Raw genomic sequence first — 72,089 nt, 5'->3', positions numbered from 1 at the left:
GACAGAGACACGAAGAGCAAGAAGGTGAGGTGGATTCCCCCGGCAAGACCCTTGCCGGGGCGGCCTCCACGGCCCCAGCAAGGACCTTGCCGGGCCAGCTTTCCCAACACCAGCGGAGCGCGCCACCCTCGAGCCCAAGGTTCCCGACAACCACATTGGAACCAAGGCTCGGGAGGCACCTCCATGATGGCATGCAGATCTTTGTGAAGATCACGAACACTCCAAGTCAGATGAGAATTAGAAGACGACAAACCTCGGCGAGATCCTTGCCGAGGAAACCCACAAGACCTCCAGCAAGATCCTTTCCGGGGATGACCATGACGCCACGGCAAGACCCTTGTCGGGGCCCTAGCAACGCCCTTTCGAGGACATCCGCGGGGCCACAGCCAGGCCCACGCCCGCCAAGTTTCCACCACCGCTCCCATGAAGCTGCGAGCCCACCAGCTAGGCAGGCACCTACGTGTCGATGTGGGGCTTCCAGGCCAACTCAGCACATGCCTGCGTGGTGGCATCCAAATCTTCGTGAAGGCCCTACCACCGCGCCGCCTCAGCAGCTTGCCAGCGTACATGGCACCATACGCACCGCTAGCCTAGACGTGTGTCGGAGCGAGGTGGGCAGTGACGGACGGGACGGGGGCTGGTTTCTGTCCCCGATAAAGTGGGGTGGACACCTAAGATGCCATTAAATGCGTCGTGTCCCGTAATGGCTAAGCGATGAGCTTAGCCACTGTACACCGATGCCACCTCCTGTGTGCCACTATGGCGATCCCCTTGACTATAAAAGGAGGCCCGAGGCATCCGGGAGAAGTATTTGGACCCTTGGACAAGTTACACTCATCATAGCTAGCTCAAGAACTCCAAGAACACAGATATACACACCAAAGCAGGACTAGAGTATTACGCATCCTCACGGCCCGAACCTGGGTAAATGACCCGAGTGCTTGTGCTGATTGCTGGTCCCGCTCTTCTCACGATCCCGCACCCTGAAACCATAGTAGGGATTCTTGTGATCCCATAAGTGTTGTTTCCACCGAAAAAATTTGGCTTGTATGAGTGGTTGGTTATGCCTATGGGTTTATCGGAAGCTCCCGATACTTTCATGCATCTTATGCATTTTGTGCTTCATCCTTAGATTGGATTGTTTGTTGTAGTCTACTTCGATGACATACTTGTTTTTAGCAAGTCCATGAAAGGTCATCTAAATCATGTTAGGGCTGTTTTGCAAACTCTTCGCAAGGAACGTCTTTATGCCAACATGAAAAAATGCACGTTTGGTGTTGACAAACTTGTTTTCTTGGGTTTCGTTGTTTCCTCAAAGGGTGCCCATGTTGATGAATCTAAAATTGAAGTGATTAAAACTTAGCCCCAACCCACTAATTTGCAACAAGTGCGTAGCTTTCTTGGCCTTGCGGGTTTCTATCGTCGCTTTGTCAAAGATTTTAGCATTATCGCTGCACCTTTGCACGCCTTGAGTAAGAAAAATGCTCCTTTTGTTTGGGGACCTTTGCAATCTACCACTTTTGATGAGCTCAAATCTTTGCTTACTCATGCTCCGATTCTTGCTTTACCCAACTTTGACAAAACTTTTGAGGTTGATTGCGATGCAAGTGGTAATGGAATTGGTGGAGTTTTGATGCAAGAAAAACGAGCTATTGCATATTTTAGTGAAAAACTCTCTTTTGCTCAACTTAACTATCGCATCTATGACAAAGAATTGTATGCTTTAGTACGTGTGCTACATGTTTGGGAACATTATCTTAGACCGCATGATCTTGTCATACACACCGATCATGAAACGCTTAAGTACTTAAAGGGGCAAACTAAGTTGAACAAGCATCATGCCAAATGGAGTGAATTTATATAGTATTTTCCTTATGTCACCAAGTACATCAAGGGTAAGGAAAACGTAGTGGCGGATGCCCTTTCACACATATGCACACTTTTCACTAAACTTGAGTTGAATGTTATTGGCTTTGAACACATAAAAGACTTGTATGCAAATGATCCTTCCTTTGCTACTCCTTATGCTAAGTGTTTGACACATACATCTTGGGAACGATATTACATCAAGGATGATTATCTTATGAGAGCTAACAAACTTTGCATTCCCGAGTCCTCTCTTGGTTTGCTCCTTTTGCAAGAGGTTCATGGAGGTGGACTCATGTGACACTTTGGACGCAACAAGACATTTGCCACACTCTCCAAGAACTACTTTTGGCCCAAGATGTTCTGCGACGTCTCACGCTTCACCAACCGATGCTCTACATGTTGCAAAGCTAAGTCTAAAGCTCAATCCCATGGTCTTTACATGCCTCTTACTATTCCTTATCAACCTTGGGAAGACATTAGTGTGGAATTTGTACTTGGTTTGCCAAGATCTCAAAATGGAAAGGATTCCGTGTTTGTTGTTGTGGAACGATTCTCTAAAATGGCTCATTTTATCCCATGCAACAAGATAGACGATGCTTCACATATTGCGAATATCTTTTGTAGGGAAGTCTTGCGTCTATATGGAGTGCCCAAAACGATTGTCTCGGACCACGACGTCAAGTTTCTGAGTTACTTTTGGAAGACTCTATGCGCCAAGCTCGGAATCAAGCTCTTGTTCTCTTGAGCATACCATCCAGAAACCGACGGCCAAACGGAGGTGACAAACCGTACACTCTCAACTCTACTTTGTGTGTTGATCAAGAGGAACATCAAAGAGTGGGAGGAGTGTCTACCCATCGCCGAGTACGCCTACAACCGCGCAAGACATTCCACTAGCGGCAAGTCCCCTTTCGAGGTCGTCTACGGCTTCAACCCTTTGTCCCCATTGGACATTCTTCCTCTACCACTACAAGAGCGCACCAACATGGACGCGAGTGCCCGAGTGAGCTACCTCAAGAAGATGCATGAAGATACAAGGCACACCATCGAGCACCAAGTACAACGACTCGCGACCAAGCTCAACATCAACAAGCAACCCATGATATTCAACATTGGAGATCTTGTGTGGCTACACCTTCGAAAGGAACGCTTCCCCAACGAACGCAAGTCCAAACTTCTACCACGAGCCGATGGACCCTTCAAGGTGCTTGAATGCTACAACAACAACGCCTACAAGATTGACATCCCACGCGACAAGTACTCCGTGAGCGACATCTTCAATGTCAATGATATCTCCCCATACAATGGTGATGAGGATTTCGATCTGAGGTCGGATCTTTCCCAAGGGAGGGGAGATGATGCGGAGCATCCCACGGTCATCCCCATGGACACTACTTAGACTACTCAAGCTCCAAGTGGACCCATGACAAGAGCTCGAGCACGTGCTATTCAATCCGAGGTTAACTCTCTTCTTGTTGAACTTCCCTTTGACCCACTTGAGACATGGCTACTACCTCAAACGGAGATGCTTTGTGTGATTAGGTACCAAGAAAGAAACCAAGGAGAAGTTATGGTGCAAGATAAACATCAAGAGCATGTAGACGATCTGCACAGCCCAGAAGGACCAGAACAACCGCCCAACTACCGCCCGGGCGGAACAATTGGCCTCCTACCGCCCAACAATCGGCCCACCTTCTGTGATCGAGCGGAGCAAGGCCGGTGCTGCACCGATTGTACCGGTTTCTACCAAAAGACCGGAGCAACCGCCCCGACGACCGGAACAAACCCAACCCCTTTGGCGTACACCTCCAGAACCAGCGCCTGGGCTTCCAGCGGAACTACCTCCCCCACCTGACCGGTACTACCGCCCCGTGTGAGCTCCCAGCGGAACTACCGGCCACATGACAGTACTATCGGCCTGCCTGCGCGCAGTGAAAGGGGTTTTCACCCAATGTATCCTCTCCCTCTTACCCCTTCGTGGCTTAGCACAATATATACTTGTCTCCTAGCTTCGTATTAGGGTTAGCATTGGTTTAGCTCATTTGAGATAGAGCTTTGCTCATCCATCCGGATCTACTCCATCGCGAGGGACCGACACCTCTTCGGAGAAGATCCACTTGGATTCAAGACCTCCTCTCGGAGAAGACCATCTTCAAGACCTCCACACGGAGAAGAACCGGTTACCCTATGAGGTTCTTCCTTACTCAGAATCGTCAAACATGGCATCCATCTAGTACACAAGTGGCGGGGGGATTCCCTGCCTCTTTTTAGTGGGGGCGGAGTCTTGCTCGCTGTCGGTGTCAAAACCGGTGGATCTCGGGTAGGGGGTCCCGAACTGTGCGTCTAAGGCTAATGGTAACAGGAGGCGGGGGACACAATGTTTACCCAGGTTCTGGCCCTCTCTATGGAGGTAATATCCGACTTCCTGCTTGATTGGTCTCGATGATATGAGTAATACAAGAGTTGATCTACCACGAGATCGTAGAGGCTAAACCCTAGAAGCTAGCCTATAATTATGATTGTTGTTGTCCTATGGACTAAACCCTCCGGTTTATATAGACACCGGAGGGGGCTAGGGTTACACAGAGTCGGTTACAGAGAAGGGAATCTACATATCCGAATTGCCAAGCTTGCCTTCCATGCAAAGGAGAGTCCCACCCGGACACGGGACAAAGTCTTCAGTCTTGTATGTTCATAGTCCAATAGTCCGGCATAAGCATATAGTCCGCCTGTCCGAGGACCCCCTAATCCTGGACTCCCTCAGTAGCCCCTGAACCAGGATTCATTGATGATGAGTCCGGCGCGCAGGTTGTTTTTGGCATTGCAAGACGGGTTCTTCTCCAAATTCTCCAGAGTACCTGTTGTAACGAGCAGTGTCCGACTTCCCATTTATTGTTGCACTCATCAGCTTCTGTACCTTAATAATGTCAGTCTCCACGTGTCGAGCGAATGCGAGAAGTCAGGGCATTTTTACACTTGCCACCCTAACCATGTAAATAAATCGTCTATTAAAGAGTGGGGATCCTCAGATCCAAAACACGCCATCTTCCCCAAGCGAGGATCCATCGGAGCGCGCCCGAAAAAACAATCCCATCATGGCCGGCCACCGCAGCTCCTCCTCTCGCACTCATAGCGCCAAGCTAGGTGATTGGGAGAAGTGTGCCGTATCCCACTGCCGGTTGGTGGAGTTGCAGACCTAGGGGTTTCTCCGGCCTGCATATCTTGTCCCCGTTCGAGCCGGACTAGCCACTTTTGACGACGGGGAGCAAGTGGAGAGTTTTCCCAACCCATCCCAGGTGGAGCGCGTGTGCCTTGTCCCTTACTTGTTGAGGGGCCTCAGATTTCCAATCCATCTGTTCCTCCGCGGGCTCCTGGAGTATTATGGCCTCCAGCTGCACAACTTCACCCCTGCCTCCATCCTGCATATCACAGGCTATGTCACCCTTTTTGAGTTATTTCTGGGTTGCGAAGCTCATTTCGAGCTATGGAAGAGGTTGTTCTGCCTCGTCCCTCGTAATTAGGAGGGATCAATATACCAAGTGGGTGGAGCCGAAATATGGCGCATCGCTGGGACCGGATACCTGTCCGGCACTCCGAAGAAGACATCTGAAGACTGGCCTTCCAAGTGGTTTTATATAGAGGACGTCTCCCTTCCTTACCCTATCCGGATGGGTCTTCCCAAGTTCACAAATGCCCCATTGAAGAAACGCCATAGCTGGCGTCCCCGGAGCCCCCAAGAGGAAAATAGCAGAGAGGTCCTTCAACTGATGGGCAGGATAAAAACGCTGGCCAAATCTGGATTGACAATAACCGAGGTTATGTCAATATGCATAATGTGGGGGGGGGGGGTGCAGCCACTCCAGTATCGGGGGCATCCCATGTGGCACTTCAATGGAGAAGTCGATGCCACCCGCTATGGTCAGAAAGGTCCGGACTCCGCCACTGCTCTGGCGAAAATATTGTCTGATTTGTGAGAAGGGGAAGAACAGGAGTTCATCCGCATTAAGCCACGGGATGGATTTTCCATGTACAACCCCCCTAGTTGGGTGAGTCACTATCTTTTACTCAACTCTATTCATTCCCGCAGTCTATTATTGCAAATATTTATCTTGCTAGTCCATAACGGGAACTGAGGAAAGCTGTGAGGGAGATCCACAGCCCGCCTCCACAACCAGAGGACCACAACCGGGCCCTCGGCCCCAGACTTGAAGAAGATCCAAACATAGTTGTGGAGCTCGTCGACCCGATGTTTTACCAGGCAAGCTGTGACGGCACCTTGGGTGGCCATCATTGCCGACTATCCTGGCCTACTCCTTGCATCATATGTAAGTAAAACCGGAGTCCTAACTTCCGAGAAGGATCCCTTCTTTACGCCTTACCCACCGCACATGTATTGCGCTTTATAGGGAAGGCCATCGGGGCTGTGTTGAACCCGCGGCTATTCACCAACAAGGGGTGCCCAAGCCAAGTAGGCTTAAAAGGAAAGCGATCAGGACTGAGCCGCCATCAAAGAGGTATGATTTAAAACATGCTCCGTGATTGCCATCTTGAAAATATAATAATGTCCACTATGTCCTGGCAGAAAGAGTATTCGCCGGTCTGTGTCCGGAGATCCTACCAGCCACGCCTCTACTAGCCGGACACCAGAACCGGCCTCAAGGGTGGAGGCTAACATGGGGACAACACTGGATGATCCTCCTACAGAGGATGTAGATAGCATATCCGCTACAAATTCCAAGGTAGAGAGCGCTATGAATCATCAGCGTCGATGGGCCGCGCTCCGCGACCCTTATTTCTCCGAAGAGGCGTTCAATGCCTTCAACTCGGGAGACGCGTACACCCGAGCTGCTCAAGATGGGCTTGCTAGAGCCACAGACCAGTATTTAAAAGATATACGGGTAAGCAAAATTTGATAATTATGTATATCAGTAGCCCCTGAGACTTGAAACAGTTGGTACAACTGATTTAAGGATCATTGTATGAATAGATTCTTACAGAGAAGAATACCCATTTGTCTTAAGAGCTGGAGGAGTGTACAGCCCAGCTAAGGGCCGCAGTTGCCAGAATAGAGGAATCCAAGAAGGCCTCATCTGGTAATATTTGTCTCGACCGATAAAAGACGTAATTACGTGTACCAGTTGGTATTCGGCATGTTTGCAGATCTAACAATAGATTCCGCAGACAATCCCGGAGTGAATCCAGCAGATCCTTCCAGAGGATGAACAACGAGCTCAACGACGGCTAGAGGCTAGCGAGCGTGTGCTCACATGGGTCCGGCTGAAGGAAATATGCCCTAGAGGCAATAATAAAGTTATTATTTATTTCCTTATTTCACGATAAATGTTTATTATTCATGCTAGAATAGTATTAACTGGAAACATAATACATGTGTGAATACATAGAAAAACATAGTGTCACTAGTATGCCTCTACTTGACTAGCTCGTTAATCAAAGATGGTTAAGTTTCCTAACCATAGACATGAGTTGTCATTTGATTAACAGGATCACATCATTAGGAGAATGATCTGATTGACTTGACCCATTCTGTTAGCTTAGCACTTGATCGTTTAGTATGTTGTTATTGCTTTCTTCAGGACTTATACATGTTCCTATGACTATGAGATTATGCAACTCCCGTTTACCAGAGGAACACTTTGTGTGCTACCAAACGTCACAACATAACTGGGTGATTATAAAGGTGCTCTACAGGTGTCTCCAAAGGTACTTGTTGAGTTGGCGTATTTCGATATTAGGATTTGTCACTCCGATTGTCGGAGAGGTATCTCTGGGCCCTCTCAGTAATGCACATCACTATAAGCCTTGGAAGCAATGTGACTAATGAGTTAGTTGCGGGATGATGCATTACATAACGAGTAAAGAGACTTGCCGGTAACGAGATTGAACTAGGTATTGAGATACCGACGATCGAATCTCGGGCAAGTAACATACTGACAAGGGGAACAATGTATGTTGTTATGCGGTTTGACCGATAAAGATCTTTGTAGAATATGTGGGAGCCAATATGAGCATCCAGGATCCGCTATTGGTTATTGACCGGAGATGTGTCTCGGTTATCTCTACATAGTTCTCGAACCCGTAGGGTCCGCACGCTTAAAGTTCGGTGACGATCGATATTATGAGTTTTTGTGTTTTGATGTACCGAAGCTAGTTTGGAGTCCCGGATATGATCACGGACATGACGAGGAGTATCGAAATGGTCGATACGTAAAGATCGATATATTGGATGACTATGTTCGGACACCGAAAGTGTTTCGGAAGGTTTCAGACATATACCAGAGTACCGGGGGTTACCGGAACCCCCCGGGGGGTTCAGTGGGCCTCATGGGCCTTAGTGGAGAAGAGGAGGGGCGGCCAGTGCAAGCCGCGTGCCCCCTCCCCCTCTAGTCCGAATTGGACAAGGAGGGGGGCGGCGCCCCCCTTTCCTTCCTCTCCTCTCTCTCTCTCTTCCTTCCTCTCTCCTACTCCAACAAGGAAAGGAGGAGTCCTACTCCCGGTGGGAGTAGGACTCCCCCCTTGGCGCGCCCTCCTCCTTGGCCGGCCGCCTCCCCCCCTTGCTCCTTTATATACGGGGGCAGGGGGCACCTCTAGACACAACAATTGATCTCTTGATCTCTTAGCCGTGTGCGGTGCCCCCCTCCACCATATTCCACCTCGATAATATCGTAACGGTGCTTAGGAGAAGCCCTGCGTCGGTAGCATCATCGACACCATCATCACGCCATCGTGCTGATGGAACTATCCCGCAAAGCTCTGCTGGATCGGAGTTCATGGGACGTCATCGAGCTGAATGTGTGCTGAACTCGGAGGTGCCGTACGTTCGGTACTTAATCGGTTGGATCATGAAGACGTATGACTACATCAACCGCGTTGTGCTAACGCTTCGGCTTTCAGTCTACGAGGGTACAAGGACAACACTCTACCCTCTCATTGCTATGCATCACCATGACCTTGCGTGTGCGTAGGAAAATTTTGAAATTACTACGTTCCCTAACAGTGGCGTTCGAGCCTGGTTTTATGCGTAGATGTTATATGCACGAGTAGAACACAAGTGAGTTATGGGCGATACAAGTCATACTGCTTACCATCATGTCATACTTTGGTTCGGCGGTATTGTTGGATGAAGCAGCCCGGACCGACATTACGCGTACGCTTACGCTTATGCGAGACCGGTTCTACCGATTTGCTTTGCACACAGGTGGCTGGCGGGTGTCAGTTTCTCCAACTTTAGTTGAACTGAGTGTGGCTACGCCCGGTCCTTGAGAAGGTTAAAATAACACTAACTTGATGAACTATCGTTGTGGTTTTGATGCGTAGGTAAGAACTGTTCTTGCCCATCCCGTAGCAGCCACGTAAAACTTGCAACAACAAAGTAGAGGGCATCTAACTTGTTTTTGCAGGGCATGTTGTGATGTGATATGGTCAAGACATGATGCTATATTTTATTGTATGAGATGATCATGTTTTGTAACCGAGTTATCGGCAACTGGCAGGAGCCATATGGTTGTCGCTTTATTGTATGCAATGCAATCGCCCTGTACTTGTTTTACTTTATCACTAAGTGGTAGCGATTATCGTAGAAGCAATAGTTGGCGAGACGACAACGATGCTACGATGGAGATCAAGGTGTCACGTCGGTGACGATGGTGATCATGATGGTGCTTCAGAGATGGAGATCACAAGCACAAGATGATGATGGCCATATCATATCACTTATATTGATTGCATGTGATGTTTATCTTTTATGCATCTTATTTTTCTTAGATCGATGGTAGCATTATAAGATGATCACTCACTAAATTTCAAGGTATAAGTGTTCTCCCTGAGTATGCACCATTGTGAAAGTTCTTCATGCTGAGACACCACGTGATGATCGGGTGTGATAGGCTCTATGTTCAAATAAAACGGGTGCAAAATAGTTGCACACGGAGAATACTCAGGTTAAACTTGACGGGCCTAGCATATACAGATATAGCCTCGGAACACTGAGACAGAAAGGTCGAGCGTGAATCATATAGTAGATATGATCACCACAGTGATGTTCACCATTGAAAACTACTCCATCTCACATGATGATCGGACATGGTTTAGTTGATTTGCATCACGTGATCAGTTAGATGATTAGAGGGATGTCTATCTAAGTGGGAGTTCTTAAGTAATATGATTAATTGAACTTTAATTTATCATGAACTTAGTCCTGATAGTATTTTGCAAATTATGTCGTAGATCAATAGCTCGCGTTGTTGCTTCCCTATGTTTTATATGTGTTCCTAGAAAATGAAGTTTGAAAGATGATAGTAGCAATGATGCAAACTGGGTCCATGATCTGAGGTTTATCCTCATTGCTGCATAGAAGAATTATGTCCTTGATGCACCACTAGGTGACAGACCTATTGCAGGACCAGATGCAGATGTTATGAACGTTTGGCTAGCTCAATATGATGATTGTCGGCATTCTAGGAACGGGGGTCCCCAGACTTGCCTGCCCGCGGCCTACGGCGTGGCTCAAGTGGTGGCCCAGTACGGCCCATCTTCATCAATGCAAACTCAAGACCCTCGCGAGGGGCCAAGCCTCGCGGGGCGGACAACGCAAGGCTTCCTCAAGAGCGGCCTCGCGAGGCAGGCTCGCGAGGAGGCGGAGAGATCAAGGCAAGGGTACCTCGCGAGGTGCTCGTGGCGGGAGCCATGACGATCAAGACCAGGCGGGCGCCGGCCTGTGCAGTGTCCTTGTTTCCTCTCTGGTGCAAAGGGGGCAAGCACAGGCGTGGAGTACCGAGGCATTAGGCAAAGGTTACCATTTCGGTGGAACGAGACCAAGAACAGCGGAGCGGCAGGATGGAGGTCACCGTGGAGCCCAAGACGGCGTCATTGCCAGTGCCTTTGGCAGCCAAAGACCAACTTTAGTCAGGATAACTTGTACTAGATGTTCCCCTTCAAAATGGCCATTGTTGGCTCCCTTCCCGCTCAATATTTGGGAAGAGGACCAGGGCCTCTATATATAGAGATAGCCACCACATTAGGAAGGCATCGAGTTCTCACCAAGCCAACAGGGACAGATCCCTACCAACGAGAACACCACACCAGCTCAGGAACACCTCTCGCGAGGCTGTTCTTCCCCTTGTACTGCTCATCATCAGCCCCTAAGGCAATCCACCACACCCACACTAGAGTAGGGTATTACACCACAACGGTGGCCCGAACCAGTATAAATCTTGTGTCCCTCGTGCTGTTCATTGTTTAGCTTAGATTCTCACGAGGTGATTGGACGAGGATTGGTAGAGGGAAGATCTTCGCGCGCACCCCGGAGTTTGAACCTCAAGGGTCTGCCGGAACCCAACATCTGACATTTGGCACGCTAGGTAGGGGTACGCCAAAGCTCCCCCTTCCGTCGGCCCACTCTCCATCAGCACCGCGCTCTGCCCTCATGGCTGGCACCGCACCGCCTGCTCCGGCTGTCGACACCGGCACGGGGACCAGGGGGCTCCGAGCCCTGGCACCCGCCTTGCGACAGGTGCGGTGGCCGAACAAGTTCAAGCCAAACATGCCGCCGCGCTACGACAGCGCGGCCGATCCGCTGGCTTTCCTGCTGGCGTATGAGGAGGCCGTCCTCAAGGCCGGGGGCGACGACCGGGTCATGGCTAACTGGCTGCCCATGGCCCTCACTGGCGTCCCGCGCGTGTGTTAGCTCCACCTGCCAGCGGCTTCTGTGGCCTCCTGGGAGGAGTTGTGCAGCCTCTTACTCGCCCATTATGCTGCGCCGGCGCCCCCGGTCGTCGCAGCTCTCCTGGGTAGTTCGCAGGCGCCACCTTCCAGCCGCCATGTCAAGCCGTTCGTCCGCCAGATCGGTGCGGTCCTCAAGCGCCATGAAGCCCCCCCCAGGCTGGGTGGCACCCAAGGCCGACTTGACCTTCAGCTCGGACGATCACCCCTCCAACACCGCCCGTTCGGGCACGCTCCCGATGCTATGCACCCCCACCATATGCCAGGTGGTCGTCACTAGGACCCTCAGCGACGGTGGGGCCAGCCTCAACGTGCTCTCGGTGGAGGCCTTCAGCCTCCTCCATGTGCCGCCAGAGCGACTCCAACCCAGCAAGCCCTTCGTAGGCGTCGGAGGTAGCCCCACCGACTCCTTGGGCCTGATCCGCCTCCCGGTGACCTTCGGCCCCCACAACAACTTCCGCAGGAGCTAGTCGACTTTGACATCACCCCCATCGGCCTCCCATATAACGCCATCCTCGGCTACCCTGCCTTGGCCCAGTTCATGGCGGCGACTCACCCGGCCTACAACCTCATGAAGATGCCTGAGAGCAGTGGCGTCCTTACCGTGTCTGGAGACACGAAGGATGCTCTGCAGGCGCTCAAGCTCGCTTTCAAGACAGTCGCGGTGGCGCAGCCGGCCAGCACTGACATCCTCGAGCCCAAGGGGGCTGCGCCGGCCAAGAAGAAGCAGTTGTTCACCCAAGACAAGGCGGAGACCAAGCAAGTGCGAGTCAATGAAGATGGATCCTCTAGCGCCACCTTCACCATAGGCGCCAATCTCAACCCTGAACAGGAAGAGGCCCTGATGAAATTTCTGCTCGTAAACAAGGAGGTGTTTGCGTGGGAACCTGATCAGCTAGCGGGGGTTCTAAGAGAGGTGATTAAGCATCATCTGAATGTGTGCCCCAACGTGCGTCCCGTGAAGCAGAAGGCAAGGCGACAATCCACCAAGAAGCAGGCCTTCATCGTCCAAGAAACCCGCAAGTTGGAGGATGCATGTGTCATTCGCGAAGTTTGCTATCCTGAATGGCTGGCCAACCCTGTTTTTGTGCCAAAAAAGGAGGAAAGGAGCGCATGTGCGTCGACTTCACCAACCTCAACAAGGCCTGCCCTCAAGATCCATTCCCGCTCCCTCGCATCCACCAAATCGTCGATTCCACCACCGAGTGCGACCTGTTGTGCTTCCTCGATGCCTTCTCGGGCTATCACCAAATCAAGATGGCGGTAGAAGATGTGGAGAAAACGTCCTTCCTGACCCCGTGCGGAGTATATTGCTATACCTGCATGCCGTTCGGATTGTGCAACGCGGGAGGCCTACATCAACAACATCATGGTGAAGTCTCGAGAGGCGAAGACCCTGATACAGGACCTGGAAGAAACCTTCGCGAGCCTTCGCGATGTGGACCTGCGGCTCAGCCCGGAGAAGTGCGTGTTCGGAGTCCCTTCTGGCAAGCTTTTGGTCTTCCTCGTGTCCCACAGAGGTATCGAGGCTAACCCAGAGAAGGTCAAGGCAGTTGAAGACATGAGTCCGGACCCTCAGAGAAATGCAGAATCTCACCGGGCGAGTAACTGCGTTGGGGCGCTTCATCTCCAAGATGGGAGAATGAGCCCTGCCCTTCTTCAAGCTGATGAAGAAGAAGGGCCCGTTCGAATGGACTAAAGAGGCTGACAAAGCATTCCAAGATCTCAAGAAGTACCTGACCAGCACTCCGGTGATGGTGGCTCCACGCCCTCAGGAGCACTTGGTACTCTATCTTGCAGCCACGCCCTACTCCGCCAGCGCAGCCCTGGTGGCGGTTCGGGAGGAGCACCGGGTCAAGACTGCGTCGGTCGTGACCCCGGCCGCAGCAGCACAAGGCCAAGAAGACCTCGTGAAGACCACGGCCGCAGCAGATGGGAACCAGCCTCAGCAGGGGGACGCACCTAGGGCGGAAGAGGCCCCACCAAGCGACCAGGCGCTGGGGGCTCCATCATCTCAGGAGGCGCCTCGACCTCCGGAAGACGCAGTCCATGTCAGTGCCCCCAACCTCGTCGAGCATCCCGTGTACTTCATTAGCACGGTGCCGCGGGACGCAAGGGCACGATACCCCATGCCTCAAAAACTCTTGCTCGCGTTACTAGTGGCCTCACGCAAGCTACAACACTACTTTCAAGGTCACCCCATCAAGGTCGTCTCGGCATATCCCTTGGAAAGGGTGCTTAGGAGCCCCAACTCAGCTGGAAGGGTCCCCGAATGGAACATCGAGTTGCAAGCATTTCAGTTGGAATACAGCATGACCAGGGTCGTCAAAGGAGCCGCACTTGCAGATTTTGTGGCGGAATGGACAGAGGCGCCAGGGCCCAAAGCAGGCGAGGACCGGTCGCTTTCCCCAGGAAGTGAGGCACCGGACAGTTGAGTCATGTACTTCGATGGAGCGTTCTTGCGACATGGCGCAGGGGCTGGCGCAGTGCTCATATCCCCCACTCAGGACAAGCTCTATTATACTGTGCAGCTCTGTTTCCAGCATGGAGAGAAGGTCTCCAACAACATAGCATAATACGAGGGCTTGATAGCAGGATTGAAAGCTGCAGCCGCCTTGGGGGTAAAGCGCCTCATCATCAAGGGCGCTTCACAACTCCTCATCAACTTCTCCAACAAGGTGTACGAGCCGAAGGACGAACAAATGGAAGCATATCTTGTGGAGGTCCGCAGGATGGAAAAGCAGTTTTGGGGGCTGGAGTTGCAGCATGTACCCCGTGGCACCAATCAAGAGGCTGATGACATCGATAGGAGGGCGTCCAGGCGGCTGACCCAGGAGCCGCGCATCTTCGAGGAATGACTCTTCAAACCCTCAGCAGCACCGTCACTATCAAGTACAGCACATCCTCGGGAGGAGCTCCCTCAACCACCTGCCTCGGGACCTTCGACCTGTGGCCTGACTTCAGGAGCGCGCCTACTCCTGGCGCTGGAGCCTCAGGAGGGATGTCGGACGTGGAATTCAAAGATTACCCGATGCATGGGACTCTGCCAGAGAAGGAGGAGGACGCAGAACGCGTGGCGCGGCAGGCCACTGCCTACTGCACCCAAGACAGAGAGCTCTACCAGAAGCGGCCAAATAATGTTTCCCTGCGTGGCATCCCCAGGGAGCAAGGGAAAGAGTTGCTGGCAGACATTCATGGTGGAGACTGTGGGAACCACTCGTCTTCACAGACCCTTGTCGGCAAGGCGTTTCGCAGCGGGTTCTTTTTGCCAACAACACTCAACGACGCAATCGAGCTGGTGAAGGCTTGTGAAGCCTGTCAATTCCATGCCAAGCAGATTCATCAGCCGGCTCAGGGCCTACAGACCATCCCTCTCTCATGGTCGTTCACTGTTTGGGGGCTGGACATCTTGGGCCCATTTCCCTGGGCACCAGGGGGCTACCGCTACCTCTACATCGCCATTGACAAGTTCACCAAGTGCGGAGAGGTGGAAGCTGTCCGCATCATCCCAGCTGGTTCAGCAGTCAAATTCATCAAGGGGCTCGTGAGCCAGTTTGGGGTGCCTAATCGCATCATCATCGACAACGGTTCGCAGTTCACAAGCAATCTCTTCAAAACATAACGTGCTAACCTTGGAACGCAGATATGCTATGCTTCGGTGGCACACCCTCGGAGCAATGACCAGGCTGAACATGCCAACGCGGAGGTCCTGAAAGGCCTCAAAACCAGGACCTTCAAGAAGAAGCTGGAGGCCTGTGGCAGGGGCTGGTACGACGAGCTCCAGTCCGTGCTATGGTCCATCCGCACAACCGCTACAAAGTCGATCGGCGAAACCCCGTTCTTCCTCGTCTACGAAGCTGAGGCGGTCCTCCCTCACGAGGTCAGGCATTGATCCGCACGGGTCCCGGCTTTCGATGAAGCACAGCAGGACACCATGCGGGGGATGGATCTCGTGCTGGGGAAGGAACACCGTCGGGAGGCTGCGCTTCGAGCAGCAAGGTCCCAACAGGCGTTGCGGCGGTACCACTGCCGCAACATCCGCACCAGGACCCTCGAGGTAGGTGACCTCGTGCTCAGGCGGGTGCTCTCCAGGGAAGGGCTGCACAAGCTCTCGCCTATGTGGGAGGGCCTGTTCAAGGTTGTTCATGTTTCCAGACCTGGCGCCGCGCGCTTGGAGACCCAGGAGGGGGTTCCCATCCCGAACGCGTGGAACATCTAGCACCTCCGGAAGTTCTACCCTTGAAGAAAGGCCCAGTGCCTATGAAGAAGGCCAATGCCTGTGAAGCCCATCGCCCCAAGAAAGGCCCGGTGCCTGTGAAGAAGGCCGATGCCTGTGAAGCTCGCCGCCCGTGACACTCTCACGTAATAATGAGTTGGGGCTGTACACGCCCCGGAGTCTCCAAAGAGCCTCCCTCGGGCCTTGGGGGCTCCCGCCCATGCCCAGTGGTAGCAATTAGCTCCGCGCTGGTGAGAAGACGTCGAAGACTAGATTAGGGGTCGGACGCGGCTTTTCATTTGCTTTCTGAAGTTGGCTTGTTCACCCTTGTTCGAAATTTTATTGGAGTTGCTTTTAGCGTTGTTGCCATCCCCCGCCCGGGATTCTTTTTCTTGGTTGCTTGCCTGACTCGTCCTCATTTTCGCAAGCATCACGAGGGGGCTGCGCGGGTGACCTCGTGAGTGCCTTCTGACCCAGTATCGTGAGGCTTCCCTATTCAAGTTCACCACGGGAGCACTTCTCCGAGTCCGTGCCCCACGGGCATCGTGACCCAAACGCAGGACCTGAGCCGGTTATCCTCACGATCAGGATTCGAAAGCTACCCCCCCCAGCTAAATTTTGCAGGCCTCGAGATGCATGACGAGGCCTCAGACTCGAGAAGCAAAGACTACGGCAAGTCCCCCCAAGCTAAGTTGTTCCTACGCATGAGCACGCAAAACTGAAACACCGCACGGGATAATGAAAATAGCATGGAGTTAAAGGCAACAGTCCAGCACGCCCCCACGGGGCTCCACACTTTTCTCTCTTTATACAGGAAAGGAGAAAAACAAACTAGACGCGGATTGCCCGGCGACGGCTCATGGCGGGGGCACGTACTGCCCTCCGAAGCTCAGCCAGACCCATCCTCACGCTTCACCGAGGCGCGGCGACGGGATGACCCACTGCCCGCCTCAAGGCGAGTGCGGTAGCGCGGTCGTTGGTCACGGCCGCCGCTGGTGGAGCTATCGTCAAAGGGAGAGTTGTCGAAGCTTGGCGAGCTACGGACGCCGCCAGCCACGTGCCCCCCTTCGTCTTCATCTCGGCCGCCGCCAAGGCTAAGCACCCGGTCACCGTCATCATCTTCAGGGCGGCGGCCATCTTCCCCGAACACCCTCACGTAGAGGGTGGCATCACCGTCAAACTTGAAATGCAGGGTGCACCGCCGGCCCAGGCCACACGCACGGGCAAACGTTTGCCAGCCGCGGGCCAAAGCCACATTCCCGGCGACGAAGATCTCAAGTGAGACCCAAGAGGCCTTGCTGCAACAGCCGTCCTCTTGAAGCCAGAGGCCGCCAGGAGCACCGGCCGGGAGTTCGCCTGCGAAGAAGCAGGGAAGCTGGAGCCATCTACCGATTGGGTCCACCGACCACACGACGAACTCCGACAGCACCTCAGCCGAATGGAAGCGTGGCCTGGGAGGCCGCGTGGCCACAACGCACCTCCCCTCACCCACCAGACGCCCGTCGCCACGCGGGAGATCACCGCCGCAACCATGGGGAGCCGCTGCAGGAGTCACAGGATGCTTGCGGGGACGACCTCGGCCGCATTTGGGCGGGGGAGAGTCCGGCCCTTCCTGACGAGCCTTCCCCTTCTCTGCGGCTGAGAACCTCTTCGGCGGTGCCATAGGACGCGGCCTCCAACTGGAGCGGGGAGAAAGAAGAAGCAAGCGGAAGGAGGAAGATGTGCAGCGGGGGCTTGCGCCCTCCCGCATTTGTAACTGAGGCAAGCCAACCGTCGGCCTCCATGATTGCAGGTTATTATGACTCATTTTCACATGCAGGGACTTGTCAAGTCGGGCAGTTGCCGAGGCAGCATGGGGAAGCGGAGACGCCCACGTCCAATCAACCGCCACGCGGCGCACAAGGCCGCGGGCTGTTGGGGCCCATGGTGCTCTGCACTTGCCCTTTTGCTTCTCTGCTAAGCCAAGTTCGAGCGCGCCTTGGGCCCGGGGGCTACTGTCGGCGTTCTGGGAACGGGGGTCCCCAGACTTGCCTGCCTGTGGCCTGTGGCGTGGCTCAAGTGGTGGCCCAGTATGACCGATCTTCATCACCGCAAACTTAAGACCCTCGCGAGGGGCCAAGCCTTGCGAGGCGGACAACACAAGGCTTCCTCGGGAGTGGCCTCGCCAGACAGGCTCGCGAGGAGGCGGAGAGATCAAGGCAAAGGTACCTCGCGAGGTGCTCGTGACGCAAGCCATGACGATCAAGACCAGGCGGGCGCCGGCATGCGCAGTGTCCTTGTTTCCTCTTTGGTGCAAAGGGGGCAAGCACAAGCGTGGAGTACTGAGGCATTAGGCAAAGGTTACCATTTCGGTGGAACGAGACCAAGACTAGCGGAGCGGCAGGATGGAGGTCACCGTGGAGCCCAAGACAGCGTCATCGCCAGTGCCTTTGGCAGCCGAAGACCAACTTTAGTCAGGATAACTTGTACTAGATGTTCCCCTTCAAAATGGCCATTGTTGGCTCCCTTCCCGCTCAATATTTGGGAAGAGGACCAGGGCCTCTATATATAGAGATAGCCACCACATTAGGAAGGCATCGAGTTCTCACCAAGCCAACGAGGACAGATCCCTACCTACGAGAACACCACACCAGCTCAAGAACACCTCTCGCGAGGCTGTTCTTCCCCTTGTACTGCTCATCATCAGCCCCTGAGGCAATCCACCACACCACACATTGGAGTAGGGTATTACACCACAATGGTGGCCCGAACCAGTATAAATCTTGTGTCCCTCGTGCTGTTCATCATTTAGCTTAGATTCTCGCGAGGCGATTGGACGTGGATTGGTAGGGGGGAGATCTTCGTGCACAACCCAGAGTTCGAACCTCAAGGGTTTGCCGGAACCCAACATCCGGCAATGACTACTTGATAGTTTAGTGCACCATGCTTAACGGCTTAGAATCGGGACTTCAAAGACGTTTTGAACATCATGGACCATATGAGATGTTCCAGGAGGTTAAGTTAATATTTCAAGAAAATACCCGAGTTGAGAGATATTAAGTCTCCAACAAGTTCTATAGCTAAAAGATGGTGGAGAATAGCTCAAGTAGTGAGCATGTGCTCAGATTGTTTGGGTACTACAATCGCTCTAATCCAGTGGGAGTTAATCTTCCAGATAAGATAGTGATACGCCTCCAATGTATCTATAATTTTTTATTGTTCCATGCTATTTTATTACCCCTTTTGGATGTTTATGGGCTTTATTATACACTTTTGTATTACTTTTGGGACTAACCTATTAACCGGAGGCCCAGCCCATATTGCTGTTTTATTGCCTATTTCAGTATTTTGAAGAAAAGGAATATCAAACGGAATGAAACCTTCGGCATTGTGATTTTTTGGAAGAATATGATCCTGGAGACTTGGAGTTCACGTCAGAAGATCCTCGAGGCAGCCACGAGATAGGAGGGCGCCCCCCTGTAGGGCGTGTCCCCCTGTCTCGTGGGCCCCTTGAGGCTCCCCCGACCGACTTCTTTTGCATATATATGCCTACGTACCCTAAAACCATCGAATATCAAGATAGATCGGGAGTTCCGCCGCCACAAGCCTCTGTAGCCACCAAAAACCTCTCGGGAGTCCGTTCCGGCACCCTGTCGGAGGGGGAACCCATCATCGGTGGCCATCTTCATCATCCCGGCGCTCTCCATGACGAGGAGGGAGTAGTTCACCCTTGGGGCTGAGGGTATGTACCAGTAGCTATGTGTTTGATCTCTCTCTCTCTCTCGTGTTCTCGACTTCACAAAATCTTGATGTATCCCGAGATTTGCTATTATAGTTGGATCTTATGATGTTTCTCCCCCTCTACTCTCTTGTGATGAATTGAGTTTCCCCTTTGAAGTTATCTTATCGGATTGAGTCTTTTATGAGAAAAGTTGATGTATGTCTTGCCGTGCTTATATGTGGTGACAATGGGATATCATGTGCCACTTGATGTATGTTTTGGTGACCAACTTGCGGGTTCCGCCCATGAACCTATGCATAGGGGTTGGCACACGTTCTTGACTCTCCGGTAGAAACTTTGGGGCACTCTTTGAAGTACTTTGTGTTGGTTGGATGAATCTGAGATTGTGTGATGCATATCATATAATCATGCCCACGGATACTTGAATTGACAATGGAGTATCTAGGTGACATTAGGGTTTTGGTTGATTTGTTTCTTAAGGCGTTATTCTAGTACGAACTCTTGAATAGATCGATCTGAAAGAATAACTTTGAGGTGGTTTCGTACCTTACCATAATCTCTACGTTTGTTCTCCGCTATTAGTGGCTTTGGAGTGACTCTTTGTTGCATGTTGAGGGATTGTTATATGATCTATCTATGTTATTATTGTTGAGAGAACTTGCACTAGTGAAAGTATGAACCCTAGGCCTTGTTTCCTATCATTGCAATACCGTTTACGCTCACTTTTATCACTTGTTACCTTGCTGTTTTTATATTTTCAGATTACAAAAACCTATATCTACCATCCATATTGCACTTGTATCACCATCTCTTCGTTGAACTAATGCACCTATACAATTTACCATTGTATTGGGTGTGTTGGGGACACAAGAGACTCTTTGTTATTTGGTTGCAGGGTTGCTTGAGAGAGACCATCTTCATCCTACAACTCCTACGGATTGATAAACCTTAGGTCATCCACTTGAGGGAAATTTGCTACTGTCCTACAAACCTGTGCACTTGCAGTCCCAACAACGTCTACAAGAAGAAGGTTGTGTAGTAGACATCAAGCTCTTTTCCGGCGCCGTTGCCAGGGAGGTTAGCGCTTGAAGGTATATCTTTAGATCTTGCAATCGAATCTTTTTGTTTCTTGTTTTATCACTAGTTTAGTTTATAAAAGAAAACTAAAAAAATGGAGTTAAGTTTGTCTCATACGCTTCGTCTTTTTAATATCTTTCGTGAGTATGATGGAAAGGAAAATTGTGCTCAAGTGCTAGAAGAAGAATGCATTAAAATGCTTGGTACTAAATCTTTGAATAATGAGCATGATTGCAATGTTGTTAGTATAAACTCTTTGAATATCCATAGTACTAGTGATGATTGCACTAGTTATGATGAAAATATCTCTTATGAGCATGTCAACTTTTATGGAGTGCATGTTTGCATGAACGCACCAAATAGAGAAGATATATATTGCAAGATGCATAAGCATTTAGAAACTGAATGGTTGCAAGAAAGGCTAGATGTGAGTGCTAAAAATTTAAAATTCCTTTGCCGTACTTGTGAACTTTGCAATGAACGTGGTCATTTACATCTCCAATGCAAATTGTTTCATGACCGAATTGTGTCCAAAAATTGTGATTATTTGATTTCCCTTGCTTATTATAATGAACTTAGTTTGCTTTTGGGTTATGAAGAGTTGAAACGTTTAACTAAGCCCATTCCTGGATTTAATCTTGAGCATTTCCTTGATATTTATCTAGAAAATATTTATATGTTTTGTGCAGAGAATTGCATTGAAAATCCTTATATTGTCAATTACCTAAAGAAAAGAAAGCAAATAGAAGATGATGAGAATACTAATGAAAGGGAAGAGACTTCCCAATCTCCTCCTATTATTTCTTATGATGAATCAGGTAAGGAGGAGGAGCTTTCTATTCAACCAATCTCATCAATAAGGAGCTCAAAGAGGAAGGTTGAACCCACACATAATTTGAAGAAGAAAAAGAAAAGAAGGAGAAACAAAGGTACAAAGGTATCCCTCCCAAATGATGTTGCTCCCACTACTCATTGTGATGATGATAATTGCTTTACTATTGGTGCTATCCATATTTTTAATGATGAGAGTGACTATGCTTATGATACGAAAGGTCTCAAGCTTGGGGAAGCTATGTTTGATGAGGATGACATATTTGACAATATATTTGCTGAAATTAATGTTTGTCCCAAGCTTGGGGATGCTATGTTTAATGAAGATGATACTTTTAGCATCCCAAGTTTTGATATGCAAAGTTGTTATGATGATAGCATGCCTCCTACCTATGATGATTATATTGATGAAAGTGGGTTTGGAAGAGTGTCAACTTTAGGAAGTAGTGATCCCACTATTTTGGAGGATGTTTAATATTATTGTGATGAATATGAAAGTGGATTTGGAAGAGTGTCAACTTTATTTAGTGATTCCACTATCTTGGGAGAGGTTTCAATCGGTTATGATGAGAACGAAGTTGCTATTTATGATGATTATTGTGATGAAACTTATGCTATAAAAAGTAGTGATGATTATATTTACGAATCTTGTCAAGATTGTGATTACCCTTTTTCTGAACATTACTCTTTTAATGTGGAAACAATTTTTAGTGTTCAAGACTCTTATGATACTTCCACTATTCCGAATGAGAAGAATTTTGCTTATGTGGAGAGTAGTAAATTTTCTATGCTTGTAGATCATTAAAAGAATGCTTTAGGTGCTGGTTATATTGTTGAATTCATTCATGATGCTACTGAAAATTATTATGAGGGAGGAACATATGCTTGTAGGAATTGCAATAATGTCAAGTTTCCTCTCTATGTGTTGAAAATCTTGAAGCTATACTTGTTTTGCCTTCCTATGCTAGTTGATTATTGTTCCCATAAGTTGTTTGCTCACAAAATCCCTATGCATAGGAAGTGGGTTAGACTTAAATGTGCTAGTCATGTGCTTCATGATGCTCCCGTTATGTTTCAGTTCTTATCTTTTATGAGCATCATTGTCATCATCATGCCTAGCTAGAAAGGCATTAAAGAAGAGCGCTTGTTGGCAGACAACCCAATATTTATCCTTACTGTTTTTGTGTGTTCACATGATTATGCTACTGTAGTAATCATGTTTTATAGATTTTGTTTCAATAAAGTACCAAGTAAGACCTTTAGGATAGCTTACGGTGATAGTTGTGTTGATCCTGCTGAGAATCAGAAACTTTTGCACCCAGTAAATTAGTTTTGTTAATTCACAGAAACGTGCTTCTGATCTGCTTCTTTCTGCTCTTGATTGGTACACAAATTGCTTAGTACTTCCTAATTTGGTAGGATTTTTCTAGTTCCATAAGTATACGTTTGATACAAATTACTACAGACTGTTCTGTTTTTGACAGATTCTGTTTTCTATGTGTTGTTTGCTTATTTTGATGCATCTATGGCTAGTATTAAGTGGTATGAACCATAGATAAGTTGGAATACAGTAGATATTACACCAATATGAATTAAGAATGAGTTCATTACAATCACTAAGTGGTGGTTTTATTTTCTTATACTAACGGAGCTTACGAGTTTTCTGTTTAGTTTTGTGTTGTGGAGTTTTCAAGTTTTGGGTAAAGATTCGATGGACTATGGAATAAGGAGTGGCAAGAGCCTAAGCTTGGGGATGCCCAAGGCACCCCAAGATATTCAAGAATAGCCAAAAGCCTAAGCTTGGGGATGCCCCGGGAAGGCATCCCCTCTTTCGTCTTCGTTCATCGGTAACTTAACTTGGAGCTATATTTTTATTCACCACATGATATGTGTTTTGCTTGGAGCGTCATTTTCTTGTGTTAGTATTTGTTTTCTGTTAGTTAGAATAATGTTTTTCATCTTTAGTTTCAATAAAAATGTCAAGGATAGCCTTTACTTTGCTTACTTTGCTACTATGCATGTTGCTGCTTGAAAACAGAAAGTTACCGCTGTTGCAAAAATTCCATAGAAAAGTAAGAGAGTGATATAATGTTGAAACTTTTTGCATATTTAGCTCTGATAAATTTAATACAGTGGGAATTTTATTTCATAATTTTTGGAGTTAGGGAAGTATGATGAATCTTGCATTCTTTACAGACTGTACTCTTTTGACAGATTGCTGTTATGGTTGCATTGTTTACATATGTTTGCTTGTTTAATGATTCTATTTGAGGTTATGAGTGCTAAATACGCAGAGGCATTTAGTATTCAATGTTGAATAATAATCTTAGTGATTTGTTACAGTAGAAAATGATAAGGGACGAGCACAACACGTTCCCCTTGAGCTTGGGCAAAATTCTGGTGTCGCTGCACCTCCTGTTGATGCTTCTGTGCCTCCTGATACTGCTGCTGCTGGTGCCGAGGAGGATGACGCTTATTCGGGAGATTACGAGGATGAGTTTGATCAAAATCAGAACTACACACAACCACCAGCACCTAGTCATCCACAAGCATATAATCGCAATGGTAGGCCTGCACTACCAGCTCAGGTACGAGATCATGACCATCTTCCTAAACAGAAATTGAATATCCCACCATATGAGGGTAGATATGTTCCTGATATATATCTTACTTGGGAGTTAGAAACTGAACAACGTTTTACATGTTTACAATACCCCGAGGAGAGGCGTGTTGTTGATGCTCTTTGTGCTTTCACTAGTTTTGCTTGTGTGTGGTGGTCTGAACATCGTAGATTCTATCCGAATAATATTCCAACTACTTGGGCTGCTTTGAAAACTGCTATGCGTACTTGTTGGGTTCCAACATATTATCAACATGAATTAGTTCAGAAGTTGTAGCGTTTAAGACAAGAAAAATTTTTGTAGAAGAATATTATCACGAATTACAAACTGGAATGATTGGATGTGGTATTGTTCAGGATAATGAAGCTATGCTTGCATGTTTTATGGGTGGATTAAATAAAGAAATTCATACCATTCTAGAGTATAAGGAGTATAATAATATCACTCGTTTATTCCATCTTGCTTGCAAAGCTGAACGTGAAGTGCAGGATCGACAGGCATTGGCGCGAACTAACTTTTCTATAGGTCAACCTTCATCATGGACACTGTGTGCATCCTCTACTCCCACACGTCCTACTGCATCACCACTAACTTTAGCCGCCAATTCTAACCGAGATACAAGAAAACAGGCACCATCACCACCATCTGCCAGGAGTACACCTTCCGGTTCCGCACAGATCTCTTCTTCATTCATGGCATCAACAAGGCAAACACATGATATTATTTGTCGTCATTGCAAGGGTGGAGGTCATTATGCGAGAGAATGCCCATCTAAGCATGTGATGATTGCTACTGAGGATGGTGGGTATGAGTCCGCTAGTGACTATGATGAGGAGACTTTGGCTCTTATTACAAGTGAAGAACACGGTGGAGATGATTCTGATCATGATACGCAATACATGGCTCCTGAAGACGTTGACAGGTATGAATGTTTAGTTGCTCAATGTATTTTGAGTGTGCAGGTCACAAAAGCTGAGAAAAATCAGAGGCATAATTTGTTCCATACAAAGGGAGTTGTGAAGGAACGTTCTGTTCGCGTCATCATAGATGGAGGGAGCTGCAACAACTTGGCTAGCATGGATATGGTGGAGAAGCTATCTCTCACCACAAGACCACATCCATATCCTTACTACATCTAATGGTTCAACAACAGCTACAAGGTTAAGTTAACACATACTATTCATGTGCATTTTAGTATCTCTACATATGCTGATTATGTTGATTGTGAATTGGTACCTATGCAAGCATGTTCCTTATTACTTGGTAGACCATGGCAATTTGACAAAAATTCTGTACACCATGGTAGAAACAATCAGTATACTCTTGTTCATAAGGATAAAAATATTACTTTGCTTCCTATGACTCATGTTTCCATTTTGAAAGATGATATTAATAGAGCTAATAAAGCTAAACAGGAGAAAAATAAGAGTGAAAATCAGATTGTGGAAAAAGAATTTGAGCAACAAATGAAGCCTAATAATAAACCATCTAGTGTTACTTCTAAAATTAAATTGAAAAGTGCATGTTTACTTGCCACCAAATCTGATATTGATTATCTAGATTTCAGCAAATCTGTTTGCTATGCTTTTGTGTGCAAAGAGGCATTATTTTCTTTCGAGGATGTACCTTCCTCTTTGCCTCCTGCTGTCACTAACATTTTGTAGGAGTTCGCTGACATCTTTCCACAAGACATGCCACCGGGTTTACCACCCATTCGAGGGATTGAGCATCAGATTGACTAAATTCCCGATGCTTTGCTGCCAAACCGTGAGCCATACCGTACCAATCTAGAGGAGAAAAAGGAGATTATGCGTCAAGTACAGGAGCTGCTCGACAAAGGTTATATACGCGAATCTCTTAGTCCTTGTGATGTTCCTATTATACTAGTGCCAAAAAAGGATGGTACATCGCATATGTGTGTTGATTGTAGAGGCATTAATAATATTACTATTCATTATCATCATCCTATTCCTAGGCTACATGACATGCTTGATGAATTGAGTGGCTCTACAATATTCTCCAAAGTTGATTAGTGGATACCATCAAACTCGTATGAAATTGGGAGATGAATGGAAAACAACATTTAAACTAAGTTTGGATTATATGAGTGGTTAGTCATGCCTTTTGGGTTAACTAATGCAGCTAGTACTTTCATGAGATTAATGAACGAAGTTTTATGTGCTTTCATTGGGCGATTTATGGTAGTCTCTTTTGATAATATATTGATTTATAGCAGATCTTTGGAGGAACATTTGGAACATTTACGTGTTGTTTTTATTGCTCTACGTGATGCACGTTTGTTTGGTAACCTTGGGAAGTGCACCTTTTGCACCGACCGAGTATCTTTTCTTGGCTATTTTGTTACTCCACAGGGAATTGAAGTTGATAAAGCCAAGATTGAAGCTATTGAGAGTTAGCCGCAGCCCAAAATGGTGACACAAGTGAGAAGTTTTCTTGGCCTCGCTGGATTCTATAGGCGTTTTGTGAGAGTTTTCAGCACCATTACTGCACCTCTCAATGAGCTTACAAAGAAGGATGTGCCTTTTGTTTGGGGTACCACACAGGAAAAAGCCTTCGTGGTATTGAAAGATAAGTTGACACATGCTCCTTTACTCCAACTTTCTAATTTTAATAAGACTTTTGAGCTTGAATGTGATGCTGTGGAATTGGATTAGGAGGTGTGTTATTACAAGATAGCAAACCTGTTGCATACTTTTCTGAAAAACTGAGTGGGCCTAGTCTGAATTATTCTACTTATGATAAAGAATTATATGCTCTTGTCCAGACTTTAGAAACATGGCAACATTATTTATGGCCCAAAGAATTTGTTATACATTTTGATCATGAATCTTTGAAACATATTAGAAGTCAAGCTAAACTGAATCATAAACATGCTAAATGGGTTGAATTACTTGAGACTTTCCCTTATGTCAGTAAACACAAGAAGGGTAAAGAAAATGTTATTGGTGATGCATTGTCTCGTCGCTACACTATGCTTTCACAACTTGACTTCAAAATATTTGGTTTGGAGACCATCAAAGATCAATATGTGCATGATGCTGATTTTAAAGATGTATTGCAGAATTGTAAAGAAGGAAGAACATGGAACAAGATCGTTGTTAATGATGGATTTGTGTTTCGTGCTAACAAGTTATGCATTCCAACTAGCTCTGTTTGTCTTTTGTTGTTGTGGGAGGCGCATGGAGGAGGATTCATGTGACACTTTGGCGTGAAGAAGACGGAGGACGTACTTGCTACACATTTCTTTTGGCCAAAGATGAGATGGGATGTTGAGCTCTTTGTTGCTCGCTGCACTACATGTCAAAAAGCTAAGTCACGACTCAATCCTCATGGTTTATATATGCATTTGACTGTACCTAGTGTTCCTTGGGAGGACATATCTATGGACTTTATTTTAGGTTTACCTCGAACAAAGAAGGGGAGGGATAGCACATTTGTTGTCGTGGATAGATTCTCAAAAATGGCACACTTTATACCATGTCATAAAAGCGATGATGCTGTTAATGTTGCTGATTTGCTCCTTCGTGAAATTATTCGCTTGCATGGTGTGACAAATACTATTGTTTCAGATCGTGATACTAAATTTCTTAGCCACTTTTGGAGATGTTTATGGGCTAAGTTGGTGAATAAACTGCTTTTTAGTACTACTTGTCACCCCCAAACTGATGGACAAACTGAAGTAGTCAATAGAACATTGTCTACTGTGCTTTGGGTTGTTTTGAAGAATAATAAGAAAATGTGGGAAGAATGTTTGCATCATATTGAATTTGCTTATAATTGTTCATTGCATTCTACTACTAAGATGTGCCCTTTTGAAATTGTGTATGGTTTCCTACCTCATGCACCTATTGATTTGTTACCTCTTCCATCTTCGCAGAAGGTTAATTTTGATGCTAAACAATGTGCTGAATTGATTTTAAAATGCATGAGTTAACTAACGAAAACATTGAGCATATGAATGCTAAATATAAACTTGCTGGAGATAAGGGTAGAAAACAAGTTTTGTTTGCACCTAGAGATCTTGTTTGGTTACATTTGCGTAAGGATAGTTTTCCTAATTTGTGCAAATAAAAGCTAATGCCACATGCCGATGGTCCATTTAAGGTGTTAGAAATAAATGATAATGCATGTACACTTGAGCTGCTTGCAGATTTTGGGGTTAGTCCCACTTGTAACATTGCAGATTTGAAGCCTTATTTGGCTGAGGAAGATGAGATTCCGTCGAGGACGACTTCATTTCAAGAAGGGGAGGATGATGAGGACATCAATACCATTGTTACACCCACAACCCCTGCTACTATACATACTGGACCAATTACTAGAGCTTGTGCACGCCAATTAAATTACCAGGTACTTTCGTTTCTTGGTAGTGATTCTAATGTTCATGAGAATATGATGCTGCCTAAATTGGATATATTTGTTTTGCTTACAAATGAAGGGCCTAGCTTGGAGAAGGATGAACATTGGAGCAAGAACAAGCATGGAGATGACGGCATGCACAAGGGAAATAAGAACAATGTTTCAAGTGATGATTTTAGGATTTTGAACGCACCATAATGGGTGCATTAAGTTTTGAATGAAATATATAACATGCCACTTCACAAATTTCGTCCAGAGGCTATTATAGGTGCTACGTCACCTTATTATTGGGCCAGGATGTTTTTAGAGTCCGTATGTGTGGGGAAACAAGAGATGGGGTTGTTTTCAGATCCCTGCCCAAAGGGCCAGGAAATTCCACCCTCTTCCTCTATATATACAACCCTTAGGGCGTCCTTTAGGCTTTGGGTTTTGTTTAGATTAAAGTTGGCCATAGCTGCAACTTTGTGTACTTCGTTTGTGTTCAACAACGAGACAAGACGTCATAGAACCCCACGTTCATCAATAAAGCTTTCCTCTTATATTACCAATATCCAGATTGCAATCTCAGTTTCTTGCTTGTTCTTCGTTTGCTTGTAGGAAATAGACCCTCGTGGTCAGGTTGATCGTGCTCTGGCATGGTCAATAACCTCTCGGTGTTTGTTTAGCGATTGCTAAGCCGCGACATCCTCGCACGTTCGTAGTCGGATCGTCAAAGCCTACTCCACCCAAAATGATAGCCACCATCTCATCGAAAGACGAGACAACTTTCCCTCTATCAGCCCATGAGCCTTGTATGGCCTAGGGTTAGTTTTAGACTGCCTTGGGACGTCCTCCCACCTCTTTGGCCGCCACCCGTTGCTCCTATATAAGTAGATCCATCTAGTAGCTTTTTCCTTGGGATTTTTTTAGTTAAAAGTTAGCCAACGCAACTTCGTGTACTTTGTTTGCGTCCAACGACCAGACCAAGACCGCTTTCGGATCCCCAGCATTATCAATACTTCATCCATATTCGTAATATTCAGATTGCTTTATCATATTCTTGCTTATTCTTCGATTGCTTGCAGGAATAGACCTTCGTGATCAGGTTGATCGTGCTCCGACGTGGTCCATAACCTCTCAGAGTTGGTTTAGCGATTGATAAGGCGCAACGTCGTGCACGTTTGTAGTCGGATCGTCAAAGTCGACTCCATCGAATCGATAGTTATCATCTCCTCCAAAGATCGGGACACCCCGCCTCTATCAAGTCGTATCAGTTTTAAGGTTGCTCGGTGAGAATTTCCAGTTATACCAAGATTAGTTATATTTTCTTACCTATTGTCCAAGAAAAAGCCACAAAAAAAGTTAGTTCTATTCATCCTTTGTCCAAGACAGCCTGAGCATTCACAATTTTCTTTTCATTGCTTGCATAGTTGAATTATCGATTGCATCATTGTGTCGAGTTGCTGGTCTTAGTGTCTAGTTCCTTTAGAGTTTTGAGTTTTGTTCACATTAATCATGCCTCCGCTGCATCATTATCCCTTCCGCTGTCCACCACCCCATTCATCAATTTCCACCACGTGTTACCCAGCGTTCATGTCATAATCATAGTTGAGGTCGTTCACATCTTCGCTTGATCCAATCTGCATCTTATCTAGTTTGTGTTGGAAAGAGGGAGAGAGAAGAAAAAGACAGAGAAAAAAAAGAGAGAAAAGAAGTTAAAAAAGTCAGAGAAACAAAAGGAGAGAAAGAAAAAGTTAAAAAAATGTGAGAAAAAAGAGATAAGAAAAAAAACAAAATTTGGGTATATCTAGAGTCAATCTCGTTAGCTGAATTTGGATTAGAATCTTTTTTGTGCACTGTTCAGTAAAATAGGCTTATCTTCCTCATACGAAGTTCGTTTTGGCTCTGTGAGTATTCAAATTAAAGTTAGCGATGAGTCGCATCCAAATAGTTGCAGTAGCTTGTCCAATGTTTAAACCTCAAATCAGCTTCTAAATAGGTCTTTTTGCCCTCCGAAGTTCGTGAACACAGCTTGTTCCAGTTTTTCATGCCAGTTTTGGAATTTTTTGACTCCTCATATCAAATCGGAATTGAGTGGTTCTTTCGCGTTTGAAAGCTTGAGTCAGTTCCATTCTTGAGAAAAATTAGCAGAAAATTGGCACAAACTTTTCCAGAGGAAAGTTGGAGAGAAATTTGTTGGTATATCCTGCTTGGCAGGTGTTTCACATCATTATCTTTACTGTTGTTTTGATCTTCACTTTTATCTTGCTGTCCAGAGCTACTTCATATCCTTTATTGATGCTAGTTGTGCTATGCCGTGACCTCATTAGTGTTCTAGGCTTGCGTGTCTAGTCTGGTCTAGTCTAGGACCAGCAGAATACCGTCGTTGAGCGTTTATTCAACATTGCATCTTTGAATTGATTATTGCTAATCTTTTGCTACCAAATATTTAAGCCTTCCAAACACCACATATTTCTACACCGTGACCCTGGCAATCGCTTTACTCAATCTTCGGAGTTATTTGACACCGCTGGTTGCCTGTCACCCCTACTGCATGGTAAGAACTTGTAACATATTGATATTTGCTATACGGTGAGCGTTTACCACCACATCCTAGTAGTTCATAGGAACATTATTCTCTGATTTTGTTTCTTGTTTTCTACAAACTATGGCAGGTTCTAGAGTTGTTAGTTCTTGGACTTCATCGATGGTGGGAGATTTGCCATCACCTAAGACAATACAATAACCGTCACAAGCGGAGCAACAACATCAAAATGCACATAATCAGGTTAATGTTTCCATGTGACCATTTACTGCTCATTTTAGGCCTGATTTATATATTGAATGGGAATACGAAATAAGTGCTATATTTTCTTCCCATAATTTTGATGAGCGTGGAAAATTTCAAGTTGCAGTTTGTACTTTCAGTAGCTTTGCTTTAGTTTGGTGGAGTGAATATTGTCGGTTAAACCTTGATTTTTTTACCTACTACTTAGGATGATTTAAAACCGGTCATAGGAGACAGATTCCTTGATGTTATTATACTCGTGGCATGATTAAAAAATTACAACATTTAAAACACGGCACTGACATGGTAACAAAATATTACGATGATTTACAAACTACATTGTTACACTCATTTTTAGAAGAAAATGAAGAAGATTTTATGGATAGATTTTGGGGAGGATTAAACCGTGATATTCAAGAGATACTAATTCATGAAGAGTGTTATCCTATGGACCATTTTTCGTCTTGCTTGCAAAGCTGAACAGGAAATAAAACGACGTATTTCCCACAAGGAGAACAAGCGCACGGTGCACATTTCAAGTGTTGATACAGATGTTTCTTCAACTAGTAGGCATACTATGACAACCACATCCGTTGTTACGAGGACTACATCATCTCCAACCTGTGACACATCACCGCCGATAGTGCCTACATCATCTGAGTTGATCATAAGAGGTAATGACAAAGGTACAGATTTTCCACTTCACGTGACAATGATGCATGCCTAGTTAACTTGAATACATCATGTGTTGAGTTACCTATTGATTTGGGCACACCACATATTTTAGAGAATTGGGTTACTGTCAGGAATGCATCATGTGATCAAACAACTAAAATACCAACAATTTTGAGTGCATCCATTGAATTAACTGTTGATGCAAAAGAACCAATGTTTAATCATTTTGATATGACCTCTAATCTTGGTGATGATTCCATGACCAATGACTTATTGCATGTTTACTTATTTAAGCATGTAAATTTGATCCAAGTAAGGTTTATTCACAAATTTTAGGATGGTTTAATGATGAACATTGGCAACCTTTTGAAATGAATAAGAGCTTCACTTATATGTGCAAACTGAGTTGCAATATTTTCATGCCTTCTATTTCTTGTGATAACATTTTGGCTTTAGATTTTATGAACATGAAGGTTACTCATGTATACATGTGTCATATGTGCAAAAACCAAGGGAAGTAAAGATGGCTGACATATTCATAAACAACATGTACACCTTATCTCTTTTGTTAGCCACATTTCAGATTAAGCAACGCCGAGGACGGCATTGTTCTCAAGAAGGGGAGGATGATGAGGACATGACTACCTTGGATACGACCAAAAATATTGCATACATGTATATTTGTGAGGTGATTTCTAATGCAACCTATGCAATAATTTACTTATGTCATCCGGGACAAAAATACTTCACAAACTTTTGTGTCATGTCTAATTGCAGGTGTATGGGACATATGTACAATCCACATATGTAGATAAGAGGAAAAGAGATGTTTAGGTGTTGTTCAAAAAGTTCTCTCACGTCACTTTTGTGCCAAGAGAAGATAGAGTCCAAGTCTCTCACATTCTGGATTCAGATTCGGACTACACAGACATACCTGAATCAAAACGCCCAGAACTCTTTCATACGGACTTTGAATTGGGTGATTCTTTTTTTGTTGGGAAGTAGATTTCGTGCTCTTTCCAAGCCAATTGGATTCACCTTCAAATAGTCCAGAGCGTTGAGTTATGGACGAAACAATCAGACCCTACAACAGAATCTGAGTCAAACTACAAGTCCAAAGGTGTTGCATCACCTCCACTTAGGCCCATGGGCCTTGTACGGCCTAGGGTTAGTTTTAGGCTGTCTTGGGACGTCCTCCGACCTCATTGGCCGCCACCCCTAGCTCATATATAAGTAGATCCATCTAGTGCCTCTTCCTTGGGATTTGTTTAGTTAAATTTAGCCAACGCAACTTTGTGTACTTTGTTTGTGTCCAACGACCAGACCAAGACCAATTTCGGATCCCCACCATTATCAATACTTCATCCATATTTGCAATGTTCAGATTGTTTTATCATATTCTTGCTTATTCTTTGATTGTTTGCAGGAATAGACCTTCGTGGTCAGGTTTATCGTGCTCTGGCGTGGTTAATAACCTATCAGAGTTGGTTTAGCAATTGCTAAGGCGCAACATCGTGCATGTTTGTAGTCGGATCGTCAAAGTCGACTCCACCGAATCGGTAGTTATTATCTCATCGAAAGATCGTGACACCCCGCCTCTATCAGAAATACCGATGTAGTTCGAGCCGTGTCAGTGTTGCTTGGGAGCCTCCGTCGAGATGTGGAGTTGAACCAAGAGGTTTGTAAGGGCAAGGAGGTCGCCTACTTCATGAAGATCTACCCAAGTGAGGCAAGTCCTTCATGGACGATGGCCGTGGTGGGATAGATAAGGTTGCTTCTTTCGTGGGTGGAGCCCTCCATGGACTCGTGCAACCATTACCCTTCGTGGGTTGAAGTCCCCATCAAGATAGACATACGATAGCACCACCTATCGGAACCATGCCAAAAATATCTTATCTCCATTGCGTTTGCCTTCTCCAAACCCTTCCCTTTACCTTCATATGCAATGTTTTACATTTTGCTGCTATGTCCTTAGAATTTCATGTGTAGGTTGATTGCCTGAGTTGTGCTAATTGCTAAAATCTGTCCACAACTAAAATTGGGAAAAGGTTAGATTTCTATTTGGTCAAGTAGTATAATCACCCCCTCTTTAGATATACTTTCGATCCTACAAGTGGTATCAGAGCTTTGGTCTCCATTAGCCTTGATTTCCATAGCTTCGGTGATCATAGCCTTGGTTTCACAACTTAGGAGAGTATGGCATCTAGCGAGTGTAACTCTCATCGTAGAGGTCCTTATTTTGATGGTACAAGTTTTGCTAGTTGGAAGCATAAGATGAAAATGCATACTCTTGGTCATAACCCCGCCATTTGGGCGGTTGTGCCTGTTGCCTTGCAAGGTGATTTCTTCGAAGATGGTAAAGAACCGGATCATGAAGCAACCATGGAAGAATTGAAGATGTTGCAGTACCATTCTCAAACTTGTGATATTCTCTTCAACGAATTGTGCCCCGAAGAATTCAACAAAATCAGCCGCCTTGAGAATGCAAAGGAAATTTGGGACACTTTTGTTGATATGCACGAAGGTACCGAGTCCGTCAAGGAATCCAAGTTGGATGTGCTTCGAAGTCAACTTGACAAGTTCAAGATGAAGGATGGTGAAGGAGTCGCTGAAATGTACTCTAGGCTTGTTCTCATCACGAATGAGATAGACGGCTTAGGAAGTGCAGAGATGACCAACAAATTCATCATCAAGAAGATCCTTAGAGCCTTGGATGAAAAATATGATATCGTGTGCACATTGATCCAAATGATGCCCAATTAAGAAGATCTCAAGCCCATGGAAGTCATTGGTAGAATTGTTGCTCATGAGATGTCACTCAAGGATAAGGAAGAGCTTCACAATAAGTCAAGCGGTGCTTACAAAGTTTCAAGTGATGCCCCTACAACATCAAGTGAGAAGCAAGTCTCCAATGAAGAATTGAGCTTAATGATGAAGAACTTCAACAAATTATATAAGAGTAGAAGCAAAGAGAGAAGCTCCAGGTCAAGGTCCTACAATGACAAAAGATCTTCTAGTCGTGATCGTAATTGCTGCAATTGTGGAAGACCTGGACACTATTCCAATGAGTGTATGGCTCCCTACAAGAAAAGAGAAGACTCACAAAAAGGAGAAGTAGAAGAGATGAATCGCCTCCAAGATAAAGAAGTAGTAGAGATGATCATTATGAACGAAGACCCTCTCGTAGAAGCAAGATTCTGAAAGGAAGGACATGTCATCAAAGAGCTACACAAGATGAACACATCAAGCTCACGTTGGTGAATGGGTGTCCGGTTCCGACTCCGACAACTACTCCGAGAAAAGCTATCACTCTGACTCCGACTATACTTAATATGAAGGTGTTGCTGGTCTTGCACTAGTGTCATCCAACTCCCATGACATATTTGACTCACCAAATGAAGGAATTGGAAGGTGCTTCATGGCTAAAGGCCCCAAGGTATCACACCCCAAGTATCTTGATTTTGATAGTGATGAAGATGATAATGTTAGGTGATGATGATTTACTTGTTGACAAAACTTGATAGAGGCAAGGTGTCCCGTCTTTCAATGAGATGGTGATTATCGTTTTGGAGGAGTAGACTTTGACTATCCTACTACGTACGTGCGAGGACGTCGCGTCTTAGCAATCGCTAAACCAACTCCGAGAGGTTATTGACCACGCCGGAGCATGATCAACCTGATCAAGAGGGTCTATTTCCTGCGAGCAAACGAAGAACAAGCAAGAAACTGAGATTGCAATCTGGATATTAGGAATATAAGATGAAATCTTTATTGATCAAGATAGGGTTCTGTGACGTCTTGGTCTAGTAGTTGAACACAAATGAAGTACGCGAAGTTGCAACTATCGCGAACTTTTAATCTAAACAAATCCCAAAGTCTAAACGACGCCCTAAGGGCTATATATATGGAGGAAGAGGGGGGGGGGGAATTTCGTGGCCCTTGAGGGAGGAGTCTGAAGCAAACCCTAACTCTTGCTTCCCCACACATACGGACTCTAAAAATAGCCTATAATCAAGTATTTCGAAAATACATTGGCCTGGCCCAATAATAAGGTGACGCGGCACCTATAATAGCCTCTGGACGACAATTATGAAGTAGTATCTTGTATATTTCGTCGAAGGCTTCATGTACTCATTATGGTGGCTACAACGTCCTGAAATCATCACTTGTAACTCCGTTCTTGTTCCCCTTGCGCATGCCATCATCTCCATGCTTGTTCTTGCTCCAATGTTCATCCTTCTCCAAGCTAAGCCCTTCATTTGTGAGCAAAACAAATGTATCCAATTTAGGCAGCATCATATTCTCATGAACATTAGAATCATTACCAAGAAACGCAAGTACCTATTAATTTAATTGGCGGGCGCGAGCTCAAGTAATTGGTTCAGTATGTATAGCAGCAGGGGCTGTGGGTGTAACAATGGTATTGATGTCCTCATCATCCTCCCCTTCTTGAAATGAAGTCGTCCTCGACGGAAGCTCATCTTTCTCTCCCAAATAAGGCTTCAAATCTGCAAACTGGGACTAACACCAAAATCTGCAGGCACCTCAAGTTTATATGCATTATCATTTATTTTCTCTAACACCTTAAAAGGACCATCAGCACGTGGCGTTAGGTTTGATTTTCGCCAATCAGGAAATCTATCCTGACGCAAATGTAACCAAACAAGATCTCCAGGTGCAAACACAACATGTTTTCTACCCTTATCTCCAGTAAGTTTATATTTAGCATTCATACGCTCACTGTTTTCCTTAGTTAACTCATGCATTTTTAAAATCAATTCAGCATGTTGTTTAGCATCAAAATTAACCTTCTCTGAAGATGGAAGAGGAAACAAATTAATTGGTGCACGAGGTAGTAAACCATACACAATTTCAAAAGGGCACATCTTAGTAGTAGAATGCAATGAAAGATTATAAGCAAATTCAATATGAGGCTAGCATTCCTCCCACATTTTCTTATTATTCTTCAAAATAGCCCTAAGCATAGTAGACAATGTTCTATTGACTACTTCAGTTTGTCCATCAGTTTGGGGGTGACAAGTGGTACTAAAAAGCAGTTTAGTCCCCAACTTAGCCCATAAACATCTCCAAAAGTGGCTAAGAAATTTAGTATCACGATCTGAAACAATAGTATTTGGCACACCATGCAAGCGAATAATTTCACGAAAGAACAAATCAGCAACATTAACAGCATCATCGTTTTTATGACATGGTATAAAGTGTGCCATTTTCGAGAATCTATCCACGACAACAAATATGCTATCCCTCCCCTTCTTTGTTCGAGGTAAACCTAAAATAAAGTGCATAGATATATCCTCCCAAGGAACACTAGGTACAGGCAAAGGCATATATAAACCATGAGGATTGCGTCGTGACTTAGCTTTTTGACATGTAGTATAGCGAGCAATAAAATGCTCAACATCCCGTCTCATCTTTGGCTAAAAGAAATGTATAACAAGTATGTCATCCATCTTCTTCATGCCAAAGTGTCCCATTAATCCTCCTCCTTGCGCCTCCTGCAATACCAAAAGACGAATGGAGCTAGCTGGAATGCATAGCTTGTTAGCACGGAACACAAATCCATCATTGACGACGAACTTGTTCCACATTCTTCCTTCTTTACAATTCTGCATTACATCTTTAAAATCAGCATCATGCTCATATTGATCTTTGATGGTCTCCAAACCAAATATTTTGAAGTCAAGTTGTGAAAGAATAGTATAGCGACCAGACAAAGCATCAACAATAACATTTTCTTTAACCTTCTTGTGTTTTATGACATGAGGGAAAGTCTCAATGAATTCAACCCATTTAGCATGTCTATGATTCAGTTTAGCTTGACTTTTAATATGTTTCAAAGATTCATGATCAGAATGTATAACAAATTCTTTGGGCCATTGCCATGTTTCTAAAGTCCGAACAAGAGCATAATTCTTTATCATAAGTAGAATAATTCAAACTAGGCCCACTCAATTTTTCAGAAAAGTATGCAACAGGTTTGCCATCTTGTAATAACACACCTCCTAATCCAATTCCACTAGCATCACATTCAAGCGCAAAAGTCTTATTAAAATCCGGAAGTTGTAGTAAAGGACCATGTGTCAACTTATCTTTCAATACCGTGAAGGCTTCTTCCTGTGCGGTACTCCAAACAAAAGGCACATCCTTGTTTGTAAGCTCATTGAGAGGTGCGGCAATGGTGCTGAAATCTCTCACAAAATGCCTATGGAATCCAGCGAGGACAAGAAAACTCCTCACTTGTGTGACCGTTTTGTGCTGCGGCTAACTCCCAATAACTGCAATATTGGCTTTATCAACTTAAATTCCCTGCGGAGTAACAACATAGCCAAGAAAAGATACTCGGTCGGTGCAAAAGGTGCACTTCCCAAGGTTACCAAACAAACATGCATCACGTAAACCAATAAAAACAGCACGTAAATGTTCCAAATGTTCCTCCAAAGATCTGCTATAAATAAGTATATCATCAAAATAGACTACCACAAATCGTCCAATGAAAGCACGTAAAACTTCGTTCATTAATCTCATGAAAGTACTAGGTGCATTAGTTAATCCAAAAGGCATCACTAACCACTCATATAATCCAAACTTAGTTTTAAATGTTGTTTTCCATTCATCCCCCAATTTCATACGAATTTGATGGTATCCACTACGCAAATCAATTTTGGAGAATATTGTAGAACCACTCCATTCATCAAGCATATCATCTAGCCTCGGAATAGGATGACGATAACGAATAGTAATATTATTAATGCCTCTACAATCAACACACATACGTGATGTACCATCCTTTTTTGGCACAATAATAATAGGAATAGCACAAGGACTAAGGGATTCGCGTATATAATATTTGTCGAGAAGCTCCTATACTTGACGCATAATCTCCTTTGTCTCCTCTGGATTGGTACGGTATGGCACATGGTTTGGGAGTGAAGCACCGGGAATTAAGTCAATCTGATGCCCAATCCCTCTAATAGGTGGTAATCCTGGTGGCACGTCTTGTGGAAAGACATCAGCGAACTCCTGCAAAATGTTAGTGATAGCAGGAGGCAAAGAGGAAGGCATGTCCTCAAATGAAAATAGTAGTATAGCAAACAGATTTGCTGAAATCTAGCTCATCAATATCAGATTTAGTGGCAAATAAACATGCACTTTTCAATTCAATTTCAGAAGCAACACTAGATGGTTTATTATTAGGCTTCATTTGTTGCTCAAAATCTTTTGCCATAATATTTCACTCTTATTTTTCTCCTGTTTTGCTTTATTAGCTGTCTTAATATCATCTTTCAAAGTGGAATCAGGAGACATAGGAAGCAAAGTAATATGTTTATCCTTATGAACAAGAGCATGGTAATTGTTTCTACCATGGTGTACAGATTTTTTTATCAAATTGACATGGTCTACCAAGTAATAAGGAACATGCTTGCATGGGTACCACATCACAATCAACATAATCAGCATATGTAGAGATACTAAAATGCACACGGACATCACTCGTTACCTTAACCTTGCCGCTGTTATTGAACCATTGGATATAGTAAGGATGTGGATGTGGTCTTGTGGTGAGATATACTTCTTCACCATCTCCATGCTAGCCAAGTTGTTACGGCTCCCTCCATCTATGATGACATGAACAGAACGTTCCTTCACAACTCCCTTTGTATGGAACAAATTATGCCTCTGATTTTGCTCAGCTTGCGTGACCTGCACACTCAAAACACGTTGAGTAACTAAACATTCATACCTGTCAGCATCTTCAGGAGCCATGTATTGCGTCTCATGTTCAGAATCATCTCCACCATGTTCTTCACGTGTAATAAGAGCCAAAGTCTCCTCATCATAGTCACTAGCGGACTCATACCCACCATCCTTAGTAGCAATCATCACACGCTCAGATTTGCATTCTCTCGCATAATGACATGTTCCTTTAAAACGATGACAAATAATATCACTTGTGTGCCCTGTTGATGCCATAGAAGAAGAAGAGCTCTGTGCAGGCCCAGTACGTGTGCTCTTGGGAGATAGTGGTGGTTGTGCCTGCTTTCTTGTATCACGACTGGAGGTGGCACCTGATGGAGGTGCTGGTGCAGTGTAAGTAGAAGATGCACGATGTGTCGAGGATGAAGGTCGACCTGCAGAAAAGTTAGTTCACGCCAATGCATGTCGATCCAGCACTTCACGTCCAGCTTTACAAGCAAGGTGGAATAAACGAGTGATATTAGTATACTCCTTATACTCTAGAATGGTTTGAAGCTCTTTATTTAATCCGCCCATAAAACGTGCAAGCATAGCTTCATTCTCCTCAACAAAACCACATCTAATCATGCCAGTATGTAATTCCTGATAATATTCTTCTACAGAATTTTTCCCTTGTCTTAAACGCTACAATTTTTGAAGCAATTCACGTTGATAATATGGTGGAACCTAACGAGTATGCATAGCAGTTTTCAAACCAGCCCAAGTAGCTGGAATAGGATATAATCTACAATGTTCAGACCACCATACACATGCAAAACTAGTGAAAGCACAAACAGCAGCAGCAACCCGTCTCTCCTTGGGATATTGTAAACATGTAAAACGTTGTTCAGTTTCTAACTCCCAAGTAAGATATATATCAGGAACATATCTACCCTCAAATGGTGGAATATTCAATTTCAGTTTAGGAATATGGTCATTATCTCGTACCTGAGGTGGTGGTGCAGGCCTACCATCGCGAATATATACCTGAGGTCGACCTGCTGGTGGTGGTGCCGGTGGCTGCACATAGTTCTGATTTTGATCAACCTCATGCTCATAATCGTCTGCATAATCATCATCCTCCTGGGTACCAGCAGCAGCAGCAGTAGGAGCCAAAGAAGCATCAACAATAGGTACAGCAGCACCAGAAGTTTGGCCATCCTCAAGAGGAACACGCTTCGCTTGTCCAAACTGATTCGGAAGGGGGCGTTGTTGTTGTCGTTGCAGAGGTGCGATAGGTGCAGCCGACGGTGGTTGTGGAAGACGCGTGAGCAATTCATTAAACTTGTTATCGAGCTTTGTTTCGAACGTCTTCTCAATGCCATCTATCTTCTCCATGGCCGCTTCAAATCTGTTTAGCACATCTTGCACCTGTCCACTCATCATTTGCTGGAATTTATCATGTAGTTGTTTGTTCGTCATGGTCTCCCAATCAGTCTCATCGGCTTGTGATCCTTCCATGGTTAGTAGCAATAGAAACACACAAGAATATGATCCTACAGACTACTAGGAAGTGGTGGTGGTGTGTCACAAACCCGTCAAGCAAATCTCAAATTCTCACCAGTTCTTACCCAGCAGCAGGTGGTGATCGGCAACCGTTGTAGTCAAAACTCTCAAAGCTTGGATAGAGTGATGGCCAGGCGGTGTCAAACGCACGACGTAGATGTATATGGAGCTGGGAAGGCTTATAATATGGTAGCAAAAAGGTTAGCAATAATCAATTCAGAGATACAAAGTTGAATAAACGCTCAACGACGGTATTGTGCTGGTCCTAGGCTAGACCGTGCTAGAGACGTGAGCCTAGAAGAAAATCACAGCGCGGCACGTAATCAAGTGAGGAGCACACTCTGAATTTTTTTCTCTTTTTTCACTTTTTTTGCACTTTTTCCCTCTCTTTTTTGCTCAGCGACAAATTTTTTCGAAAAAGTCTACAAATGGTCGAAAAACCGCCTAGCCAGAATTTTCCAGACTTAGTTTTTTTTAAACTGGAACTGTTTTTCTACTACAGGTAGCACAGAAGTTGGGGAGTCTGACTTGGTGACGTCTCGTAGTATCGCGTGATCTTGAACTTGAAAATAAAGGAACAAATATTGGACTCAGACTGGTGGCGGAGATGAATCTGGTGGAACTCGGACTGGTGCTGGTATATGGATACGGATTGGTGATGGTATATGGATACGGGTCGGTGGCGGATAAGCGGTGGTGGTAGATGGCAGGGGCGATGATGATAGTGCGGCACCGGCGTGACAACTTTTGACCAGAACTCGAAACTCTAAAAGACCAGACGCTAAGACCATCAACTAGACACGACGATGCAACTGCAAATTCAACAAAGCAAAAACTCTAAAAATATTATGCAAAGGCTCAGATTGGTTCGGATAGGATGAACTAACCCTAAATTTTTTTGGCTTTTTCATGGATTATAGGTATGAAGAACAGACTCGATCTAAACTACGAAAAATTGTGAAATCTCAATGAGCAACCTAGAAATCTGATACCACTTGATCGAGGCAAAGGTGTCCCGTCTTTCGGTGAGATGGTGATTATCGTTTTGGAAGAGTAGACTTTGACGATCCGACTACGTACGTGCGAGGATGCCGCGCGTTAGCAATCGCTAAACCAACTCCGAGAGGTTATTGACCATGCCGGAGCACGATCAACCTGACCACGAGGGTCTATTTCCTGCGATCAAACGAAGAACAAGCAAGAAACTAAGATTGCAATCTGGATATTGTGAATATAAGATGAAAGCTTTATTGATCAAGATGGGGTTCTTTGACGTCTTGGTCTGGTCGTTGAACACAAACGAAGTATGCGAAGTTGCAGCTATGGCGAACTTTTAATCTAAACAAAACCCGAAGTCTAAATGATGCCCTAAGGGTTGTATATATGGAGGAAGATAGGGGAATTTATTGGCCCTCTAGGGAGGGGTCCGAAACCAACCCTAACTCTTGCTTCCCCACACATACAGACTCTAAAAACAGCCTATAATCAAGTACTTGGAAAATACATGGGCCTGGCCCAATAATAAGGTGTGGCAGCACCTAGAATAGCCTCTGGACGAAAAATTATGAAGTAGCATCTTGTACATTTCGTCCAAGGCTTCATGCACTCATTATGGTGGCTTCAACATCCTGAAATCATCACTTGTAACTCCGTCTTGTTCCCCTTGCGCATGCCATCATCTCCATGCTTGTTCTTGCTCCAATGTTCTTGCTTCTCCAAGCTAGGCCCTTCATTTGTGAGCAAAACAAATGTATCCAATTTAGGCAGCATCATATTCTCATGAACATTAGAATCATTACCAAGAAACGCAAGTACCTGGTAATTTAACTGGCGTGCGCAAGCTCTAGTAATTGGTCCAGTATGTATAGAAGCAGGGGATGTGGGTGTAACAATGCTATTGATGTCCTCATCAAAACTAGTAATGAAAACTATGATGAACTTGCTTGTAATCATGCTAATCAAGATGAAACGAATGACAATGCTAAGAAGGAGATTGAGCATCTAACTAAAGAACTAAACACTCTTAAGTTAGCTCATGAAACAACTCAAGAGGATAATAGAGAGCTCGTAAGGACTCATGAGAAGCTACGCTTCGAGAAGCTAAATTTAGAGCAAGTGCATGAGTTCTTAAAAGCAATCAATGATGATCTTGGAAAGAAGAGTTCTTCTTACATTGCCAAATGTCTCCTCTTGTCTACTTATATTCCACAAGTAAAATCTAGTAACAAGAGCAAGAAAGATTCTTCTTCTAGTAGTAACAATAACCATGCTAAATCCAATATTGTTGCTTCTAGTAGTTCTCTTGCTTCCACTAATGATTCTCCTAGCCAAGTTACACTTGAAAAAGAAAATAGCTTATTGAAGGGAATTATAGAGAAAGGTGTTTACAAGAGCCTTGCCGAGAGTAAGAAATTTGAGGAAATTGTACACAAGGAAGGAAGGCACCTAACAAATCAAGGGTGTTCGTTTTGAATGAAAGTTCAATGCAAATGGAGTTGAATGGGAGGAAGATCAATACCCCAAGACGGTTTGTTCCTCAACAAGAGAAGTGTGACCCCACTTCTTTTGAGGGAACACAAGCTCAAAATGATCTTCCACCACAAGACCACAAGCTAAAAGGCAAGGACAAGCTTCTAGAAGAGATTGACTCATTTGAAGAAGCTCCTAAGGCCATGGTCAAGTGGGTTCCCAAGACTACGTCAAGCTCTACTTCATCAAGTACAAGTACAACTCCAAGGATTCCCATCAAGTTGATGTGGGTCCCAAAGAAGAAGAACTAGAGTGTTCTTGAGGGTGACTCCACCAACACACTTCAGCCATATTCATTATGGCAAGGACTTGTGCAATCAACTTTCATCTTCACTAGTTCATGGAGTCACAAACCCTCTTGTTGGTAAGACAAGGGTCAAGGTAACCTAATGCTTTCATGGACATCATCATTTGTGTAATTCACTCTATGTCTATGGATATCCTTGTATGTTCCTTGTGGGACTAACCCATGTAGGTATTGAAAGTGCAACACTCCAAAGGATTGATCCAAATGATATACATCAACAAAGAGCATCCACATATTCACTATCTACATGAAGTCATAATCAACAAAACCCAAGGCTAGTTCATCCCTCTTTGGGGGGATATCACATCTAAGGGGAGCTTTCCTCTAAAATTTGATCTAAAGCAACTCTAATGGTGTGGACACATTAATGCTTTATGTAAAAGTGGTAAAACCACTTGTGCTTAAACGATGAGTATGACCTATGATCAAATGTTCCCATTTGACTCCTAAGTCAATATACTCATATATAGATGACCTAGTCATCGCCAATTGCTTGATAGATTATAGAATTGGTTGTGCATACTTTGGCACATATTTCATTTGCTATCTTATTGTGTGAGCATGTTGGTTGCATATTTTCTCCATTCGAGGACATCCATTTGTTGGTTTGATTGTCTTGGTTTTAATTGGCCAATTGGATGTACAAGAATGCCTAAGAACCTTCTCTAGCTATCTATGCTCTTCTTATCTCAAACTCTATTCATGCCATATCATAAAAATTGAACAAGTTCTTTTCGGACCCTCCGGGTGAGCAGCACTCGGAGCCACCGATCAGTCAAGGATTGCCTTCCAAAACCTTCTACCGCATTTTGGTCAGACCAATCCACTCGAACTCGGTCACACCGTAAGCATTAGATTGACCTAGCTTTTCAATCTCGGTCTACTAATTAGACCGACTCGGTCCCATCGATTTGCTGTAACTGCACCCAGTTTCGCATCTCGGTGCCACCGATTCATTCCACTCGGTGCCACCAACAGCACATGGGTATATATTCTAGCGGTCGGTTGAAAATTTCTTCAAATGTTTAGAGCTGGCGCCCCATTGCTACCGCCCCTTGGTTTCCAGATCGTCATTGTCTCATGTGCATCGTCACTGCAGGAATTTGCCGCCGTCAACAGAATCCACTCCGCCGTTGCTGCCGTAGAGAATCATCACCAAGTTAGGATGAGATTCGATCTCCTCGTGCTTTCCCTTTTACGATTCAAGGCACAAGGATTCTGCCTAGTATATTGCCACGTTTGAGATTGATTTATCCACCAAACAAATTCGTTACAATAGATTCAAAGAAAAAAAATTAGGGTTAGGTTTCCACCGAACTCATCTCGGACTGACCGAAATGAAATTTTTGGTCCCACCAATTGGCTCTGGTCATTACACAAGTACAACTTGGTGCCACCAAAACGTACTGATCGGTGAGACCGAAAGTAAAGTTTCAGTGAAACCCTAGCATCTCGGAGCCACCGAACCATAATTCGGTCCAACCGAAAGTGTGTGTTTAGGCTCTGTGAGTGCTTCGTGTCACCAAAATGATCAGATCGGTAGCTCTGAAATGCTTTTTGTGGAAAACTAACACTAAAGTTTGGACTCAAATTTTTGAAAAACTATCTGTTTTTGTGATAACTCATCAACTCTGCCCATACCAATCTATTTACAGGGTCAGGTTTGCAAGCTGTCAGGTGCAAGTGACAGTCAGAACCAGTCAAAGCGGGACATTGATCTCAGTGAGGGCTCTTGTCCAAATGATAGCTATCATGATGGCAGTAGGAGCACTCCAAGCAACTTGCCAAAGTCAGCCACCAATACATGTGTTGCGGTGGACCACGGTCACCTATGGGGCCATCGTCCTCTTGTGGTTCTGCAAGGGGGAAGGTCACCTGGCACAAAGAGCAAAATCCATGAGACACACGACAGGGATGACGCTGGTGATTTTTACCCAGGTTCGGGCCGCTGGGAAGCGTAAACCCCTACACATGCTTTGGTGGATTGAGGGAAGGACCGCGATGAACACGCAACACTCAAGCCCGGCAAGGTCGCCTCGGGGAGAGCATCCACGCGCATATGAGTATAGAAGGGTCTGAATCCTTTTTTGGGTTTCCATGGCCCTCCTTTTATAGGCTAAGGGGTAATCACAGTGGCAAAATAGTCATTATCTAGTGATTTAGATAGCCAATAGTGCTATCATACCTAACTTTGGTAGTTAGGAAAAAATGCATTAAATGCACTGCTAGGTGTCACGCTGAGGATGTAGCCCGGCAACACTACCACGCCGCTTAGTCATCTTGTACCTATCTGCTTGACACACCTCTGGAGGGGTGTCATATAGAGGTAATCTTCTCCCAAATGGATGCCATGTGCCAAATGACAGCCACTTAATCACCTGGGGGCTCTACACATCACAGAAAGATGACTTACATTGCGGTACAGTGGAGCGGTGGACCGATGGAGTCTTGGCGGGGAAGTTTACCTTTAGCGGCCCCGGCAAGCCTGCCGGGGAAATATTGGATTCGTCCTTGGCGCGGCCTTGACCTAACCATGCTCGCCTGCCTGGCAAGGGAGGCCTTCCCTTAGTGATATCTTGCTGATTTGGCTTGTCTTGGTCTTCTTGATCCGCCCTTTGATCCCTCAAAGAGCTGTTTATCTAGCTTGATTTTGACTTGGGTACTTGGTGAAGTTTTCTTCCTTGCCATCGTGCGTGTGTACAGTCCGGGCAACATACGTGAAAGTTTGTTGTACCGACAGGAGCCCCCGGGACTTGTCCAAACCTGATGCCAAGAATCGTTGGGGTAGGCCCCATCAGGTACACAGGCAGGGCACTTGTGACGATATTCTCCTCTTTCTTGATATTTTCCTTGCTTCTTCATTAACCTACGCTTGAGTCTATTTCTGTTTTCCCCATGTGTCGTGCGAGATGACATGAGGGAATTTACGCCACAATCCATGGGCTGCCCACGTCCCACGTTCACGGGTTGGTAACAGCCATTCCGCTTGTTTTTTCACTCCTGCCGTTTCCACCATGTATGCTGCATGCACTGCGTAGGGTTGGTGGCCGCCGCGGAGTTCGCGGGAATGAGTGCCCTGGCAGAACACCAGGTACCGCGGATAGGTGCAGGAGGGTGGTCATGATTCCATGCGCCGTTGGTGACACAGAGGGGCTAGCTCCTGGCCATGTTCTCCTATAAAAGGGGACGCATGCGAGGTGCTTGCTCACACACTTCTCCTCTTTCTTTCCTTGGGCATCTTTTCTCCACCATGGCATGGGGAGAGGGCGTGGTGGTACTCCATTGGTGGCGACGAGGGTTTCTGCTCGACAATGCCTCCCACCTCCTGTTGGGGACGTAGAGGTGGATCCCGTCGTGAGAGGAGGTGGTAGAGGATGTGGATGCAACCTTCATGGTGCCAGGGGTCGAGGAGGACGAGGCGGTGCTTTGATCGCCCCTCCTCCAGTTGCCTTGGGCCTGAACGAAGGACACACCAGGGACTAGCCACTGGAAATAATTGTCAAGTTGCACTAGCCTCCACGCAACCATTTTCGGCTTCCAATTCCATTCTCAAGGGTGATGGAGGTTAACAGCCGCCGGGGTTGAGGCCGCACATGAGGGGCTGCTATAATGGCAGCATGCGGGCGGTGTAGAGTTCCTTGCACCTCATGTCATGCTTCTCCGGCGTGGCCGGAAAACCTTTGCTAGTGCCCACAGCTTGGCGGCAAGGCACGTCCTTCACTTCAAATTAATGGACAACACCCAGCTCTCCATCAAGGTCTTAGGGCGTTCAGGTGCTCGCTTAGGGTGCTGCACAGAGAGCTTGACCGATGATGAAAGCTCCTCCTCAAGCGACAGCGATGAGGAGGATAGTGACGGTGATGATGGCGGCTCCGATGGGGAGGACGATGGCTCCGACTCCGGCTGAACACCAGTTGCACTGTCATCATCAGCTAGTGCCACCACCATCTGCACCTGCATCTCCTCCCCGGCAAGGCGATTTTCTGCGGTATTGGGTGTGGTAGGTGTCTCCGCCTCCTCCAGCAGTCTTCTAGCTAGACCCCAGTAGGCTTCCCCGTGGACTCCGGCTTTGTCTTCCTTGCCGGTGTCCATGCTGCCGCACCCTGCTGGTGTTGGGGAACGTAGCAGAAATTCAAAAAATTTCCTACGTGTCACCAAGATCTATCTATGGAGAAACCTGCAATGAGGGGAAGGAGAGTGCATCTACATACCCTTGTAGATCGCTAAGCGGAAGCGTTCAAGAGAACGGGGTTGAAGGAGTCGTACTCGTCGTGATCCAAATCACCGGAGATCCTAGTGCCGAACGGACGGCACCTCCGCGTTCAACACATGTACAGCCCGGTGACGTCTCCCATGCCTTGATCCAGCAAGGAGAGAGGGAGAGGTTGAGGAAGACTCCATCATCCAGCAGCACAACGGCGTGGTGGTGGTGGAGGAGCATGGCAATCCTGCAGGGCTTCGCCAAGCACCACGGGAGAGGAGGAGTACTTGGGAGAGGGGGAGGGCTGCGCCAGAACTTGGGTGCGGCTGCCCTCTCACCCCCTACATATATATAGGGGCAAGGGAGAGGGGGGCCGGCCCCCTCAGATCCAATCTGAGGAGGGGGCGGCGGCCAGGGGGTTGCCTTGCCCCCCAAGGCAAGGGGGCGCCCCCCTTTAGGGTTTCCCCCAAGCCCTAGGCGCCTTGGGCCTTGGTGGGGGGCGCACCAGCCCACCTGGGGCTGGTCCCCTCCCACACTTGGCCCATGCAGCCCCTTGGGGCCGGTGGCCCCACCTGGTGGACCCCCGGGACCCTCCCAGTGGTCCCGGTACATTACCGATAGCACCCGGAACTTTTCCGGTGACCAAAACAAGACTTCCCATATATAAATCTTTACCTACGGACCATTCCGGAACTCCTCGTGACGTACTGGATCTCATCCGGGACTACGAGCAACATCTGGTAACCACATACAAACTTCCTTTATAACCCTAGCGTCATCGAACCTTAAGTGTGTAGACCCTACGGGTTCGGGAACCATGCAGTCATGACCGAGACGTTCTCCGGTCAATAACCAATAGTGGGATCTGGATACCCATGTTGGCTCCCACATGTTCCACGATGATCTCATCGGATGAACCACGATGTCAAGGACTCAATCGACCCCAAATACAATTCCCTTTGTCTAACGGTATTGTACTTGCCCGAGATTCGATCGTCGGTATGCCGATACCTTGTTCAATCTCGTTACCGGCAAGTCTCTTTACTCGTTCCATAACACATCATCCCGTGATCAACCCCTTGGTCACATTGTGTACATTATGATGATGTCCTACCGAGTGGGCCCAGAGATACCTCTCCGTCAACCGGAGTGACAAATCCCAGTCTTGATTCGTGCCAACCCAACAGACACTTTCGGAGATACCTGTAGTGCACCTTTATAGCCACCCAGTTACCTTGTGACGTTTGGTACACCCAAAGCATTCCTACGGTATCCGGGAGTTGCACAATCTCATGGTCTAAGGAAATGGTACTTGACATTAGAAAGGCTTTAGCATATGAACTACGATCTTTGTTCTAGGCTTAGGATTGGGTCTTGTCCATCACATCATTCTCCTAACGATGTGATCCCGTTATCATCGACATCCAATGTCCATGGTCAGGAAACCGTAACCATCTATTGATCAACGAGCTAGTCAACTAGAGGCTTACTAGGGACATGGTGTTGTCTATGTATCCACACATGTATCTGAGTTTCCTTTCAATACAATTATAGCATGGATAATAAACGATTATCATGAACAAGGAAATATAATAATAATAACTAATTTATTATTGCCTCTAGGACATATTTCCAACAGTCTCCCACTTGCACTAGAGTCAATAACCTAGTTCACATCGCCATGTGATTAACACTGATAGGTCACATCGCCATGTGACCAACATCCAAAGAGTTTACTAGTGTCTTAAACTAGTTCACATCACCATGTGATTAAGTCTCAATGAGTTCTGGGGTTTGATCATGTTTTGCTTGTGAGAGAGGTTTTAGTCAATGGGTCTGTAACATTCAGATCCGAATGTACTTCGCAATTCTCTATGTCATATTGTAAATGTTGCTTCCACGCTCCACTTGAAGCTATTCCAAATGGTTGTTCCACTATACATATCCGGTTTGCTACTCAGAGTCATTCGGATAGGTGTTAAAGCTTGCATCGACATAACCCTTTACGCTGAACTCTTTATCACCTCCATAAACGAGAAACATGTCCTTTATTTACTCCAAGGACAATTTTGACCGCTGTCCAATGACCCATTCCTGGATCATTCTTGTACCCCTTGACTGACTCATGGCAAGGCACACTTCCGGTGCGGTACACAGCATAGCATACTATAGAGCCTACGTCTGAAGCATAGGGGACGACCTTCGTCCTTTCTCTCTCTTCTGTCGTGGTCGAGCTTTAACTCTTAACTTCATACCTTACAACTCAGGCAAGAACTCCTTCTTTGACTGATCCATCTTGAACACCTTCAAGATCATGTCAAGGTATGTGCTCATTTGAATGTACCATTGAGCGGTTTTTTTTTATCTATCCTCATAGATCTTGATGCTCAATGTTCAAGCAGCTTAATCCAGGTTCTCTATTGAAAAACACTTTTCAAATAACCCTATATGCTTTCCAGAAATTCTACATCATTTCTGATCAACAACATATACTCATCAGAAATTCTATAGTGCTCCCACTCACTTGTTTGGAAACACAAGTTTCTCATAAACTTTGTATAAACCGAAAATCTTTGATCATCTCATCAAAGCGTACATTCCAACTCCGAGATGCTTACTCCAGTCCTTAGAAGGATTGCTGGAGCTTTGCATATTTGTTAGCGCTCTTCAGGATTGACAAAACCTTCTGGTTGTATCACATACAACCTTTCCTCAAGGATATCGTCGAGGAAACAATGATTTGACATCCTATCTGCAAGATTTCATAAATCATGCAGTAATTGCTAATATAATCCCAACAAACTCTTAGCATCGCTATGAGTGAGAAAGTCTCATCGTAGTCAACTCCTTGAACTTGTCGGAAAACATCTTAACGACAAGTCGAGCTTTCTTAATGGTGATACTTACCATCATTGTCTGTCTTCCTTTTAAAATCCATCTGTACCCAACGGCCTTACGACCATCAAGTATTTCTTCCAAAGTCATGGATCTTTTCTTGGATTTTATGGCCTCGAGCCATTAGTCGGAATCCGGGCCCACCATTGCTTCTCCATAGCTCGTAGGTTCATTGTTGTCTAGCAACATGACCTCTAAGACAGGATTTCTTACCACTCTGAAGTAGTACGCGTCCTTGTCGACCTACGAGGTTCGGTAGTGACTTGATCCGAAGCATCATGATCACTATCATCAGCTTCCACTTCAATTGGCGCAGGAGCCACATGAACAACTTCCTGTGCTCTGCTACACACTGGTTGAAGTGATGGTTCAATAACCTCATCAAGTCTCCACCATCCTCCCACTCCATTCTTTCAAGAGAAACTTTTCCTTGAGAAAGGACCCGTTTCTAGAAACAATTACTTTTGCTTCCGGATCTGAGATAGGAGGTATACCCAACTGTTTTGGGTGTCCTATGAAGATGCATTTTTATCCGCTTTGGGTTCGAGCTCATCAACCTGAAACTTTTTCACATAAGCGTTGCAGCCCCAAACTTTTAAGAAACGACAACTTAGGTTTCTCCAAACCATAGTTCAAACGGTGTCGTCTCAACGGAATTACCTGGTGCCCTATTAAAGTGAGTGCGGTAGTCTCTAATGCCTAACCCATGAACGATAGTGGTAATTCGATAAGAGACATCATGGTACGCACCATATCCAATAGGGTGCAACTATGATGTTCGGACACACCATCACACTATGGTGTTCCAGGCGGTATTAATTGTGAAACATTTCCACAATGTCTTAATTGCGTGCCAAATCTTGTAACTCAGATACTCATCTCTATGATCATATCATAGACATTTTATCCTCTTGTCACAATGATTTTCAACTTCACTCTGAAATTACTTGAACCATTCAATAATTCAGACTTGTGTTTCATCAAGTAAATATACTCAGTATCTACTTAAATCATCTGTGAAGTAAGAACATAACGATATTCACTGCATGCCTCAGCACTCATTGGACTGCACACATCAAAGTGTGTTACTTCCAAAAAGTTGCTATCTTGTTCCATCTTACTGAAAACGAGGCCTTTCAGTCATCTTGCCCATGTGGTATGATTTGCATGACTCAAGTGATTCAAAATCAAGTGAGTCCAAACGATCCATCTGCATGCAGTTTCTTCATGCGTATACACCAATAGACATGGTTCGCATGTCTCAAACTTTTCAAAAACGAGTGAGTCCAAAGATCCATTAACATGGAGCTTCTTCATGCGTTTTATACCAATATGACTTACATGGTAGTGCCACAAGTAAGTGGTACTATCATTACTATCTTATATCTTTTGGCATGAACATGTGTATCACTACGATCGAGATTCAATAAACCATTCATTTTAGGTGCAAGACCATTGAAGGTATTATTCAAATAAACAGAGTAACCATTATTCTCCTTAAATGAATAACCGTATTGCGATAAACATAATCCAATCATGTCTATGCTCAACGTAAACACCAAATAACAATTATTTTGGTTTAACACCAATCTCGATGGTAGAGGGAGCGTGCGATGCTTGATCACATCAACCTTGGAAACACTTCCAACACATATCGTCAGCTCACCTTTAGCTAGTCTCCGTTTATTTTGTAGCTTTTATTTCGAGTTACTAACACTTAGCAACCGAACCGGTATCTAATACCCTGGTGCTACTAGGAGTACTAGTAAAGTACACATTAACATAATGTATATCTAATATACTTCTATCGACCTTGCCAGCCTTCTCATCTACCAAGTATCTAGGGTAATTCTGCTCCAGTGGATGTTCCCCTTATTACAGAAGCACTTAGTCTCGGGTTTGGGTTCAACCTTGGGTTTCTTCACTGGAGCAGCAACTGATTTGCCGTTTCATGAAGTGCTCCTTCTTGCCCTTGCCCTTCTTGAAACTAGTGGTTTCACTAACCATCAACAATTGACGCTCCTTCTTGATTTCTACTTTCGCCGTGTCAAACATTGTGAATATCTCAAGGATCATCATATCTATCCCTGATTTGTTATAGTTCATCACGAAGCTCTAGCAGCTTGGTGGCAATGACTTTGGAGAAACATCACTATCTCATCTGGAAGATCAACTCCCACTCGATTCAAGTGATTGTTGCACTCAGACAATCTGAGCACAAGCTCAACGATTGAGCTTTTCTCCCTTAGTTTGCAGGCTATGAAAAATCGTCGGAGGTCTTATACCTCTTGACTTGGGCACGAGCCTGAAATCCCAATTTCAGCCCTCGAAACATCTCATATGTTCCGCGACGTTTCGAAAACGTCTTTGGTGCCTCAACTCTAAACTGTTTAACTGAACTATCACGTAGTTATCAAAACGTGTATGTCCGATGTTTGCAACATCCACAGACGATGTTTTGGGGTTCTGCACACTGAGCGGTGCATTAAGGACATAAGCTTTCTACTGATCACATAATCGCTACTATCAACTTTCAACTATATTTTCTCTAGGAACATATCTAAAACAGTAGAACTAACGCGCGAGCTATGACATAATTTGCAAAGGGCTTTTGACTACGTTCAGGATAATTAAGTTCATCTAATGACCTCCCACTCAGATAGACATCCCTCTAGTCATCTAAGAGATTACATGATCCGAGTCAACTAGGCCGTGTCCGATCATCACGTGAGACGGACTAGTCATCATCGGTGAACATCTTCATGTTGATCGTATCTACTATACGACTAATGCTCGACCTTTCGGTCTCTTGTGTTCCGAGGCCATGTTTGTACATGCTAGGCTCGTCAAGTTAACCTAAGTGTTTCGCATGTGTAAATCTGGCTTACACACGTTGTATGTGAACGTAAGAATCTATCACACCCGATCATCACGTGGTGCTTCAAAATGACGAACTTTGGCAACGATGCACAGTTAGGGGGAACACTTTCTTGAAATTTTAATGAGGGATCATCTTATTTACTACCGTCATTCTAAGCAAATAAGATGCATAAACATGATGAACATCACATGCAATCAAAAAGTGACATGATATGACCAATATCATTTTGCTCCTTTTGATCTCCATCTTCGGGGCTCCATGATCATCATCGTCACCGGCATGACACCATGATCTCCATCATCATGATCTCCATCATCGTGTCTTCATGAAGTTGTCTCGCCAACTATTACTTCTACTACTATGGCTACCGGTTAGCAATAAAGTAAAGTAATTACATGGCGTTGTTCAATGACATGCAGGTCATACAATAAATTAAGACAACTCCTATGGCTCCTGTCGGTTGTCATACTCATCGACATGCAAGTCGTGATTCCTATTACAAGAACACGATCAATCTCATACATCACATATCATTCATCACATTCTTTTTGGCCATATCACATCATATAGCATACCCTGCAAAAACAAGTTAGACGTCCTCTAATTGTTGTTTGCATGTTTTACATGGCTGCTATGGGTTTCTAGCAAGAACGTTTCTTACCTACGCAAAAACCACAACATGATATGTCAATTGCTATTTACCCTTCATAAGGACCCTTTTCATTGAATCTGATCCGACTAAAGTGGGAGAGACTGGCACCCGCTAGCCACCTTATGCAACAAGTGCATGTCAGTCGGTGGAACCTGTCTCACGTAAGTGAACGTGTAAGGTCGGTCCGGGCCGCTTCATCCCACAATGCCGCCGAATCAAGATTGTACTAGTAACGATAAGCATATTGAACAAAATCAACACCCACAACTACTTTGTGTTCTACTCATGCAAAGAATCTACGCAATAGACCTAGCTCATGATGCCACTGTTGGGGAACGTAGCCGAAATTCAAAAAATTTCCTACGTGTCACCAAGATCTATCTATGGAGAAACCTGCAACGAGGGGAAGGAGAGTGCATCTACATACCCTTGTAGATTGCTAAGCGGAAGCGTTCAAGAGAACGGGGTTGAAGGAGTCGTACTCGTCGTGATCCAAATCACCGGAGATCCTAGTGCCGAACGGACGGCACCTCCGCGTTCAACACACGTACAGCCCGGTGACATCTCCCATGCCTTGATCCAGCAAGGAGAGAGGGAGAGGTTGAGGAAGACTCCATCCAGCAGCAGCACAACGGCGTGGTGGTGGTGGAGGAGCGTGGCAATTCTGCAGGGCTTCGCCAAGCACCACGGGAGAGGAGGAGTACTTAGGAGAGGGGGAGGGCTACGCCAGAACTTGGGTGCGGCTACCCTCTCACCCCCCCCCCCCACATATAAATAGGGGCAAGGGAGAGGGGGTCGGCCCCCTCAGATCCAATCTGAGGAGGGGGCGGCGGCCAGGGGGGTTGCCTTGCCCCCCAAGGCAAGGGGGCGCCCCCCTTTAGGGTTTCCCCCAAGCCCTAGGTGCCTTGGGCCTTGGTGGGGGGCGCACCAGCCCACCTGGGGCTGGTCCCCTCCCACTCTTGGCCCATGCAGCCCCCTGGGGCCGGTGGCCCCACCTGGTGGACCCCCAGGACCCTCCCGGTGGTCCCGGTACATTACCGATAGCACCCGGAACTTTTCCGATGACCAAAATAGGACTTCCCATATATAAATCTTTACCTCCGGACCATTCCAGAACTCCTCGTGATGTCCGGGATCTCATACGGGACTCCGAACAACATTCGGTAACCACATACAAACTTCCTTTATAACCCTAGTGTCATCGAACCTTAAGTGTGTAGACCCTACGGGTTCAGGAACCATGCAGTCATGACCGAGACGTTCTTCGGTCAATAACCAACAGCGGGATCTAGATACCCATGTTGGCTCCCACATGTTCCACGATGATCTCATCGGATGAACCACGATGTCAAGGACTCAATCGATCCCGTATACAATTCCCTTTGTCTAACGGTATTATACTTGCCCGAGATTCGATCGTCGGTATGCCGATACCTTGTTCAATCTCGTTACCGGCAAGTCTCTTTACTCGTGCCGTAACACATCATCCCGTGATCAACCCCTTGGTCACATTGTGCACATTATGATGATGTCCTACCGAGTGGGCCTAGAGATACCTCTCCGTCAACCGGAGTGACAAATCCCAGTCTCGATTCGTGCCAACCCAACAGACACTTTTGGAGATACCTGTAGTGCACCTTTATAGCCACCCAGTTACGTTGTGACGTTTGGTACACCCAAAGCATTCCTACGATATCCGGGAGTTGCACAATCTCATGGTCTAAGGAAATGATACTTGACATTAGAAAAGCTTTAGCATACGAACTACGATCTTTGTGCTAGGCTTAGGATTGGGTCTTCTCCATCACATCATTCTCCTAATGATGTGATCCCGTTATCAATGACATCCAATGTCCATGGTCAGGAAACCGTAACCATCTATTGATCAACGAGCTAGTCAACTAGAGGCTTACTAGGGACATGGTGTTGTCTATGTATCCACACATGTATATGAGTTTACTTTCAATACAATTATAGCATGGATAATAAATACAATTATAGCATGGATAATAAATGATTATCATGAACAAGGAAATATAATAATAATAACTAATTTATTATTGCCTCTAGGGCATATTTCCAATAGCTTGCCCTAGTGGTGGTGACCTGGGCATCGGCTTGCCGCTCTCTTCGTCCCTCGCCTTCGTATGGGTGCTCCCGATCTTGTTAGGTTGTGTCCCGCGGGCCCTAACGGGGCCAGGCTAGGCTTCTTCCCATGTGCTCCTTTTGCCCTCTTTGCCTCCCACTGTAGTCCCTAGGAGGAGAGGGGCAAGATAGGGATTACAGGGCACTTATCTTTTTTCAATCTAAAACATGTAGGCATTTACCCAATTTTAGTCTCAAATATGTAATTTCTTCTATCCATGTTTGTACTCTGTAAGGTTTGTACTTATTTATCTGCATATTAATGAAAAAAGACATGATTGTCGGGTACTTGTGCATGTACTACATCCATGCAGAGGAGGAATGCCTCTATACTTCTAAATAAACAAGTTTTCCCGGCAAGCTATCTTGCCAGTGCCTTCCATTGTTGTCGCGGGGCTTGGGCATGCCGGGCTCAAAACTATGGAAGGTAACCGGCCCCTTGTCGAACCTTTTCTAACAAATGCCACTACAACCATCTTCATCGAAATAATGTTCGAATCAAGGGATGGGAGCAAAAATGTTTTGAAGGTGACAAGGTTTTTCTATGCACAAGTTTTCTTCTTACAGAGACATGATATGGATAAAAAGAAACTTATGTGTTTGGCCTGTCGGGGATCAATATGTAGGCTTGTTTTCGTCTCTTCCTTTTGGGATCGTGCCCGCGGCAAGAACCCTATAGTTAGTGCAGAGGAAAACATAGCAACATATGATCTCATCTAAATGATCATGGCAAATTTATGCTAAGCTAATCATGCATGCAAGTTTTTAGGGCAGCGCTTCATTTTATTATCTGTGCTTAGTGTCTGCGCCTGGCTTTGTATAAAGGGTTACATGCGCATAGGCAAGGCTTGTACAAAAGGGTGGCTGTAGGGGCTGGGCCCAGCAGCCACGCCTTATGGGTAGAACTTGCCAAGATGCTCAATATTCCATGAGTTTTGCATTTTGATGCCATCTTCAGTCTCCAAAGGGACTGCGCCAGGTCTGGTGATTCATACTACCCGTAAGGGACTTCCCACTTTGGCGTCAGCTTGTTGGTACCCTTGGCAGACTGAACATGCCTAAGGACAAGGTCGCCTTCCTCAAGGCTGTAGCGACCAGACCTCAAACAGTCAAGTCTCTGTGCATCAGTGTCATCTCTGGATCGGTAATGCTGACACGCAATACTCAAGGAATTATAACAGAGTTTCAATCACACACTTATTACATCAACTCCTCATAAAGAGTATGATTACACAAAATATCATGGCTGGAGGCCATCTAAACTAGATAAATGCGGAAGCTTCGAAGGTAAATGAGTCCATCAACTCCAACGGCATAGCTGAGTGCAAAACAACGACCTATCGCACCTTATTCGTCGTCTGAATAGTCTACAACATGAGATGTTGCAGCCATGTAGGTCAGCACATTGAATATGCTGGCAGAGTTACACTGTAAAGCAATGAAATGCAAGAACTATATCTACATGCAATATTTGGCTGGTGGAGGCTGTAAGCTTCATGGTTTTGCATAAAGCTAGTTTTTCCCTACAACAAAGGAATAAATTTATTTTAACTACTCCCATGTTGCCCATTATTTGAGAAGGTAACCCCAACTCAAATCCCAATTAAAAGCATCATCATTAACCCAAATCAGATTAATTAAAGTAACGTGATGAGATCACATCAATAGTTTCAAGTACTAGATAATCAAGATGTCCATAACTGGGGACACGGCTAACCATGATTAGTTTATACACTCTACAGAGGTTTGCGCACTTTTCCCCACAAGACTCGATCTCCTCTGTTGAATTTCTCGCACTTCATGCTGTTTGAGAAGCGGATGACCGAGACATAGTCTTTCAGAAGCATTAACTCTTTACTCTGGGTAGACAGTACCACCTACATCCCCTACATCTGCTAGCCTACCACTGAAAGAGGTTACACAACATACTCAACTATGCCAGGGCCCATAATGGCTTGTGGCTGCACACGGAAGTTTCTAGCATGAAAAATCTTATGATCCCTTTGAGCCTGGGTGGCGTACCATAGGAAGAATCACACGGGTACTCCAGGATTTTCCAAAATAGGCATCACTGGGTTCCCCAGGTGCCTCAACCAATCCACCCAGATGTATAAAGTTGCCACCTTAATGTTATCCATGATTAAATAACTCTCAAACTTCCATGTGTGAATCACGATCCAATCCCCGTCTACGAGCATGGCTAAGCAATAATAAGCAATACGTATATTCCCGGGGTGATCAAAAGGTATTAGGTTCCTACCTCAAGCACCACAACCAAAACCACATGTTCCCAATCCTACTCATGCAAATATTTGAGGGGCAATACTAACGCATAGTAAAAACTGGATATAAAAGGGTATGATCAAAGTGTAACTTGCCTTGCTGATGATCTACAAACTCTAGAGATTCGTAGTAACAAGCTTCGCACTCCGGGTATTCTAGCGTAGACAAACAATAGCATACATAAGCAATCACTCAAACGAAACACGACAAAGACCGAGAAAAGATCCAAATCGAACACGAAACAAGCAAATGGCTGAAACTAACAAGATTCAAACCTAACAGCAATATTAACATGTAAACTAGATCTTAACAGTAGGCACATGTGATTAGCTATGATTTGCAAAAAGATTCAACTCAAACGAAGCAACGAAACTCAAAATATGAACGAAACATGATAGTTTACTAATCTGGACTAAACTCAAATTTTACAGTACCAAAATCATGTTCAAGTTGGTTAACTGGAAAGAACAGAACGATACGAAGATTTAGGCGCTGTTTTCGTCTAATTTGTATAAACGAGTAAAAAGTTACGCTAGTTTTAAGATCAGGGGCTAATTCGTGATATAATAATCGCAGATAGGTCCCTGGCAGAAAATAACTAAAAAGAAAAACGCTAACGAACGAACGTTCGCTAACAGAGACAAATGAACAAATACATTCGCGAACAAAGATAATCAAGTGAACATTCGCTAAATAGAAAACCTAAAAAAAATCGATCTAAAGCGAAAACCAAAAAAAACGTCAACAAACCGAGGCTGTTTTCTACCGGTTCTCGACACGGCGGGATCCGGCAGCGAGGCAGGGCTCCGGTGAGACGGCAGCGGCGGCACACGACGGCGGTGGCGGCGGCAAGCGACGGGTGGTGGCGACGGAGCTTGCGGCGGTGGCGGCGGCGCAGGCGAGCGGCAGCGGCGGTGGAGCGCGGGCAGGTGGGCAGCGATGGCGCTGGCGAAGACGGTGGCGGCGGTAGTGACTCGAGGCTCCAGGGGGCCCCGGGGTGCGGCTTATAAGGGGGAGGGGCGGCGGCGCGGCTTGGGGAAGGGGCAGGCGCGGGGCGGAGTCCTGCTCGTACTCCTCCTCGGCGTTTGTTCCTTGCACGGTGGAGGAAGGCGGCGGTGGCTGGCTGGCCGGGCTGGCTCGGCTGGGCCTTCGGCCCAGTCGGGCGGAGGGAGAGATTTTTTTACAACAAAAATTCCGCCGAAGAAAAATTCCTAAAAAACAAATTCTAAAAATGCCAAAAACAATTTTCGCCGTCTAAATAAAATATTTAGAACTAGGTGAACATTTTTCTGGCCTAAAAATGCAATTTTGAAAAATGCATATTTTTCTAATTCAAACCAAATAGCAAATAAAATACCAGTAAAATCATAATTTGATTTTTAAAAAAACACCAATATTTCTCTTAATTTGAAGAAGTCATATTATCTTCTTTCGTTTATTATTAATATAGGAAATAATTGGAGAGAAGAATAATAAAATCAATTTGATCCTTTCTTTAAATTTGAATAAATTCAAATATGAATTTCATGAAACCTCTAACTCTCTCCTTGGGTCCTTGAGTTGCATAAGATTTCTAGGATCACAGCAAAATGCAAAAATAAACATGATATGCATATGATGATCCATGTATAACATCCAAATTGAAAATTGGGATGTTAACAACCCTACCCCCCTTAAGATGAATCTCGCCCTCGAGATTTGGACTGGTCAGCAAAAAGGTTTGGGTGGTATCTACGGAGATCTTCTTCTTGCTCCCAGCTGGCTTCCTCCTCGGTATGATGGCTCCACTGAACTTTGCAAAGCTTGATAACCTTGCTGCGAGTAACTCGGCTGCAAAAACTCGAGAATCTTGGCTGGCTTCTCTTCATAGGTCAAATCACTGTCTAACTGAATTGCTTCCAGTGGCACTGTATCTCTTAGAGGAATATCGGCCATCTCTGCGTGGCACTTGTTCAACTGGGAAACATGAAACACATCATGAACTCCTGACAATCCTTCTGCAATTCTAGCTTGTAAGCAACTTCTCCCATGCGTTCCAAAACTCTGTATGGTCCCACAAAACGTGGTGCTAGCTTTCCCTTGACTCCAAAACGCTTAACTCCTCGAAGCAGGGATACACGAAGATATGCTCTGTCTCCGACTTCGTAAACTATCTCTTGCGTTTAGTATCTGCATAACTCTTCTGCTTGGACTGTGCTGCCTTGAGTCTGTTGCGAATCAACTTAACCTTCTCTTCGGAGTCCTTGATTAAATCTGGTCCGAACAATTGTCGATCTCCAACTTCATCCCACGATAACGGTGTCCTGCACCTCCTTCCGTACAAAGCTTCAAAAGGGGCCATCTTCAAGCTGGCTTGATAACTGTTTTTATAAGAAAACTCTGCATATGGCAAATTGTCATCCCGACTAGATCGATAATCTAGCGCACAAGCTCTCAACATGTCCTCCAGAATCTGATTGACTCTCTCTGTCTGTCCATCTGTCTGTGGATGAAAGGTTGTACTGAACTCTAGCCTGGTACCCAAAGTTTCATGCAACTGATTTCAAAACTTTGAAGTAAACTGGGTTCCTCTATCTGATACCATGGTCCTCGGAACTCCGTGCAGACATACGATCTTGGTCATGTATATCGTTGCCAACTCAGCACTCGTATAGGTGGTCTTCACCAGGATGAAATGAGCTACTTTCATCAAACGATCGACTACAACCCAGATAGAGTCATAGCCTGAACGAGTCCTGGGTAATCCCGTGATAAAATCCATGCCAAGCTTATCCCACTTCCATTCTGGTATCGGCAACGGCTGTAGCAATCCAGCTGGCTTCTGATGCTCTGCATTGACTCTTTGACATACATCACATACTGCTACTTACTCGGCTATATCCTTCTTCATTCCTGTCCACCAGAAACTTTCCTTCAAATCCAGATACATCGTAGTGTTTCCTGGGTGAATCGAATATGGCGAATCATGTGCCTCATGTAGAATCAACTTCCTGATCTCGGGGTCATTAGGCACATATATGCGATCCTCAAACCATAAAGTGTCGTGCTCATCCTCACGAAATCCTTTAGCCTTTCCTTTTCTCATCCTTTCCTTTATCTTGGTAATCTCCTTGTTAGTCTTTTGGGCTTCCCTGATCTTACCCAAAAGAGTGGACTGAATTTCCAATGCTGCAACATAACCTCTCGGAACTATCTCCAAGCATAACTCTCGAAGATCATTGGCTAGCTCCTTAGGTAATCCTCCGGTCATGAGCGTGTTAACATAACTCTTGCGGCTCAACGCATCTGCTACGACATTGGCCTTTCCGGGATGATAGTGCAATTTCATATCATAATCCTTGATGAGCTCCAACCACCTCCTTTTCCTGAGGTTCAACTCCTTTTGCATGAAGATGTATTTCAAACTCTTATGATCCGTGTATACCTCACAACGGTTTCCGATGAGAAAATGTCTCCATGTCTTCAGCGCATGCACTATGGCTGCTAATTCCAAATCATGCATAGCATAATTCAGCTCATGAGGTTTAAGCTGTCGTGAGGCATATGAAACAACTCTCCCTTCCAACATAAGTACAGCTCCAAGTCCTCGACGTGAAGCATCGCAATATACTTGATAATCCTTACGTTGGTCTAGGAGAATCAGCACTGGGGCTATAACCAAACGTTTCTTCAACTCCTGAAAACTGACTTCACACTCTTCAGTCCATTTAAACTTGGTGTCCTTCTTCAATAACTCCGTCATGGGCTTTGCAATCCTGGAGAAATTCTCAATCGGGCGGAGGGAGAGATTTTTTTTAAATAAATTCCGCTGAAGAAAAATTCCTATAAAAAAATTCTAAAAATGCCAAAAACAATTTTCGCCGTCTAAATAAAATATTTAGAGCAAAGTGAACATTTTTTTGACCTAAAAATGCATATTTTTCTAATTCAAACAAAATAGCAAATAAAATACCAGTAAAATCATAATTTGATTTTAAAATTCTTTCTCCAATATTTCTCTTAATTTGAAGAAGTCATATTATCTTATCTCTTCAAATTTGAATTAAATTCAAATATGAATTTTGTGAAACCTCCAACTCTCTCCTTGGGTCCTTGAGTTGCATAAGATTTCTAGGATCATAGAAAATTGCAAAAATGTATAACATCCAAATTGAAAATTGGGATGTTACAAAGGCTCCGGGCATGAACCCTACGGCTGTGATAGCGGCGCTGGTAGCGTGCAGCATGCACAGCAGCCCGTAGACGGTTCTCCTTGATACGTCTCCAACGTATCTATAATTTTTGGTTGTTCCATGCTATTATATTACCCGTTTTGGATGTTTATGGGCTTTACTTTACACTTTTATATCATTTTTGGGACTAACCTACTAACCAGAGGCCCAGCCTGAATTGCTGTTTTTTTGCCTATTTCAGTGTTTCGAAGAAAAGGAATGTCAAACGAAGTCCAAATAGAATGAAACCTTCGAGAGCGATATTTTTGGAACAAACGTGATCCAGAGGACTTGGAGTGGAAGTCAAGAAACGAAGGAGGCGGCCACGAGGGTGCCCGGCGCGCCCCCTATAGGTGGGAGCGCCCCCCACCCTCGTGGGCCCCTCGGGCGTCCACCGACCTACTTCTTCCTCCTATATATACCCATGTACCCCGAAAACATCAGAAGCGACCACGAAAAACTGATGAGGACATCAATACAATTGTTACACCCACAACCCCTGCTGCTATACATACTGGACCAATTACTAGAGCTCGTGCACGCCAATTAAATTACCAGGTACTTTCGTTTCTTGGTAATGATTCTAATGTTCATGAGAATATGATGCTGCCTAAATTGGATACATTTGTTTTGCTTACAAATGAAGGGCCTAGCTTGGAGAAGGATGAACATTGGAGCAAGAACAAGCATGGAGATGATGGCATGCGCAAGGGAAACAAGAACGGAGTGACAAGTGATGATTTCAGGACTTTGAAGCCACCATAATGGGTGCATGAAGCCTTGGACGAAATATACAAGATGCCACTTCATAAATTTCGTCCCGAGGCTATTTTAGGTGCTGCGTCACCTTATTATTGGGCCAGGCCCATGTAATTTCGAAATACATAAGTATAGGCTATTTTTAGAGTCCGTATGTGTGGGGAAATAAGAGATAGGGTTGATTTCGGACCCCTCCACCAAGGGCCACGAAATTCCCCTCTCTTCCTCCATATATACAGCCCTTAGGGCATCGTTTAGACTTTGGGTTTTGTTTAGATTAAAAGTTCGCCATAGCTGCAACTTCGCGTACTTCGTTTGTGTTCAACGACCAGACAAAGGCGTCACAGAACCCCACCTTGATCAATAAAGCTTTCATCTTATATTCGCAATATCCAGATTGCAATCTTAGTTTCTTGCTTGTTCTTCGTTTGCTCGCAGGAAACAGACCCTCGTGGTCAGGTTGATCGTGCTCCGGCGTGGTCAATAACCTCTCGGAGTTGGTTTAGCGATTGCTAAGGCGCGACGTCCTCGCACGTTCGTAGTCGGATCGTCAAAGTCGACTTCCACCAAAGCGAAATCCACCATCTCATCGAAAGACGGGACACCTTTGCCTCTATCATCGTGCACGCCAACTAAATTACCAGGTACTTTCGTTTCTTGGTAATGATTCTAATGTTCATGAGAATATGATGCTGCCTAAATTGGATACATTTGTTTTGCTTACAAATGAAGGGCCTAGCTTGGAGAAGGATGAACATTGGAGCAAGAACAAGCATGGAGATGATGGCATGCGCAAGGGGAACAAGAACGGAGTTACAAGTGATGATTTCAGGACTTTGAAGCCACCATAATGGGTGCATGAAGCCTTGGACGAAATATACAAGATGCCACTTCATAAATTTCGTCCCGAGGCTATTTTAGGTGCTGCGTCACCTTATTATTGGGCCAGGCCCATGTAATTTCGAAATACATAAGTATAGGCTATTTTTAGAGTCCGTATGTGTGGGGAAACAAGAGATAGGGTTGATTTCGGACCCCTCCACCAAGGGCCACGAAATTCCCCCCTCTTCCTCCATATATACAGCCCTTAGGGCATCGTTTAGCCTTTGGGTTTTGTTTAGATTAAAAGTTCGCCATAGCTGCAACTTCGCGTACTTCGTTTGTGTTCAACGACCAGACAAAGGCGTCACAGAACCCCACCTTGATCAATAAAGCTTTCATCTTATATTCGCAATATCCAGATTGCAATCTTAGTTTCTTGCTTGTTCTTCGTTTGCTCGCAGGAAACAGACCCTCGTGGTCAGGTTGATCGTGCTCCGGCGTGGTCAATAACCTCTCGGAGTTGGTTTAGCGATTGCTAAGGCGCGACGTCCTCGCACGTTCGTAGTCGGATCGTCAAAGTCGACTTCCACCAAAGCGATATCCATCATCTCATCGAAAGATCGGGACCCTCGCCTCTATCAAATTTAGTTGGCGTGCACGAGCTCTAGTAATTGGTCCAGTATGTATAGCAGCAGGGGCTGTGGGTGTAACAATTGTATTGATGTCCTCATCATCCTCCCCTTCTTGAAATGAAGTCGTCCTCGACGGAAGTTCATCTTCCTCACCCAAATAAAGCTTCAAATCTGCAATGTTAAAAGTGGGACTAACCCCAAAATCTGCAGGCAGCTCAAGTTTATATGCATTATCATTTATTTTCTCTAACACCTTAAAGGGACCATCAGCACGTGGCATTAACTTTGATTTGCGCAAATCAGGAAATCTATCCTTACGCAAATGTAACCAAACAAGATCTCCAGGTGCAAACACAACATGTTTTCTACCCTTATCTCCAGCAAGTTTATATTTAGCATTCATGCGCTCAATGTTTTCCTTAGTTAACTCATGCATTTTTAAAATCAATTCAGCACGTTGTTTAGCATCAAAATTAACCTTCTCCGAAGATGGAAGAGGCAACAAATCAATAGGTGCACGAGGTAGGAAACCATACACAACTTCAAAAGGGCACATCTTAGTAGTAGAATGCAATGAACGATTATAAGCAAATTCAATATGAGGCAGGCATTCTTCCCACATTTTCTTATTATTCTTCAAAACAGCCCTAAGCATAGTAGACAACGTTCTATTGACTACTTCAGTTTGTCCATCAGTTTGGGGGTGACAAGTAGTACTAAAAAGCAGTTTAGTCCCCAACTTAGCCCATAAACATCTCCAAAAGTGGCTAAGAAATTTAGTATCACGATCTGAAACAATAGTATTTGGCACACCATGCAAGCGAATAATTTCACGAAAGAACAAATCAGCAACATTAACAGCATCATCACTTTTATGACATGGTATAAAGTGTGCCATTTTCGAGAATCTATCCACGACAACAAATATGCTATCCCTCCCCTTCTTTGTTCGAGGTAAACCTAAAACAAAGTCCATAGATATATCCTCCCAAGGAACACTAGGTACAGGCAAAGGCATATATAAACCATGAGGATTGAGTCGTGACTTAGCTTTTTGACATGTAGTGCAGCGAGCAATAAAACGCTCAACATCCCGTCTCATCTTTGGCCAAAAGAAATGTGTAGCAAGTACGTCCTCCGTCTTCTTCACACCAAAGTGCCCCATTAATCCTCCTCCATGCGCCTCCTGCAACAACAAAAGACGAACGGAGCTAGCTGGAATGCATAGCTTGTTAGCACGAAACACAAATCCATCGTTGACAACAAACTTGTTCCACATTCTTCCTTCTTTACAATTCTGCATTACATCTTTAAAATCAGCATCATGCACATATTGATCTTTGATGGTCTCCAAACCAAATATTTTGAAGTCAAGTTGTGAAAGCATAGTATAGCGACGAGACAATGCATCAGCAATAACATTTTCCTTTCCCTTCTTGTGTTTAATGACATAAGGGAAAGTCTCAATGAATTCAACCCATTTAGCATGTCTACGATTCAGTTTAGCTTGACTTTTAATATGTTTCAAAGATTCATGATCAGAATGTATAACAAATTCTTTGGGCCATAAATAATGTTGCCATGTTTCTAAAGTCCGAACAAGAGCATATAATTCTTTATCATAAGTAGAATAATTCAGACTAGGCCCACTCAATTTTTCAGAAAAGTATGCAACAGGTTTGCCATCTTGTAATAACACACCTCCTAATCCAATTCCACTAGCATCACATTCAAGCTCAAAAGTCTTATTAAAATCAGGAAGTTGGAGTAAAGGAGCATGTGTCAACTTATCTTTCAATACCGTGAAGGCTTCTTCCTGTGCGGTACCCCAAACAAAAGGAACATCCTTCTTTGTAAGCTCGTTGAGAGGTGCAGCAATGGTGCTGAAATCTCTCACAAAACGCCTATAGAATCCAGCGAGGCCAAGAAAACTCCTCACTTGTGTGACCGTTTTGGGCTGCGGCCAACTCTCAATAGCTTCAATCTTGGCTTTGTCAACTTCAATTCCCTGTGGAGTAACAACATAGCCAAGAAAAGATACTCGGTCGGTGCAAAAGGTGCACTTCCCAAGGTTACCAAACAAACGTGCATCACGTAGAGCAATAAAAACAGCACGTAAATGTTCCAAATATTCTTCCAAAGATCTGCTATAAATCAGTATATCATCAAAATAGACTACCACAAATCGTCCAATGAAAGCACGTAAAACTTCGTTCATTAGTCTCATGAAAGTACTAGGCGCATTAGTTAACCCAAAAGGCATGACTAACCACTCATATAATCCAAACTTAGTTTTAAATGCTGTTTTCCATTCATCTCCCAATTTCATACGAATTTGATGGTATCCACTACGCAAATCAACTTTGGAGAATATTGTAGAGCCACTCAATTCATCAAGCATATCATCTAGCCTAGGAATAGGATGACGATAACGAATAGTAATATTATTAATGCCTCTACAATCAACACACATACGTGATGTATCATCCTTTTTCTAGCACAGTCTAGCCTAGGACCAGCACAGTACCATCGTTGAGCGTTTATTCAACTTTGCATCTCTGAATTGATTATTGCTGACCCTTTTTGCTACCATATTATAAGCCTTCCCAGCTCCACATACATCTACGTCGTGCGTTTGACTCTCCCTGGTAATCGCTCTATCCAAGCTTTGAGAGTTTTTGACTACAACGGTTGCCGATCACCGCCTGCTGCTGGGTAAGAACTGGTAAGAATTTGAGATTTGCTTGACGGATTTGTGACACCCACCACCACCACTTGTTCGTAGTCTGTAGGATCATATTCTTGTGTGTTTCTATTGCTGCTAACCATGCCAGGATCACAAGCCGACGAGATTGACTGGGAGAATTTATCGAACAAGGAGCTTCATGATAAGTTTCAGCAAATGATGACTGAACAGGTGCAAGATGTGCTGAACAATTTTGAAGAGGCCATGGAGAAGATCACTGGCTTTGAGAAGACGTTCGAAACAAAGCTCGATAACAAGTTTAATGAATTGCTCGCGCGTGAAGAACATGGTGGAGATGATTCTGATCATGAGACGCAATACATGGCTCCTGAAGACGCTGACAGGTATGAATGTTTAGTTGCTCAACGTGTTTTGAGTGTGCAGGTCACACAAGCTGAGCAAAATCAGAGGCACAATTTGTTCCATACCAAGGGAGTTGTGAAGGAATGTTCTGTGCGCGTCATAATAGACGGAGGGAGCTGCAACAACTTGGCTAGCATGGAGATGGTGGAGAAGCTTTCTCTCACCACAAGACCACATCCACATCCTTACTACATCCAATGGTTCAACAACAGCGGCAAGGTTAAGGTAACACGTACTGTTCGTGTGCATTTTAGTATCTCTACATATGCTGATTATGTTGATTGTGATGTGGTACCTATGCAAGCATGTTCCTTATTACTTGGTAGACCATGGCAATTTGATAAAAATTCTGTACACCATAGTAGAAACAATCACTATACTCTTGTTCATAAGGATAAAAATATTACTTTGCTTCCTATGACTCCTGATTCCATTTTGAAAGATGATATTAATAGAGCTAATAAAGCAAAACAGGAGACGAATAAGAGTGAAAATCAGATTGTGGCAAAAGAATTTGAGCAACAAATGAAGCCTAACAATAAACCATCTAGTGTTGCTTCTGAAATTAAATTGAAAAGTGCATGTTTATTTGCCACCAAATCTGATATTGATGAGCTAGATTTCGGCAAATCTGTTTGCTATGCTTTTGTGTGCAAAGAGGCATTATTTTCATTCGAGGACGTGCCTTCCTCTTTGCCTCCTGCTGTCACTAACATTTTGCAGGAGTTCGCTGACGTCTTTCCACAAGACGTGCCACCGGGATTACCGCCTATTCGAGGGATTGAGCATCAAATTGACTTAATTCCCGGTGCTTCACTGCCAAACCGTGCACCATACCGTACCAATCCAGCGGAGACAAAGGAGATTATGCGCCAAGTACAAGAGCTTCTCGACAAAGGTTATATACGCGAACCCCTTAGTCCTTGTGCTGTTCCTATTATTCTAGTGCCGAAAAAGGATGGTACATCACGTATGTGTGTTGATTGTAGAGGCATTAATAATATTACTATTCGTTATCGTCATCCTATTCCTAGGCTAGATGATATGCTTGATGAATTGAGTGGTTCTACAATATTCTCCAAAGTTGATTTGCGTAGTGGCTACCACCAAATTCGTATGAAATTGGGAGATGAATGGAAAACAGCATTTAAAACTAAGTTTGGATTATATGAGTGGTTAGTCATGCCTTTGGGGTTAACTAATGCACCTAGTACTTTCATGATATTAATGAACGAAGTTTTACGTGCTTTCATTGGACGATTTGTGGTAGTTTACTTTGATGACATACTGATTTATAGCAGATCTTTGGAAGAACATTTGGAACATTTACGTGCTATTTTTATTGCTCTACGTGATGCACGTTTGTTTGGTAACCTTGGGAAGTGCACCTTTTGCACCGACCGAGTATCTTTTCTTGGCTATGTTGTTACTCCACAGGGAATTGAAGTTGACAAAGCCAAGATTGAAGCTATTGAGAGTTGGCCGCAGCCCAAAACGGTCACACAAGTGAGGAGTTTTCTTGGCCTCGCTGGATTCTATAGGCGTTTTGTGAGAGATTTCAGCACCATTGCTGCACCTCTCAACGAGCTTACGAAGAAGGATGTGCCTTTTGTTTGGGGTACCGCACAGGAAGAAGCCTTCACGGTATTGAAAGATAAGTTGACACATGCTCCTTTACTCCAACTTCCTGATTTTAATAAGACTTTTGAGCTTGAATGTGATGCTAGTGGAATTGGATTAGGAGGTGTGTTATTACAAGATGGCAAACCTGTTGCATACTTTTCTGAAAAATTGAGTGGGCCTAGTCTGAATTATTCTACTTATGATAAAGAATTATATGCTCTTGTTCGGACTTTAGAAACATGGCAACATTATTTATGGCCCAAAGAATTTGTTATACATTCTTATCATGAATCTTTGAAACATATTAAAAGTCAAGCTAAACTGAATCGTAGACATGCTAAATGGGTTGAATTCATTGAGACTTTCCCTTATGTCATTAAACACAAGAAGGGAAAAGAAAATGTTATTGCTGATGCATTGTCTCGTCGCTATACTATGCTTTCACAACTTGACTTCAAAATATTTGGTTTGGAGACCATCAAAGATCAATATGTGCATGATGCTGATTTTAAAGATGTAATGCAGAATTGTAAAGAAGGAAGAATGTGGAACAAGTTTGTTGTTAACGATGGATTTGTGTTTCGTGCTAACAAGCTATGCATTCCAGCTAGCTCCGTTCGTCTTTTGTTGTTGCGGGAGGCGCATGGAGGAGGATTAATGGGACACTTTGGAGTGAAGAAGACGGAGGACGTACTTGCTACACATTTCTTTTGGCCAAAGATGAGACGGGATGTTGAGCGTTTTATTGCTCGCTGCACTACATGTCAAAAAGCTAAGTCACGACTCAATCCTTATGGTTTATATATGCCTTTGCCTGTACCTAGTGTTCCTTGGGAGGATATATCTATGGACTTTGTTTTAGGTTTACCTCGAACAAAGAAGGGGAGGGATAGCATATTTGTTGTCGTGGATAGATTCTCGAAAATGGCACACTTTATACCATGTCATAAAAGTGATGATGCTGTTAATGTTGCTGATTTGTTCTTTCGTGAAATTATTCGCTTGCATGGTGTGCCAAATACTATTGTTTCAGATCGTGATACTAAATTTCTTAGCCACTTTTGGAGATGTTTATGGGCTAAGTTGGGGACTAAACTGCTTTTTAGTACTACTTGTCACCCCCAAACTGATGGACAAACTGAAGTAGTCAATAGAACGTTGTCTACTATGCTTAGGGCTGTTTTGAAGAATAATAAGAAAATGTGGGAAGAATGCCTGCCTCATATTGAATTTGCTTATAATCGTTCATTGCATTCTACTACTAAGATGTGCCCTTTTGAAGTTGTGTATGGTTTCCTACCTCGTGCACCTATTGATTTGTTGCCTCTTCCATCTTCGGAGAAGGTTAATTTTGATGCTAAACAACGTGCTGAATTGATTTTAAAAATGCATGAGTTAACTAAGGAAAACATTGAGCGCATGAATGCTAAATATAAACTTGCTGGAGATAAGGGTAGAAAACATGTTGTGTTTGCACCTGGAGATCTTGTTTGGTTACATTTGCGTAAGGATAGATTTCCTGATTTGCGCAAATCAAAGTTAATGCCACGTGCTGATGGTCCCTTTAAGGTGTTAGAGAAAATAAATGATAATGCATATAAACTTGAGCTGCCTGCAGATTTTGGGGTTAGTTCCACTTTTAACATTGCAGATTTGAAGCCTTATTTGGGTGAGGAAGATGAACTTTCGTCGAGGACGACTTCATTTCAAGAAGGGGAGGATGATGAGGACATCAATACAATTGTTACACCCACAGTCCCTGCTGCTATACATACTGGACCAATTACTAGAGCTCGTGCACGCCAATTAAATTACCAGGTACTTTCGTTTCTTGGTAATGATTCTAATGTTCATGAGAATATGATGCTGCCTAAATTGGATACA

The sequence above is a fragment of the Triticum dicoccoides genome, chromosome 1B (genome assembly GCF_002162155.2).
Source record: "Triticum dicoccoides isolate Atlit2015 ecotype Zavitan chromosome 1B, WEW_v2.0, whole genome shotgun sequence".
NCBI lineage: Eukaryota > Viridiplantae > Streptophyta > Magnoliopsida > Poales > Poaceae > Triticum > Triticum dicoccoides.
Note: the sequence above shows the minus strand (reverse complement) of the source record.